The sequence below is a fragment of the Rutidosis leptorrhynchoides genome, chromosome 10, assembly GCF_046630445.1.
Source record: "Rutidosis leptorrhynchoides isolate AG116_Rl617_1_P2 chromosome 10, CSIRO_AGI_Rlap_v1, whole genome shotgun sequence".
In the NCBI taxonomy this organism is placed as follows: Eukaryota; Viridiplantae; Streptophyta; class Magnoliopsida; order Asterales; family Asteraceae; genus Rutidosis; species Rutidosis leptorrhynchoides.
In genome coordinates, this window is record NC_092342.1 from 140,021,481 (window position 1) to 140,093,569 (window position 72,089).

General features: G+C 34.0%; 2 protein-coding genes and 2 non-coding genes across 4 annotated transcripts; 3 read left to right on the forward strand and 1 right to left on the reverse strand.

Annotated features, from left to right (window-relative positions):
- Window positions 1-28,185: 28,185 nt before the first annotated feature.
- LOC139873807 (U1 spliceosomal RNA) lies at window positions 28,186-28,346 on the forward strand. The gene has a single exon (XR_011767526.1). It is a non-coding gene; the product is annotated as a U1 spliceosomal RNA (small nuclear RNA).
- Window positions 28,347-33,944: 5,598 nt separating this feature from the next.
- On the forward strand, window positions 33,945-35,021 carry LOC139870648 (ethylene-responsive transcription factor ERN1-like). The gene has a single exon (XM_071858428.1). The coding sequence runs from the start codon at window positions 33,945-33,947 to the stop codon at window positions 35,019-35,021; it is 1,077 nt and encodes a 358-aa protein (XP_071714529.1).
- A 2,555-nt stretch (window positions 35,022-37,576) lies between these two features.
- Window positions 37,577-37,648, forward strand: TRNAD-GUC (transfer RNA aspartic acid (anticodon GUC)). The gene has a single exon. It is a non-coding gene; the product is annotated as a tRNA-Asp (tRNA).
- A 208-nt stretch (window positions 37,649-37,856) lies between these two features.
- LOC139873195 (uncharacterized) lies at window positions 37,857-39,529 on the reverse strand. The gene has a single exon (XM_071861127.1). It carries the CDS (start codon window positions 39,269-39,271, stop codon window positions 38,204-38,206), a length of 1,068 nt encoding a protein of 355 aa, XP_071717228.1. The 5' UTR covers window positions 39,272-39,529; the 3' UTR covers window positions 37,857-38,203.
- Window positions 39,530-72,089: the final 32,560 nt, after the last annotated feature.

Here is a 72,089-nt window from a genome sequence, read left to right on the forward strand (position 1 = left end):
TAATCTAAAATATCCTGTTTACACACGACCATTACATAATGGTTTACAATACAAATATGTTACAACAAAATAAGTTTCTTGAATGCAGTTTTTACACAATATTATACAAGCATGGACTCCAAATCTCGTCCTTATTTAAGTATGCGACAGCGGAAGCTCTTAATAATCACCTGAGAATAAACATGCTTAAAACGTCAACAAAAATGTTGGTGAGTTATAGGTTTAACCTATATATATCAAATCATAATAATAGACCACAAGATTTCATATTTCAATACACATCCCATACATGGAGATAAAAATCATTCATATGGTGAACACCTGGTAACCGACATTAACAAAATGCATATATAAGAATATCCCCATCATTCCGGGACACCCTTCGGATATGATATAAATTTCGAAGTACTAAAGCATCCGGTACTTTGGATGGGGTTTGTTAGGCCCAATAGATCTATCTTTAGGATTCGCGTCAATTAGGGTGTCTGTTCCCTAATTCTTAGATTACCAGACTTAATAAAAAGGGGCATATTCTATTTCGATAATTCAACCATAGAATGTAGTTTCACGTACTTGTGTCTATTTTGTAAATCATTTATAAAACCTGCATGTATTCTCATCCCAAAAATATTAGATTTTAAAAGTGGGACTATAACTCACTTTCACAGATTTTTACTTCATCGGGAAGTAAGACTTGGCCACTGGTTGATTCACGAACCTATAACAATATATACATATATATCAAAGTATGTTCAAAATATATTTACAACACTTTTAATATATTTTGATGTTTTAAGTTTATTAAGTCAGCTGTCCTCGTTAGTAACCTACAACTAGTTGTCCACAGTTAGATGTACAGAAATAAATCGATAAATATTATCTTGAATCAATCCACGACCCAGTGTATACGTATCTCAGTATTGATCACAACTCAAACTATATATATTTTGGAATCAACCTCAACCCTGTATAGCTAACTCCAACATTCACATATAGAGTGTCTATGGTTGTTCCGAAATATATATAGATGTGTCGACATGATAGGTCGAAACATTGTATACGTGTCTATGGTATCTCAAGATTACATAATATACAATACAAGTTGATTAAGTTATGGTTGGAATAGATTTGTTACCAATTTTCACGTAGCTAAAATGAGAAAAATTATCCAATCTTGTTTTACCCATAACTTCTTCATTTTAAATCCGTTTTGAGTGAATCAAATTGCTATGGTTTCATATTGAACTCTATTTTATGAATATAAACAGAAAAAGTATAGGTTTATAGTCGGAAAAATAAGTTACAAGTCGTTTTTGTAAAGGTAGTCATTTCAGTCGAAAGAACGACGTCTAGATGACCATTTTAGAAAACATACTTCCACTTTGAGTTTAACCATAATTTTTGGATATAGTTTCATGTTCATAATAAAAATCATTTTCTCAGAATAACAACTTTTAAATCAAAGTTTATCATAGTTTTTAATTAACTAACCCAAAACAGCCCGCGGTGTTACTACGACGGCGTAAATCCGGTTTTACGGTGTTTTTCGTGTTTCCAGGTTTTAAATCATTAAGTTAGCATATCATATAGATATAGAACATGTGTTTAGTTGATTTTAAAAGTCAAGTTAGAAGGATTAACTTTTGTTTGCGAACAAGTGTAGAATTAACTAAACTATGTTCTAGTGATTACAAGTTTAAACCTTCGAATAAGATAGCTTTATATATATGAATCGAATGATGTTATGAACATCATTACTACCTTAAGTTCCTTGGATAAACCTACTGGAAAAGGGAAAAATGGATCTAGCTTCAATGGATCCTTGGATGGCTCGAAGTTCTTGAAGCAGAATCATGACACGAAAACAAGTTCAAGTAAGATCATCACTTGAAATAAGATTGTTATAGTTATAGAAATTGAACCAAAGTTTGAATATGATTATTACCTTGTATTAGAATGATAACCTACTGTAAGAAACAAAGATTTCTTGAGGTTGGATGATCACCTTACAAGATTGGAAGTGAGCTAGCAAACTTAAAAGTATTCTTGATTTTATGTAACTAGAACTTGTAGAATATATGAAGAACACTTAGAACTTGAAGATAGAACTTGAGAGAGATCAATTAGATGAAGAAAATTGAAGAATGAAGAACACTTAGAACTTGAAAATTGAAGATAGAACTTAAATGTTGTTAACTCAATGTTTATAATATTAAATGAGATTTTAAATTAATATATTATCATGATATTATCATGTATGAATATCTCTTAATATGATATATATACATTAAATGTCTTTACAACGATAATCGTTACATATATGTCTCGTTTAAAAAACATTAAGTTAGTAGTCTTGTTTTTACATATGTAGTTCATTGTTAATATACTTAATGATATGTTTACTTATCATAGTATCATGTTAACTATATATATATATATATATCCATATATATGTCATCATATAGTTTTTACAAGTTTTAACGTTCGTGAATCACCGGTCAACTTGGGTGGTCAATTGTCTATATGAAACATATTTCAATTAATCAAGTCTTAACAAGTTTGATTGCTTAACATGTTTGAAATATTTAATCATGTAAATATCAATCTCAATTAATATATATAAACATGGAAAAGTTCGGGTCACTACAGTACCTACCCGTTAAATAAATTTCGTCCCGAAATTTTAAGCTGTTGAAGGTGTTGACGAATCTTCTGGAAATAGATGCGGGTATTTCTTCTTCATCTGATCTTCACGCTCCCAGGTGAACTCGGGTCCTCTACGAGCATTCCATCGAACCTTAACAATTGGTATCTTGTTTTGCTTAAGTCTTTTAACCTCACGATCCATTATTTCGACGGGTTCTTCGATGAATTGAAGTTTTTCGTTGATTTGGATTTCATCTAACGGAATAGTGAGATCTTCTTTAGCAAAACATTTCTTCAAATTCGAGACGTGGAAAGTGTTATGTACAGCCGCGAGTTGTTGAGGTAACTCAAGTCGGTAAGCTACTGGTCCGACACGATCAATAATCTTGAATGGTCCAATATACCTTGGATTTAATTTCCCTCGTTTACCAAATCGAACAACGCCTTTCCAAGGTGCAACTTTAAGCATGACCATCTCTCCAATTTCAAATTCTATATCTTTTCTTTTAATGTCAGCGTAGCTCTTTTGTCGACTTTGGGCGGTTTTCAACCGTTGTTGAATTTGGATGATCTTCTCGGTAGTTTCTTGTATAATCTCCGGACCCGTAATCTGTCTATCCCCCACTTCACTCCAACAAATCGGAGACCTGCACTTTCTACCATAAAGTGCTTCAAACGGCGCCATCTCAATGCTTGAATGGTAGCTGTTGTTGTAGGAAAATTCTGCTAACGGTAGACGTCGATCCCAACTGTTTCTGAAATCAATAACACATGCTCGTAGCATGTCTTCAAGCGTTTGTATCGTCCTTTCGCTCTGCCCATCAGTTTGTGGATGATAGGCAATACTCATGTCTAGACGAGTTCCTAATGCTTGCTGCAATCTCTGCCAGAATCTTGAAATAAATCTGCCATCCCTATCAGAGATAATAGAGATTGGTATTCCATGTCTGGAGACGACTTCCTTCAAATACAGTCGTGCTAACTTCTCCATCTTGTCATCTTCTCTTATTGGCAGGAAGTGTGCTGATTTGGTGAGACGATCAACTATTACCCAAATAGTATCAAAACCACTTGCAGTCCTTGGCAATTTAGTGATGAAATCCATGGTAATGTTTTCCCATTTCCATTCCGGGATTTCGGGTTGTTGAAGTAGACCTGATAGTTTCTGATGCTCAGCTTTGACCTTAGAACACGTCAAACATTCTCCTACGTATTTAGCAACATCGGCTTTCATACCCGGCCAACAAAAATGTTTCTTGAGATCCTTGTACATCTTCCCCGTTCCAGGATGTATTGAGTATCTGGTTTTATGAGCTTCTCTAAGTACCATTTCTCTCATATCTCCAAATTTTGGTACCCAAATCCTTTCAGCCCTATACCGGGTTCCGTCTTCCCGAATATTAAGATGCTTCTCCGATCCTTTGGGTATTTCATCCTTTAAATTTCCCTCTTTTAAAACTCCTTGTTGCGCCTCCTTTATTTGAGTAGTAAGGTTATTATGAATCATTATATTCATAGATTTTACTCGAATGGGTTCTCTATCCTTCCTGCTCAAGGCATCGGCTACCACATTTGCCTTCCCCGGATGGTAACGAATCTCAAAGTCGTAATCATTCAATAATTCAATCCACCTACGCTGCCTCATATTCAATTGTTTCTGATTAAATATGTGTTAAAGACTTTTGTGGTCGGTATATATAATACTTTTGACCCCATATAAGTAGTGCCTCCAAGTCTTTAATGCAAAAACAACCGCGCCTAATTCCAAATCATGCGTCGTATAATTTTGTTCGTGAATCTTCAATTGTCTAGACGCATAAGCAATCACCTTCGTTCATTGCATTAATACACAACCAAGACCTTGCTTTGATGCATCACAATAAATCACAAAATCATCATTCCCTTCAGGCAATGACAATATAGGTGCCGTAGTTAGCTTTTTCTTTAATAACTGAAACGCTTTCTCTTGTTCATCATTCCATTCAAATTTCTTCCCTTTATGCGTTAATGCAGTCAAGGGTTTTGCTATTCTGGAAAAGTCTTGGATGAACCTTCTGTAGTAACCAGCTAGTCCTAAAAACTGGCGTATGTGTTTCGGAGTTTTTGGGGTTTCCCACTTTTCAACAGTTTCTATCTTTGCCGGATCCACCTTAATACCTTCTTTGTTCACTATGTGATCGAGGAATTGAACTTCTTCCAACCAAAATGCACACTTTGAAAACTTAGCGTACAATTCTTCCTTCCTCAATACTTCTAACACCTTTCTCAAATGTTCACCGTGTTCTTGGTCATTCTTTGAGTAAATAAGTATGTCATCAATGAAAACAATGACAAACTTATCAAGGTATGGTCCACACACTCGGTTCATAAGGTCCATGAACACAGCTGGTGCATTAGTTAAACCAAACGGCATGACCATAAACTCGTAATGACCGTAACGTGTTCTGAAAGCAGTCTTTGGAATATCATCTTCTTTCACCCGCATTTGATGATACCCGGAACGTAAGTCAATCTTTGAATAAACAGACGAGCCTTGTAGTTGATCAAATAAGTCGTCGATTCTCGGTAGTGGGTAGCGGTTCTTGATGGTAAGTTTGTTCAACTCTCGGTAGTCGATACACAACCTGAATGTACCATCTTTCTTCTTGACAAACAAAACAGGAGCTCCCCACGGTGATGTGCTTGGTCGAATGAAACCACGCTCTAAAAGTTCTTGTAATTGGCTTTGCAGTTCTTTCATCTCGCTGGGTGCGAGTCTGTAAGGAGCACGAGCTATTGGTGCAGCTCCTGGTACAAGATCTATTTGAAATTCAACGGATCGATGTGGGGGTAATCCCGGTAATTCTTTCGGAAATACATCGGGAAATTCTTTTGCAATGGGAACATCATTGATGCTCTTTTCTTCAGTTTGTACTTTCTCAACGTGTGCTAGAACAGCATAGCAACCTTTTCTTATTAGTTTTTGTGCCTTCAAATTACTAATAAGATGTAGCTTCGTGTTGCCCTTTTCTCCGTACACCATTAAGGGTTTTCCTTTTTCTCGTATAATGCGAATTGCATTTTTGTAACAAACGATCTCTGCTTTCACTTCTTTCAACCAGTCCATACCGATTATCACATCAAAACTCCCTAACTCTACTGGTATCAAATCAATCTTAAATGTTTCGCTAACTAGTTTAATTTCTCGATTCCGACATATATTATCTGCTGAAATTAATTTACCATTTGCTAATTCGAGTAAAAATTTACTATCCAAAGGCGTCAATGGACAAGTTAATTTAGCACAAAAATCTCTACTCATATAGCTTCTATCCGTACCCGAATCAAATAAAACGTAAGCAGATTTATTGTCAATAAGAAACGTACCCGTAACAAGCTCCGGGTCTTCCTGTGCCTCTGCCGCATTAATATTGAAAACTCTTCCGCTGCCTTGTCCATTCGTGTTCTCCTGGTTCGGGCAATTTCTAATAATGTGGCCCGGTTTTCCACATTTATAACAAACTACATTGGCATAACTTGCTCCGACACAACTTGCTCCGCCATTACTCGTTCCGACACCATTTGTTCCTTTCGTTCTATTAACCCCTGGTCCATAGACCTCACACTTCGCCGCACTATGACCATTTCTTTTACACTTGTTGCAAAATTTGGTGCAGAACCCCGAGTGATACTTTTCACACCTTTGGCATAGCTGCTTCTGATTGTTGTTGTTGTTGCGGTTATTATTATTGTTGGGATGATTATTGTAGTTGTTGTTGTTGTTGTTGTTGTTGTTGGGCCGTTTGTTGTAGTTGCGATTGATGTTCCGATTGTTGGGGTAATTGTTGCGATTATTGTTGTAATTGCTGTTGTTGTTGTATTGGTGATTCTTATCACCGTTTTCCTCCCACTTTCTTTTGACTTGCTTCACATTGGCCTCTTCAGCAGTCTGTTCTTTAATTCTTTCTTCAATCTGGTTCACTAGTTTGTGAGCCATTCTACATGCCTGTTGTATGGAGGCGGGATCGTGTGAACTTATATCTTCTTGGATTCTTTCCGGTAATCCTTTCACAAACGCGTCGATCTTCTCTTCCTCATCTTCGAATGCTCCCGGACACAATAGGCACAATTCTGTGAATCGTCTTTTGTACGTGGTAATATCAAATCCTTGGGTTCGTAACCCTCTAAGTTCTGTCTTGAGCTTATTGACCTCGGTTCTGGGACGGTACTTCTCGTTCATCAAGTGCTTGAATGCTGACCACGGTAGTGCGTACGCATCGTCTTGTACCACTTGCTCTAGATAGGTATTCCACCATGTTAACGCAGAACCTATGAAGGTATGCGTAGCGTACTTCACTTTGTCCTCTTCAGTACACTTACTTATGGCAAACACCGATTCGACCTTCTCGGTCCACCGTTTCAATCCGATCGGTCCTTCGATTCCATCAAATTCCAAAGGTTTGCAGGCAGTGAATTCTTTGTAGGTGCATCCTACACGATTTCCTGTACTGCTAGATCCAAGGTTATTGTTGGTATGTAGCGCAGCCTGTACTGCGGCTATGTTTGAAGCTAGAAAAGTACGGAATTCCTCTTCATTCATATTCACGGTGTGTCGAGTAGTCGGTGCCATTTCCTTCAAAATAGTCAAATGGAACAAGTTAATCATACAGAATATTAAGAGTAGTTAATAGTATTTCGTAGCATAATATGAACTCATTTATAAAAGCTTTTTCTTCATATTAGCGTTTTATAAGTTTAAATTCGGGTAGTACCTACCCGTTAAGTTCATACTTAGTAGCTAATATACAATTCAACTACTACAATTCTATATGAAAAACTGATTATAATAATATTTCGAGTTCAAACTTTTTCACAATATTTTACAAACTTACAATACCGCTTATTTTACATATAGCATGAAATATAGCACACAATAAATTTGATACAAGATGGTTGTGAAGATAATTCTAGCTAGTACACAAGTCGTTCAGCAAAGGCAATAAAGACACGTAATTCATACGTCCAGAAACAAGTCATGCATTCTGGTTTTACTAGGATTACTTCCCATCCTTGGTCTTGTGGAACATAACCGTTATGGCCGTTGATAAGACAGCGTGTTGTAACGTCGTCAAAGGGACGAGGGTTACGTAATGTCCAACAGTCCCGTAACAATCTAAAAACCTCATTTCTTACCCCAATTACCGACTCCGTCACTTGTGGGAACGTTTTGTTTAATAGTTGTAGCCCAATGTTCTTGTTCTCACTTTGGTGAGAAGTGAACATTACTAATCCGTAAGCATAACATGCTTCTTTATGTTTCATGTTAGCCGCTTTTTCTAAATCACGAAGTCCAATATTCGGATATTTTGAGTCAAAATAATTTCTTAACCCATTGCGTAAAATAGCATTTGGGTTCCCCGCAATATATGCGTCAAAGTAAACACATCGTAACTTATGGATTTCCCAATGTGATATCCCCCATCTTTCGAACGAAAGCCTTTTATAAACCAAGGCATTCTTGGAACGTTCTTCGAATGTCTTACAAACTGATCTCGCCTTAAATAGTTGTGCCGAGGAATTCTGACCGACTCTAGACAAGATTTCATCAATCATGTCTCCGGGTAGGTCTCTTAAAATATTGGGTTGTCTATCTATTTTGTGTTTTTATACTGTAAAATAGACAAGAGTTAGATTCATAAAAAAAAATACTTATTAATACAAGCAATTTTTACATATATCTTAAAGCATAAGCACACTATATTACATATATTACACCACACGAATACAACTATCTTATTCCGACTCGCTTGTTTCTTCTTCTTCAGTTTTGGTTCGTTTTGCCAAGTTTCTAGGGATATATGATGTTCCCCTAATACGAGCCGTCGTTTTCCACATTGGTTTAGAAAAACCTGGTGGTTTAGAGGTTCCCGGGTCATTGTTACAACTTAAGGACTTCGGGGGTTGACGATACATATAAAGTTCATCGGGGTTGGAATTAGATTTCTCTATTTTTATGCCTTTTCCCTTATTATTTTCTTTTGCCTTTTTAAATTCAGTTGGGGTAATTTCTATAACATCATCGGAATTCTCGTCGGAATCCGATTCATCGGAGAATTGGTAATCCTCCCAATATTTTGCTTCCTTGGCGGAAACACCATTGACCATAATTAACCTTGGTCGGTTGGTTGAGGATTTTCTTTTACTTAACCGTTTTATTATTTCCCCCACCGGTTCTATTTCTTCATCCGGTTCCGATTCTTCTTCCGGTTCCGATTCTTCTACCGGTTCCGACTCTTCTTCCGGTTCCTCTTCGGGAACTTGTGAATCAGTCCACGAATCATTCCAATTTACATTTGACTCTTCATTATTATTAGGTGAGTCAATGGGACTTGTTCTAGAGGTAGACATCTATCACATAATATCAAACGCGTTAAGAGATTAATATATCACATAATATTCACATGTTAAAAATATATAGTTTCCAACAAAATTTGTTAAGCAATCATTTTTCAAGTAAACACGGTCGAAGTCCAGACTCACTAATGCATCCTAACAAACTCGATAAGACACACTAATGCAAAATTCTGGTTCTCTAAGACCAACGCTCGGATACCAACTGAAATGTCCCGTTCTTATTGATTAAAAACGTTCCATATTAATTGATTTCGTTGCGAGGTTTTGACCTCTATATGAGACGTTTTTCAAAACTGCATTCATTTTAAAACAAACCATAACCTTTATTTCATCAATAAAGGTTTAAAAAGCTTTACGTAGATTATCAAATAATGATAATCTAAAATATCCTGTTTACACACGACCATTACATAATGGTTTACAATACAAATATGTTACAACAAAATAAGTTTCTTGAATGTAGTTTTTACACAATATTATACAAGCATGGTCTCCAAATCTCGTCCTTATTTAAGTATGCGACAGCGGAAGCTCTTAATAATCACCTGAGAATAAACATGCTTAAAACGTCAACAAAAATGTTGGTGAGTTATAGGTTTAACCTATATAAATCAAATCATAATAATAGACCACAAGATTTCATATTTCAATACACATCCCCTACATGGAGATAAAAATCATTCATATGGTGAACACCTGGTAACCGACATTAACAAAATGCATATATAAGAATATCCTCATCATTCCGGGACACCCTTCGGATATGATATAAATTTCGAAGTACTAAAGCATCCGGTACTTTGGATGGGGTTTGTTAGGCCCAATAGATCTATCTTTAGGATTCGCGTCAATTAGGGTGTCTGTTCCCTAATTCTTAGATTACCAGACTTAATAAAAAGGGGCATATTCTATTTCGATAATTCAACCATAGAATGTAGTTTCACGTACTTGTGTCTATTTTGTAAATCATTTATAAAACCTGCATGTATTCTCATCCCAAAAATATTAGATTTTAAAAGTGGGACTATAACTCACTTTCACAGATTTTTACTTCGTCGGGAAGTAAGACTTGGCCACTGGTTGATTCACGAACCTATAACAATATATACATATATATCAAAGTATGTTCAAAATATATTTACAACACTTTTAATATATTTTGATGTTTTAAGTTTATTAAGTCAGTTGTCCTCGTTAGTAACCTACAAATAGTTGTCCACAGTTAGATGTACAGAAATAAATCGATAAATATTATCTTGAATCAATCCACGACCCAGTGTATACGTATCTCAGTATTGATCACAACTCAAACTATATATATTTTGGAATCAACCTCAACCCTGTATAGCTAACTCCAACATTCACATATAGAGTGTCTATGGTTGTTCCGAAATATATATAGATGTGTCGACATGATAGGTCGAAACATTGTATACGTGTCTATGGTATCTCAAGATTACATAATATACAATATAAGTTGATTAAGTTATGGTTGGAATTGATTTGTTACCAATTTTCACATAGCTAAAATGAGAAAAATTATCCAATCTTGTTTTACCCATAACTTCTTCATTTTAAATCCGTTTTGAGTGAATCAAATTGCTATGGTTTCATATTGAACTCTATTTTATGAATATAAACAGAAAAAGTATAGGTTTATAGTCGGAAAAATAAGTTACAAGTCGTTTTTGTAAAGGTAGTCATTTCAGTCGAAAGAACGACGTCTAGATGACCATTTTAGAAAACATACTTCCATTTTGAGTTTAACCATAATTTTTGGATATAGTTTCATGTTCATAATAAAAATCATTTTCTCAGAATAACAACTTTTAAATCAAATTTTATCATAGTTTTTAATTAACTAACCCAAAACAGCCCGCGGTGTTACTACGACGGCGTAAATCCGATTTTACGGTGTTTTTCGTGTTTCCAGGTTTTAAATCATTAAGTTAGCATATCATATAGATATAGAACATGTGTTTAGTTGATTTTAAAAGTCAAGTTAGAAGGATTAACTTTTGTTTGCGAACAAGTTTAGAATTAACTAAACTATGTTCTAGTGATTACAAGTTTAAACCTTCGAATAAGATAGCTTTATATATATGAATCGAATGATGTTATGAACATCATTACTACCTTAAGTTCCTTGGATAAACCTACTGGAAAAGAGAAAAATTGATCTAGCTTCAATGGTGTAGCGACCCCGAAAAATCGTCAAGTGACGGCGTCGGCTACGTGGGTCCCATTACCTGATTATAAGTCTTTAAGATAACGTTTGACCAAAATATGTCGCCTTCATTTCAAAATAAAGATTGTTTCAAAGTTTACAAGAATTGTTCAACCAAAAGTTAAGTTACAACGTTATAGATACGATTGAAATCTAGGCGACACGGTTTAAAGTAAAGTCAAAAGACGCTCCATGAAATGCATGTATACTCGACATCGGATGCAAGTATCAAATAGTAAGCGGAAGCATGTTTCACATATCGTGCAAGACCTGAGAAAAACATAGAAATCTGTCAACGAAAACGTTGGTGAAATCATAGGTTTAAGTAAGTAAGTACAAGTGAACCACAAGATTTGCATCAATGAAATAATAGTAATACATTCCAAAAGTTTGTTTCACGAGCACCCAATTATCAAAGCTTAACATTCCTTCCATTGTATACCCCATCACTTAGTGCTAGAACAAACACTGATTCTCGAAAATATATTTCATCCGTAGACGGTAGCGAACCGTCAAGGATGAGGGTTGTCAACCCATATGGATCCATACAACATAAGTTCTCGCTTACACCCGGCAAGTGTAACTAATGATAATCGAATTGAGGATTTTGTTCTAAACTCGTATGTAGAATGTTTGTTTTTCCTGTACTTGTGTTCACTTAGTAAAGAAATGTTTATGTTTTCTCATCCCAAATGTAAGTTCAAAAAGAGTAAAAGTGGGACTATGATCTCACCTTGAGTGCACGAGTAGTAAAGTACTTCAACAAGTAAACGTGTGCAAAGAACAATGCTAGTCTTGACCTAAACAATAGGTTGTATCAATAACGGTAAACACGATAGGTCAAAGATGTTCAATTAGTCCTATGGCTCAATACGACTCGATTAATATAGCATGTGAGGCAAATTGTCAAGTTTCATGCAAGATACAAGTATAAAAGCATGTTAGGAAGATTGCATAATTAATTGGTTAAGTTTGACAAAAAGTCAAACTTTGGTCGGTCAAAGTCAACGAAAGTCAACACGTTCGGGTCGGGTCTCGGACAAATTTTCTATGCTAGTTATTCACATATAAGCATGTTAAAACAAGTTGCATGTGAATTGGAGATCTAGAACATGGCAAACATTTTTGATAAAATGGAAAAGTTGGACAGAATCTGAACAAGGCAAATGTCGCGCCGCGGCAAGGGGTGTCGCGCCGCGACATAACACATGGTCTGGTGTCAGGTCGTTTTCAAGGTTCAAGTCTTGGTCAAAACTTCAAACAAACGCAAAACGCAAACCGCAAACAATTAGAAGACGTATCTTATACCGTTGGAAAGCTCTTTTGACAAGGAACACAACTAAACACAAATCCTCAAACAAAAACATCATTTACAACAATCGAATTCTCGTCATGTGATCAATAAACGCTCATTTCAAAGCCTCAAGTTCATCAATATGCATTTTAAGTTCCGGGAATCCAATTTACACATATGATATGCCGTTTTGAAGGTAATGAAGCATACATTACAACTAATCACTAACAATTAACATTCCATGGCATTCAAGCATCCAAAAATTCATTTCAAGAACTAGCAAACCCTAGTCAAGCAACACCAAAATCAATAATCACGTTTTTGAAGTTTCTTTGATCAATCTATATATCAACATGAAGCTAATGATGCTAGTAACACTTTTAAAACATGAACTTTAACAATCTAACAACCTTTAATCATCCAAATCAAAGATTAAGCATACAATTTTCATTTTCAAGCTAGTTACACCAAAATCAACAAATCAAGCAAACAAATCATATATTCATGTTATACACGAGCCATAGTCACTAACTAACAACATTTCAAGTAATTAAAACGAATTTAGAGAAATTTAGTGTTTTAGAAATGTTACCCAAAATCAATGAGGTTGGTATCAAATCGAAGAGGATGAAACGAGGATTCCAAAAGTACAATTTGTTTTGATGTTTGATTCCTTGCTTGAATTTGGATGATGATTGAAGATGATGAAGAATTTAAGGTTTGAGTTTTTGGTTGAGAGAAAAGAAGAAAGAAAAGAAATTAAAAATGTGGGGAATGGTGGAGAAGTAGTTGACTTAGTCAACTACTAGTGATTAGTTTGGCCATATGGCAAAAATGGTCCCTCGAGTTTGTAGTCGGGTGCGGGAATTAACCAAACGAATATTTTAAAAACGCTCGAGTAAACGGGTGACGTTATATTTAAATAACGAGGATATTATGAACGTTAGTTAATGAAGATACAAATTTAAATCGCGAAGGATATTATTTAAAAAAAAAGACGGTGTTAAAATAAATTTAACGGAAAAACGCGGGATGTTACATTATCCACACCTCAAAAGAAATTTCGTCCCGAAATTTAGTTGGAAGTAATAGTCGATATCTCTTACTCGAGACTTTACGTTGTCAATGCTATGAATAAGTGAAAGTACGTTCTTGAGGGTTCTCATGAATTTGGATAGTCAGGGTTTTACGTTGCATTAAGGTTCGGTTTTTACGATCCCCGGTTTCAACTGGTTTTCCTATGAAGAGAAGTTTGTCATCGATAGTTGATGTATCCAGCAGGATTGCACGTTCCTGTTCCGCAAGACACGTTTCTAAGTTTGTTACACGAAATGTAGGGTAAACGGAAACTTAATTGAGTCGGAAGTTCTAAACGATAGGGAGCGGTTCCAATACGCCCCAAGGTTTCAAAAGGGTTAACATGTCGCGGATTTAACTTTCCCTGATTCCCGAAACGGATTACACCCTTCCAAGGTGCGGGTTCTCAATATTACGCGGTTACACACTGGGATTCGTGAGGTTCTCCTCTAAGTTTGGTATAACTCTTCTGGCGACAATGGGTTGTCTCGAGCCCTTCTCGGACTTGAACGATCTCAATTGTTGTTTCTTGATGGAGTTCAGATTTCGGTGGTTGATGCTTTGGTTAAATGAACAGGGGTATGGCATTAGCGGTCATATAAGGTTTCGAAAAGTGCGCGTGAACACACGAGTGGCAACTACTGTTGTAAGAGTGATCTACTAAAGGTGACAATACGAGTTTGTGAGATGTCTTTCCAAGACGTAAATCGTTCGTTTGCTCGGTTCGTCAGTTTGTGGGTGGTACGCGGTACTCATGTCTAAGCAGGTTCCCAAGGTTTCTTGTAAAACTAGAAGTGAAACGAGTATTTCGATACAGAATAATTGACAAGGATACACCGTGTTGGAATAGAATCTCTTAAGATACGTTTGAACAAGTTAGTTAGGGTTATGTTCGTTAGGACTATTCACCCTCGTGGCGAATACTTATGTAATATGAGGAGTTTCTCTATCCATGGAGAAATGTTACAAGGAGTTTCTTTAAACGGAAATGCGAACGGTAAAGATAGTAGTGAAATGAGGACTTAGAATAGGATGAGTTTACATCTCGAGGTTGCTATAACGTGCCTCTAGTTGTCAAAAGTTGAAGTCTGAAAGAGAAACGAGGTAGTACACGTAGTTGTATAGTTCGGGGTTGAATAATAGTTGACCGATTATCAGAAACACAAGGGCGTTAAGTCAAAGAAGAGTGAAGTATCGTTGGATTGTGTGTTATCTTAATTTCCAGTAATATCAGACGGTAACGGTGAAATAGCAGAGCTATGTATCGTGGTACGCGATAACGAGAAGATTGATCGGATCCATAAATAAGTATTCAAATTCTCCGTGTAAAATAACGAATTTCAGCTTCCTTGATTTCGAGTCGAGAGGGGTTGCCTTTCAGGCGTTCACGTAGAAGTATTTCTATATTTGAGTCCCATTTTGTGCCACACGAATTTATCTAGTAAGGTTGGTGTGAAAAAAAAAAAATAAATCACGTTCAAAGTCCGGACACGAAAAATGTTTAATTCTTTCCCTTAGTACGTTAACGAGGTTAAAGGACGAGCGATACGGGAAAAATTGGAAATTAATCTTTGGTAATAATCGCGAGATCCAAAATTTTACGAATACAAGTCGGAGTCGTGAGGGTTTCTCCAAAATTAATTAATTAATTAATTAATTTTTTTTTTTTTTTTTTTTTTTTTTTTTTTTTTTTTTTTTTTACCTTGACCACTAATAACATGGTTTAGAATTTGGACTTTGTTTAACCAAAATTCTCACTTGGAGAATTCGGCATAGAGTTGCTCTTTTCTCAAGAGTTCGAGCGTAAGACGGAGACGTTGTCCGTTTTTCCTTTCCGCTTGAATAACTTAAAACATCAATTATAAGTACGGTAACGGATTTGTCTAGATAAGTTTGCATACGCGGTTCCGGAGGTCTATGAATACGGGCGGAGCCTTAGTTAAACTGAACGGCACTAAAAGAAATTTATAACTATCGTAGCGAGTTCGGAAAGCGGTTTAGGAGACATCTTCTCCCTTAACCCTCAATTGATGATAACCAGAATGAAGGTCGATTTTAGAATATACGCGAGATCCGTGTAACAGTTCAAGAGGTTGTTGATACGGGAAAGAGGATATCGGTTCTTAAACGGAAATCATTTAGTTCACTAGAATCACATATATGTGGGGAAAACATTCCCTTCCTAACGTATAGGTTTTGGGCTCCCTAGTTCTATAGATGTCAAATCAAAGTTCAAATTACCTACCCAATAAGTCTAACGTACTCCCTCCGATAAAATTTATCGATACGCAATGGTTTCCCGTTGGTCACTTGAATGGCGTAAGTAATATCTAGGGGGAGGGGTGGAGTGCAAAGAGTAGGCTCCAAAGCCTTGGATACAAAACATTTATCGATACCCGAATCGGATAAACATGAAACATAAGAGTCGTTGAGAAGGAACGTACCCGTAACTAATTGTCGTTCCGGGAATCCTATGTGTTAAGGTTGAAAGCTCATTCGCGTACATTAGGGTGGGCGTTCTTCTTGGGACATGCATTCTTAAAATGACCCAGTTGTCCACATTCAAAACAAGCACCCCTTCTGCGTGCACTGGGCACCTTTTTAGCGACGGGGGCAGCACCCTTACAACTATGGGCCACATGGCCACTTCTTTGACACTTGATGCAAAATGGTCCGCCACATTTTCCATAATGATGTTTGTGGCACGTGTTGCAAAAAGGTCGTGTTCCAGCATAATTTTTCCTGCCGCCGGGGGTGAAAGGCTTCTTGGTGGAGTCGTTGTGGTTGTGGTTGCTTGATGGAGAGGCTTCCTGTTTTCTTTTGTTGTTAACTGGTTGGGCCTCGGCCGTTGGTGCCAGCGCTTCAATTTCATCCACCGTTTTTATAAATCGGCGGGCTATCATCACAGCCTCTTGTAGGTCGGCGGGTCTTAATGGCATTACCCCGTGTGGAATGCTCTTAGGGAGGCCATCCATGTAAAACTCAACTCCTTGGGGCCCGGGAGCCCGGAGGTTTGGACAAATGGAGGTTAGTTCGGCAAACCGTTGATTATAAGCTTCGAGGTCATCTCGGGCTATTTTTAAATTTCTTGGCCCCTGTTCGAGCCTTCGAGTCTCTTCGCGCGGGAAGTATTCGGTGGTCATTCTTTCTCTTAATTCGGTCCAAGAGAGTGTAAGGGCTTCATCGATACCCACCGATTGTACATACGTGTTCCACCATGAGAGAGCAATACCGGTGAGAGTGAGGGTGGAAAACTTGACCTTATCTTGGTCCCGACAACCGCTTATACTAAAAACGGCTTCTGTTTGTTCGAACCATCGGGTGAGAGCAACCGGTCCTTCGGTTCCATTGAAAGTGGGAGGATTGTACTTCATGAAGTTTTTGTAGGAGCACCCCCCGTTTGAATTACCGACCCCATGATTGTTGTTGTTGTTGGAGAAGTGACCGGCCACTGCCTCTCCCACAGCGGTGGCTATCATTCGTTGAAGAGCTTGTTCGAGAGTTTCGGGAGGGGTATTGTGTTGACCTTGGTGAGCCATTGTTCCTTCATGAGACAAGAATATCGTTGGTTAGTATTTTCAACAATACTAACCGTGGCATGGAATAAGGATAGAGAGAAAATTTTCCTTGACTCGCCTTAAATTCTCTATGTCATAATGTCGGAACGTCCATGTGAATCACCGTAATATAATCCCGGAAATTATATTACCCTGATTCTCATGTGCATTTAACATTACTTCATAAAGTCAAGGTGGCGCACCAACAAAATTTATCAACGTAAGATCAAGATCGAATACGAGTTAGATATGATAGAAGAGTTCGAGTATAAATGCACAATTAGTCAAATAATTCCTACTTCAGTCTATATGCCGGTTGTAGTCTAGATTCACCTATGTACCCTATGACTCGGGGTGAACACAAATGAACTCTAAATCCCTACAACCAAGGCTCTGATACCACCTGTAGCGACCCCGACAAATCGTCAAGTGACGGCGTCGGCTACGTGGGTCCCATTACCTGATTATAAGTCTTTAAGATAACGTTTGACCAAAATATGTCGCCTTCATTTCAAAATAAAGATTGTTTCAAAGTTTACAAGAATTGTTCAACCAAAAGTTAAGTTACAACGTTATAGATACGATTGAAATCTAGGCGACACGGTTTAAAGTAAAGTCAAAAGACGCTCCATGAAATGCATGTATACTCGACATCGGATGCAAGTATCAAATAGTAAGCGGAAGCATGTTTCACATATCGTGCAAGACCTGAGAAAAACATAGAAATCTGTCAACGAAAACGTTGGTGAAATCATAGGTTTAAGTAAGTAAGTACAAGTGAACCACAAGATTTGCATCAATGAAATAATAGTAATACATTCCAAAAGTTTGTTTCACGAGCACCCAATTATCAAAGCTTAACATTCCTTCCATTGTATACCCCATCACTTAGTGCTAGAACAAACACTGATTCTCGAAAATATATTTCATCCGTAGACGGTAGCGAACCGTCAAGGATGAGGGTTGTCAACCCATATGGATCCATACAACATAAGTTCTCGCTTACACCCGGCAAGTGTAACTAATGATAATCGAATTGAGGATTTTGTTCTAAACTCGTATGTAGAATGTTTGTTTTTCCTGTACTTGTGTTCACTTAGTAAAGAAATGTTTATGTTTTCTCATCCCAAATGTAAGTTCAAAAAGAGTAAAAGTGGGACTATGATCTCACCTTGAGTGCACGAGTAGTAAAGTACTTCAACAAGTAAACGTGTGCAAAGAACAATGCTAGTCTTGACCTAAACAATAGGTTGTATCAATAACGGTAAACACGATAGGTCAAAGATGTTCAATTAGTCCTATGGCTCAATACGACTCGATTAATATAGCATGTGAGGCAAATTGTCAAGTTTCATGCAAGATACAAGTATAAAAGCATGTTAGGAAGATTGCATAATTAATTGGTTAAGTTTGACAAAAAGTCAAACTTTGGTCGGTCAAAGTCAACGAAAGTCAACACGTTCGGGTCGGGTCTCGGACAAATTTTCTATGCTAGTTATTCACATATAAGCATGTTAAAACAAGTTGCATGTGAATTGGAGATCTAGAACATGGCAAACATTTTTGATAAAATGGAAAAGTTGGACAGAATCTGAACAAGGCAAATGTCGCGCCGCGGCAAGGTGTGTCGCGCCGCGACATAACACATGGTCTGGTGTCAGGTCGTTTTCAAGGTTCAAGTCTTGGTCAAAACTTCAAACAAACGCAAAACGCAAACCGCAAACAATTAGAAGACGTATCTTATACCGTTGGAAAGCTCTTTTGACAAGGAACACAACTAAACACAAATCCTCAAACAAAAACATCATTTACAACAATCGAATTCTCGTCATGTGATCAATAAACGCTCATTTCAAAGCCTCAAGTTCATCAATATGCATTTTAAGTTCCGGGAATCCAATTTACACATATGATATACCGTTTTGAAGGTAATGAAGCATACATTACAACTAATCACTAACAATTAACATTCCATGGCATTCAAGCATCCAAAAATTCATTTCAAGAACTAGCAAACCCTAGTCAAGCAACACCAAAATCAATAATCACGTTTTTGAAGTTTCTTTGATCAATCTATATATCAACATGAAGCTAATGATGCTAGTAACACTTTTAAAACATGAACTTTAACAATCTAACAACCTTTAATCATCCAAATCAAAGATTAAGCATACAATTTTCATTTTCAAGCTAGTTACACCAAAATCAACAAATCAAGCAAACAAATCATATATTCATGTTATACACGAGCCATAGTCACTAACTAACAACATTTCAAGTAATTAAAACGAATTTAGAGAAATTTAGTGTTTTAGAAATGTTACCCAAAATCAATGAGGTTGGTATCAAATCGAAGAGGATGAAACGAGGATTCCAAAAGTACAATTTGTTTTGATGTTTGATTCCTTGCTTGAATTTGGATGATGATTGAAGATGATGAAGAATTTAAGGTTTGAGTTTTTGGTTGAGAGAAAAGAAGAAAGAAAAGAAATTAAAAATGTGGGGAATGGTGGAGAAGTAGTTGACTTAGTCAACTACTAGTGATTAGTTTGGCCATATGGCAAAAATGGTCCCTCGAGTTTGTAGTCGGGTGCGGGAATTAACCAAACGAATATTTTAAAAACGCTCGAGTAAACGGGTGACGTTATATTTAAATAACGAGGATATTATGAACGTTAGTTAATGAAGATACAAATTTAAATCGCGAAGGATATTATTTAAAAAAAAAAGACGGTGTTAAAATAAATTTAACGGAAAAACGCGGGATGTTACAAATGGATCCTTGGATGGCTCGAAGTTCTTGAAGCAGAATCATGACACGAAAACAAGTTCAAGTAAGATCATCACTTGAAATAAGATTGTTATAGTTATAGAAATTGAACCAAAGTTTGAATATGATTATTACCTTGTATTAGAATGATAACCTACTGTAAGAAACAAAGATTTCTTGAGGTTGGATGATCACCTTACAAGATTGGAAGTGAGCTAGCAAACTTGAAAGTATTCTTGATTTTATGTAACTAGAACTTGTAGAATATATGAAGAACACTTAGAACTTGAAGATAGAAATTGAGAGAGATCAATTAGATGAAGAAAATTGAAGAATGAAAGTGTTTGTAGGTGTTTTTGGTCGTTGGTGTATGGATTAGATATAAAGGATATGTAATTTTGTTTTCATGTTAATAAGTCATGAATGATTACTCATATTTTTGTAATTTTATGAGATATTTCATGCTAGTTGCCAAATGATGGTTCCCACATGTGTTAGGTGACTCACATGGGCTGCTAAGAGCTGATCATTGGAGTGTATATACCAATAGTACATACATCTAAAAGCTGTGTATTGTACGAGTACGAATACTGGTGCATACGAGTAGAATTGTTGATGAAACTGAACGAGGATGTAATTGTAAGCATTTTTGTTAAGTAGAAGTATTTTGATAAGTGTATTGAAGTCTTTCAAAAGTGTATAAATGCATATTAAAACACTACATGTATATACATTTTAACTGAGTCGTTAAGTCATCGTTAGTCGTTACATGTAAGTGTTGTTTTGAAACCTTTAGGTTAACGATCTTGTTAAATATTGTTAACCCAATGTTTATAATATTAAATGAGATTTTAAATTAATATATTATCATGATATTATCATGTATGAATATCTCTTAATATGATATATATACATTAAATGTCTTTACAACGATAATCGTTACATATATGTCTCGTTTAAAAATCATTAAGTTAGTAGTCTTGTTTTTACATATGTAGTTCATTGTTAATATACTTAATGATATGTTTACTTATCATAGTATCATGTTAACTATATATATATATCCATATATATGTCATCATATAGTTTTTACAAGTTTTAACGTTCGTGAATCACCGGTCAACTTGGGTAGTCAATTGTCTATATGAAACATATTTCAATTAATCAAGTCTTAACAAGTTTGATTGCTTAACATGTTTGAAACATTTAATCATGTAAATATCAATCTCAATTAATATATATAAACATGGAAAAGTTCGGGTCACTACATTATGCGAGGGGTATACGAAATAGTTATATTTTTATTGCGAAATACTATTAAATACGATACAATTTTACACAAGTTATTTATTTATTTACAGATGGGATATACCTAAACCTTGCTACAACACTATAGGCAGTGTACCTAATCGTAGAGTAGTATAGTTTTTAGTAAGTCCGGTTCGTTCCACAGGGAGACGACTTATTTTACACTATATTTTTAAACAATTATATTTGTACAAAATATATTATATATATTAATAATATATAAAAGGGGGTTTACCGTTTAATGACCGGTTTGTCGATTTTAAAAACTTTAGTTGCAGTTAAAATTTAATGTAAAATATTAAATAAATAAAAGACTTAATTTAAAGCGTAAAGTAAATAACGATAATGAAATTGCGATAAATAAAAGTGCGATAATTAGAAATGCAATTAAATATGAAAGTAAAGGAATTATGCTTATTTAAACTTCCGTAATCATGATGTTTGACGTGTTGATTTTAGTTTATTCACATGGGTTAATTGTCCTTTGTCCTGGATTATTTAATATGTCCGTCTGGTTTTTGTCCATAACAGTCCATCGGTCATAAATTTAAAGTGCGAGTATCCTCGTCAAATTATCCTTATATCTGAAGTCAAATATTCCAACTAATTGGGGACTTAAACTGTAACAAGGTCTTAATACTATGTTTAATAATTACACCAGGATATCGACTGCGTGTAACCCAAGGTTTTAATACTTTGTTATCAATTATGCCAAGTGTCCTTGTACATAATTTCACCCCTGTTTTAATAATTCCATAGACTATTAATCCATTCCCGTGTCCGGTTAAATGAACGATTATTCGTACATATAAATATCCCGCCCATCGTGTCCGATCGAGTGTATATGGTTATTTATAGGTACGTCCAATTGTAAATCTTTATATTAAAATTAACAAACTATCATTTAGTTAAACAAATATAAAGCCCATTAATAGCCCATAGTCTAATTTCCACAAGTGTCGTTCTTTTGTCCAAATCCCAATTATGGTACAAAGCCCAATTACCCATTTTTAGTAATTATTTTTAGTCCAACATCATGATTACTTCGTCTTAAATAAGCATAATAATAACTTAAGTACGAGACATTAATTTAAAAAGAAGAACATAGCTTACATTGATTATTTATCGCGTAGTGTTACACGGACAGAGCTCCGACTTTAAAACCCGTAAAATAACCTTTGCATAACCCAAAACTAATCTAATATAAAACTACACTATATATATATATATATATATATATATATATATATATATATATATATATATATATATATATATATATATATATATATATATATATATATATATATATATATATATATATATATATTATTACAGAGGAGTATTATTATTATGTGTAAAACTCGTCGCCCAAACTTGCAATTTATAGGAATGTGGCCTGACTTTTCGGCTCATGCGATCGCATGAGATTATAACTACCAGGCCATGCGATCGCATGGCCACCTGGATCCAGCCAAGTTGCCTTGTTTTCTAGCTTGCCGACGTTTTTATTTAATAATATAATATATAATAAATAAATAATTTATATAATTATTTAAATATTATATTATATTCTTGTGCATAGTAGACTCATAATTTTTGGTCCGTTGCGTCGGGCGTTAATAGTTGGCTCAGGTCCCGGTTCCGGATTTTTGAACGTCCTTTCCTATAATTTAATATCTTGTACTTTGCGTTTCGCAACTTGTACTTTTGTCATTTTTAGACGTTTCTCATCAATAAATTAAACCACTTGGATTGTATCTTGTACATTTGATCTTTTTGGTCATTTGCGTCTTCAAATCGTCGTTTTCGCCTTTTGTCTTCGCACTTATTTAATATAAACGATTACAACTTAAAATAGGACAATTATAACTAAATAATTTACATATTGGGAGGATATTGCTACTAAATATATGTTCATTTGGAGCACTATCAATAATACTTGACAAAAATGCTAGTATGTTCCCTCTAATAAATGGGCATTTGTCTTACTTATTAATGGGTCACTAGTTATTTATAATTGGGCTAATTAAATAGTCCACTAGCTAGTGTAGGGTGGGCTAAGGTCCAACAAGGTAGAAAGTCTAACAAGACTAACTAGTGTGCTCTAGTAAATTACTAAGCGTAATTAAGCATCCAAAAACCCAAGTAATTGTTATTATAAAATAACAATTAGTATTTCGTAGTCATAATATTCCGATTACGACAAAAGTTAAACGTGTACGTAGTACGCAGTTTGCTAAAAACGTCAAGTGACACTAACGGTCATAAAGGCTTCCGGGGGTTAAGTTAAGTATCCTACGTACTTAATGATACATTTTAACATATAAACGAAAGTAATCCATATGTAGAAAGTTCCCAGAGCATAATATAGTTCAGTACGCACAAATACGCAGTTTCGCGAAAATACAAAGCACAAAAGCAAGTCAAAAAAGTCGGGTCGTTACACTTCTCCTCTCCCTAATCTGCATTTTTGCGCTTCTTTTTCTTTGAAGTAGCATCACGGTTAGCTACATTCTCCTGATCCCCAGAAGGAGGAGTAGGAACCCTGATGTCCTAATCACCAGAGTTGAGGTGATCACTAACCTCCTCCTCAAGATGAGGGTTTTCCTCCCCAGTAAGGGGATTACCCCCATCAGGAACAACGCCACCATCTCTGGTTGGAGGATAGTTACCTTCGCCGGCTTAATTATCCTCGCTAGCTCCACATCCATGCTCAGTAATTATCTCATCTAGCTCATCATCCTCCAAAACGGTAACGATTGGCATAACTGAAAATAAAATGCAAGACAAGGTTAGTATAATATAATTGATGATGGCGATAGTATTAAAATATAAATCAGGGTGCGCTTTTGGGCATACCTCATCCATGATTTCTAAGAACAGGCGCAACAGAAGGGTGAGTGCAAACGAGGTAAACCCGAAGAATATCATTTTCATAAATACGGACGGGAAGTTCCATGTTGGCGCAAAGACGAAACATGCGCTCCTTATTGGGCCTCATTTCTGGTTTCCTATTTAAACTCTTATTAACACCGGAGTGCCACTCCTGTGCTTTGGCACAAGAATCAGGAATGAAAGAATGATTGATAAAAAAGAATGAGTTCTTCCACTTCTAGCGCATACCGACTTTGGTAGCCTCAACAAACTTAACGCGCTCACAAAAATAATACCAACTGTTTTCATGCGGTTGATAAGAATATACATTTTTGAACAAATTAACTGTGGGGACAAAATTGTGACCTTTACACCACTCAAAAAATGAAATATGGCACGCGCTGTAAGGGTGAAGTTTCCCAACACCAATCCCATAGTAATGAAGCACCGATAGAAAGAAATCAGTGGAAGGATAGCAAATATTTCAGTATTTCATAACTTTTGAATACACGACAATCTTCTGGGGAGGTGTCTCGTTGGCGCGTTGTTTTCGCCGAGGAGTGACAGGGTTCAGCACACGAATCGGGGGATACCCTCTCATAATATAGCTAAGGTCGTCAAGGGTAATAACGAAGGAGATCAACATTTTTGCTTTCAGCAACAGAAGTAGAAGAAGACATCATTTTCAGAAGATAAACAACAAAAAAAGCAGAAAGAGATTCTAACCTGATGCTAGTGAAGCAAACTAAACGAAGCGAAAAATGAGCAATGACCAAATGTATAAGAGAGAAACGAGTGAAGATTTACAAACAGAAAAACTTTTATGAAGGGAAAATGAGCTATTTATAGGAAAAAATTTGAGTGGAAGATTTGAAAAAGAAGACTCATCGCAACCGAACACGTGTCGAAAATTTGATGAAGAGGAATCTGAAAACTGGCAAGAAACGTGCGAGATGACGGTTGAGTTGGACAACCTCCCACAACTGGCAGATTGATAAGTTGAAAAAACTACCTTTGCATTAAATGCTTCACTTAGAGCATTTTACGCTATTTTGACTAAATATCGTGAAGACTTTGGTAACATCATGGCTGAATTCAACATCACGCACGAAAGTTACGCGAAATATCGAACTGGGGGGACTTAATGATGCGCATAACTGCACAACAGTTCCACGAGGTTAATACATGATGATAATGTCACTAATAACTTTAAAAAAGCGCAACCAGATGGCATAAACAAAGGAAGTCAACTAAACGTAAAAAGGCGTTATGATAGAGTTGCGCAAAGAATGCAGTCGCAAAGTAAAAAGTCAGCTGGTGCGAGCGCTAACATATAAAAGACATTGCAGTAGGTTGGCATGATCCAGACACTGTATAACGGCCGAATAGTGACAGCAGGCCGTTGGGAGACAACACTAAGATAATGGCAGTACCTTTCTTTAGCTTTATGGAATAAAATGACAAGAATGATACAGCGTGGCATCGGTACATCCTTTTCTCCCCTTACGTGGCACTAAGGAACAAAAGCTTCCACCTATAAATAGACACAACCCGAGCTCAATTAAGAACAACCACAATCATCTGAAAAAACCTTTCTCTCGACATATAATTCATCTCATTCAATCTAGATTAACAGTTGCCTCATAATGATCATTAAGAGATTTGTTAATCGTCCATCTTGCTTACCCGCGCAACTGCAGTATACAATATACCCTCTCCACGGTTTCATGTAACATTCTTGGAACATAAAACCTAACACCCTCCTTGAGCCATTGAATTCGGCTAACCCGAACAATTGTGGGTCAAAGTTTAACCACCCATGTCGAGATATGCATCTCAGAAGGGGTTATTAGCGGTACACCAGACCGGAGAGTTAAACTTAAAAGCCCTTAAAATTCCCTCGAATTGTTAATCAAGTGTAGACCGAACCCCTTGGACCATTTTATGCTTGATCAGCGGCGACTTGGTAAAAAAGGTATCGCCGCAATTGCGTGATGGACCCATTTGCTGGTCAAAAAGGTGAACATTTTGTCGTGTAGTGGGTCTATTTGCGGCAAGATTGCATCACCACAAATACCTTCGTCGTCCATCCTATTTTTTCGTGTAGTGTTACTTATCACCCAATGAAAGTAAGAAACTAAAGTAAAAATTTAAGACAATTGACTTGGCTAAGGATGGAATGGGTTTTTTTGTGTCTATTGGTTTAGGTTGAAAAGTGGAAATGTCACTATCTCTTAAATTCTTCGCTAATTTCATCTTATCCTTTGGCTGAGCAGTGAACACCATATTTCGGTTGTTTGGGTGCCTTCCTATTTTGACCATATGCGTTTTGTGCATATATTGCGTTGGCATCAAGGACAACATGCATCTCCCTCAATGTCAATAGACGTACCACCTCCAGATGGCCCACTACCATCTTCTGATACTTCGCCGTAAGCAACGCCTAAGCCAAGGTATTCAGTATTATAAGGCGACTGAGATTCACAACCACACAAGATAAACATATATGCTAATTAATGTTCAAATCATATTCACGAATTAAGGTTCATAACAGTAAATAAAGTTCCTTTGAAATTTCCCTCTAGCTTCTTGCTAGTACTCTTTTCGTGTTAAAAAAACTAGTAAATAAAGTAGCCAACTTATCGCACAGCCATACCATCACAATTAGTGGTCCTTCGGGGCATTGATATTTCCACTTGGATAATTGATAAATCCACTTTTAACCGTGATTAAGCACTTGTACTGTACAAGTGTATAATGCATATTTGTAGTAGATCTATCAATTTTGTAATTGAAAATATCATCATACCCTCGGACAGGGGCGGAGCCATGTACAAGTTTGTGGAGTCATGTGACCCCACTCAAAATTCAATATATAGTGTACATGTCAACTATCATACATAATCTAAGTTAGATCAGTTGGTTAGGACCCTTGCTCACGGGCGATTTTATTTAGGGGCAAGCGGGGGCAGCTGCCCCCAGTGGATTTGCAATTTTCAGTGTAAAATTTTTGAATTTTTCGACTTTGGCCCGGGTGGATTTTTTTTTTGCCCCAAAACCTACATATTTTGCCCCAAAATCTTTAGATTTTGTCCAAACATCTCCAAATTTTACCCCAAAACCTTCAAATTTTGCCCACAAACCTCCATAATTTGCCTAAAAACCTCTATTTTTTGCCCAAAAACCTCCATATTTTGCCCAAAAAAATTGCTACGGTTTTTAATTTTTTTTTGCCCCCAGTGAAAAAAAAATCCTGGTACCGCCACTGCCCTTGCTCACATATTTATTACCTCAAGTTCTAGGTGCACCAAATGTATTTTTTAATATAGACAAATTTATATTTATTACTTCTTATTTGGACTTGCAAGATATGGACTCTAATCCATAATCCATATCCGTGATTCTTCATTTATAGACTAAATACTGATCTATATATACGTATTAAAAATATGAACTAATCCATTCATTTTTGCATATATGTGACTTGGTATGTTTATTAAAAAAAAAGTTCTGTTTATCATCATCAAATTTTTTTGTCAAATATAATTGGAATACACTGAAGATATTTATTTATAAAATTGTGTAGGACAATTTTATTTGAAGATAATTCATTTTTTTTTTTGTTTCAATTAAAATTTTGAGAGACGATAGATTTTAGTATATTTTGTGACACCACTGGCCTATAATCCTGGCTCCGCCCCTGCCCTCGAAATAAGTCCACCGAAGGACCACTAATTGAAGTGTTAAAGAAAGTTTTAGATCATACATCAGTGCAATAACTTTGTAGCATGACAGAATTTCCTTCAAATTTTACCATAAGAGAATGGGGAGAATATGTTATCTATAGTTCATTTTGTACTATAAACAGTTTCTAAATAAATTACCTTATCGTGTATGGTTGTAGTCTTGTAAATAATGTAGATGGATGTTGGTTCACTAATTGATTTTACATCAGAACTAGTCCCACATCGCATAAATATGAAGATTGGTTAGTGGGGTGTTATGTATAAATAAAGAGAGAGACCATTAAGAAAAATGACTTACCTGGACGCGGTCAATGGATGATCATGAAGGTTCATGCCCTAGGTTGGTGACCTCTATTGCACTTAGGAGGGGTACCCGCTTAAGGTTGACTCGAGTGGTCTAGCCTATGTTATAATTTGTGGCAGTGGGGGCTTGCGTTTGCTCAGCACCTGCACAATAACTCGGTTATTAAAGTTTTTGTTCTTGATAATTTTGGTAGTTAGTAACAGCTCATAAACTTCTTGTCTTAGAGTGGTAACATGATTAGTGTTAGTAATTAGTCATAACTTAGTATAACAGAGCCTAAATGTAGATATCTATATGTAAACTAGAAGACTATAGAAATAGTTTGCTTTCATCTTGACCTTGGGTCGAACAGTTAACATCCATCTATTCTGACCCATCTAAAGTTATGCTCGAACTCATCTATTCTGACCCATCTAAAGTTACCCTCGTTCGAGCATAAATTTTGGGCCGGTCATTCTGACTGATCTAACTATTCATCTCATCTCACTATAAGATGATTTAAACTATATTTTAAAAAAAAGTAGCAGCAACATCATATTCTGAAAAATGACACTGAACTCCAGTATATGTGTATGCATTGAACAGACAAAAACATTCTGATGATCAATTAGTTACATTATCAAAATGTTAATTCGTTATAAATGAAAGCATGTTACGTTGCTACTACATGATAAAACTTTAACCCATAGTAGGTAGTGTTCCTGGGGATGTCAATATGCGTTAAAACGACTATTTGTTGTCTTGAATATCTGAAGCGTGTCGATAGAACGGCTGATTGTGTTGGAGGTGAAGTATATTTTAAACAAAAAGAATTAATGATGGGTCAAACGTGATTCTACATGTTGCAACGTGAGAATTATGTTCGAAGCAAAATCAATTCTTGGAGATTATAATGTCACATTTGGGGACATATGTCACCAAATGTGATATTTATTCTTGGAACATGAATGATTCTAGATCCTTCACGTCTATAATTTTGTTTTGGACATTAAAGAATTATTACTCCGTATATAATTAATTAGGACTTGGATTCATGGTTCTAAATATCCTAGCTTGCTCCCTAAGCTATTGTTTTCTCCTATAAATAACCCCATATGTAACCCTGTAAATTGGACCCACAAATTTCAATAACAAGAATACTCTTTGGTTGGCCGTGGATTAAACCAATAGCAATATTGGATATAACCACGTTATATTCTTGTGTTCTTTTTACGTTCTTGCAATTTATTTTCTTTGTTCACTTGAATTATTTGTTTATTGTTCGTGGGTTGATAACTTGGAGTTATCAAGTTTTTTAGGGCTCACCAAAATTCCTAACAAGTGGTATCAAGAGCTCGGGTTACGAGTATTTTTCGGGAACTATGGCAGATAAAAGTGATGTGAAGATAGATCGGTTTGATGGGACTGATTTTAGCTTTTGGAAGATGCAAATTGAAGATCTACTCTGTCAAAAGAAGCTTTACCAACCGTTAACCGGTGTTAAACCGGAAGACATGGCTCAAGGCGACTGGGAGTTGTTGGATAGGCAAGCCCTAGGAGTTGTTCGACTTTCTCTGGCCAAGAACGTTGCTTACAACATCGTGGGTGAAACCACAACTGCGGGATTGCTTGCGGCTTTATCTAACATGTATGAAAAGCCATCTGCTTTGAACAAGGTTTTCTTGATAAGGCAATTGGTGAATGCTAGGATGAAGGAGAGTTCTTCGACGGCGGATCGTGTGAACGAATTTAATTTAATTTTGACCCGGTTGAAATCGGTTGATATTAAATTTGATGATGAGCTACAAGTGTTGTTTTTGCTATCTTTGTTACCCGATAGTTGGGCCGGTACGGTTACGGCAGTTAGTGGTTCATCCGGAACTACTAAGCTCACCTTTGAAGGAATCCATGATTTGATTCTTAGCGAAGGAATTCGTAGGAAAGATTCGAATGGGAGTTCGGGTTCGGTTCTAAGTGTTAGTCGGGGAAGATCTAGGTCAAGAAGTCCATCAAGGAGCAAGAACGTGGTGTGTTGGAATTGTCAACAAGTTGGTCACTATAAGTCGAAGTGCCCGAGTTTAAAGTCGGGTGGGAGCGTATCGACTATGGTGATTGAGGATGCGTTGATGTGCCAAAAAGAGGTTCTTGACGAATCTTGAGTTTTAGATTCGGGTGCCTCGTATCATGTTACCCCATACATGAACGAGATGGTGAACTTGAATACTCTGGTAAGGTTCGAGTTGCGAATGAGAGTACACTTGATATTGCGGGTATTGGTGATCTCGTGGTTAGACACTTGAATTATGCTTGGATCTTGAGGAATGTGCGGTTCGTTCCAAAGCTCAAGAGTCAGTTGATCTTGGTTGGACAATTGGATGATGAAAATTGTCATGTCCTATTTGGAGATCAAAAGTGGGTAGTGTTTAAGGGAGATTATGTAGTCGCTCGCGGGTTTAAAAGAGGAACCATGTATATGGTTGAAGTTCCTAAGGATGAATGGCTAGGTGATTTTGTGGGTGTTAAAAGTCCTAGCGTGCTAATGCTTTCCGGCATTGTTGAGAGGTCTTGTTTGAGTGGGAGCTCAAAGGAAGTTGAAGCTAGTGGGAATTCGGGTCGAATTGGGTATACTAGAGCTTTCGTCACTTCAGATAGATCTTCTCCAATGGCAACTTTGTTGCGATCGGCCGAGGAAGATGAACAAGAGGTTTTCATGAGAGTCACTGTTAAAGATACATCCGTACAGTGGGAGTTGGCTCGGGATGGAAAATCGGGTTTGTCAAAAGACGTGTGCACGTATGTGATCGGTGTTCCAATTGTGAAAGCTAAGATGGTTATGTGGAAGATCAAAGGTGTGATTGCGTTCTCACACGGCTGCCTTGATGGTGTTATCCACATGTTCGTTCTACCAGCGGGTTTATTCTTTGTTGGAAAGATAAATCGGGTGGATGAAGTTTTGTACGGGTGGATCGATTGGGCGATGTGGTTGATTAGGTCGGGTCGGACTCAAACGACCCGTTATCTCCTAAACTAAGGAGGTAGGTGCCAAACCAAAGAGTAGTTCTTGGTCCCAAACCAGTAACATAAAAGATCGAATTATAGCTCAGCGGTATTTTTTGGTGTCGAAAGACTTCTCTTGCTCGAAGGTTATCGAGTGAAGTGAGACGTGATTCGGGTGCAAATCCGAAGATATCAAAAGGAGGTGTAATTAGCGGGTCGAGTTGTTACTGTGGGATAAAGTCAGGTTAAAGATATGTTTGTTTAAATACTCCTTTAAGTGGGAGATTGTTGGAGGTGAAGTATATTTAAACAAAAAGAATTAATGATGGGTCAAACGTGATTCTACATGTTGCAACGTGAGAATTATTCTTGGAACATGAATGATTCTAGATCCTTCACGTCTATAATTTTGTTTTGGACGTTAAAGAATTATTACTCCGTATATAAATAATTAGGACTTGGATTCATGGTTCTAGAATATCATAGTTTGCTCCCTAAGCTATTGTTTTCTCCTATAAATAACCTCATATGTATCCCTGTAAATTGGACTCACAAATTTCAATAATAAGAATACTCTTTGGTTGGCCGTGGATTAAACCAATAGTAATATTGGATATAACCACGTTATATTCTTGTGTTCTTTTTACGTTCTTGCAATTTATTTTCTTTGTTCACTTGAATTATTTGTTTATTGTTCGTGGGTTAATAACTTGGAGTTATCAAGTTTTGTTAGGGCTCACCAAAATTCCTAATAGATTGTTTTCATCTTAGTAACAAAAAATGGACATTTGTGTTGGCACTATCTGGTTGTATATGTATGAGAACAATGTAATTACTGCAATGTTTAAATATGAGTTTAAGTTTGTATTGACAGTTCGAGATTTCACTGGTGTTATTTACAAAGAGGGAAAAAACATGTAAAAACAGAGAGGCAGGTTATAATTTGCTGCAAAATGGGGCTTGTCACTTTCTTTATTCTCCATGAAACAGTTACTTTGCTTCACATATTTGCACCAAACCTTAGTGGCAAGTGATTTGCAGTCTTTTGTTTATGTTTTTTCGTTTTAGATAGGATATTGTCAAGTTGAGATCAAAGTTTTAATTTTGTTTTCAAACAAGGATCGTTTGCTAAAACAGTTGCATATATTGGTTACCCTTCTACTCAGGTATACATATACTTTTATGATTGCTTAAAAGTTACAAATATAACAAACATGATCCCATGAAATTAACACACAACCGAATCAAATCATCATTTATTATTTATTATAATAATAATGTAGTGATGTAGTGATGTTTAAAGAATTATATGAAAATGATTTATATTTGTTAGTTCCGGGTAAGTTTGTTGTAAATTTGCCTATCTAAACAATAAAATTAGTTTTAATATCCAAATATCCTAACTATAGTTAATGGTGGGGCTTCGGCAACATCGCTAATTTTTAATCATCTTCAACAATGACAAAAGCAATATGACTAAAGACTTCACTATCATGGGTTAGTCCTCCAATGTGTGCCTTTTTATATGTTTCTTAATTTATAGATATGTTGGTGTGAAGCTAGTTTTGCAATTTTATTTTTATTTTTTCAAACGGCCAACTTTATTAAAACCTCAAACTAGCAAGACGCTAGTATAGAAGAGGCAAAACCAAACAATTACAAGGCATTACAGAACCAATCGCGGTCCTAGAAGTATTACATGTGCTTCTATATCTAACCCGAATAAAGGAAAAATTACTTATAGAATAAAAAAGATCACTAATTTTGATCCGAGGACCGAAAATCTTAGCATTTCTGAATCTCCACATGAACCACATGTATGCCGCTGCAATGTTGTACGCGCGCTCCTTCCTTCTTGTTGTCGCAGCCCAATATCTAGTCAAGCAATCCATAAAAGCCAATTATCTATAACCGGAAAAACAGCGCATTCTTCCATAGTTGTATTCTTGACCAAACCTGTTTAGCAATCGGACAACAAAACAAAAATAGATCGAAAGATTCAATACCATATCCACAAGACGAACAACCAATTTGTTGTATTTCCAATCCTCTTTTTGACAAGTTGAGGCGGGTCGGTAACTTGTCCAATGCCACTCTCCAAAGAAAAATGTTGATCCTATGAATTAACTGATTACTTCATTTAAATTACAACTACATTAGTCTTATTAATTATCATGTTTACTACTTGTTGATCCTATGATTTGATTAATAACCTACACACAGTCTATTCGTTGCAGCTGCACCACAGCACACACCTTAACTATATTTTAAATGTGCCAAATGGGTGGGTTGGGTAAGGGGTCAAACTGGGTCATTTTTGTAAGGAACGGAATGGCTGATGATAGCACATCCTATCCTTTTGTTTTAATTATTTTTTATTACAAAAAATTAGAAAAGATCAATTTTTTCAAACCAGGAAGTAATTTTAACAGGCTGCGTACAATAGAGTATAATGTTGGATTACTCGCTCTACCGGATAACCAGAATAGAGAAAAACCTTATAACTTTTTCCATTTATAGTACACTTTAGAGGTAACGCATTATTTTCATGCAAATTTGAAATGCCAAATGTCTGACTTGTTCAAACAAAATCAGCATATTTGCACTGCATATCAGACAAATATATTTCAACAAATGATGACGATCCTTACAATACTCTAACTTATAAAGCTAACTTTTATTTATCCTAATGATCACTCATATATATAAATACAAACTAGACCCAACTTATTAGATAACATAACACGAAACATCCATTACTTCTCAGTAATGAAAATGTTGAAAAAGAGAAAAGATATTGAAGGAGATAATAGGGATAACAATGGTACCAATGAAATGGTTTGGGATAACATGATGAACGGTGGACCCCTCGTTGGAGGAGCTATACGTGCACGAAAACGGTACGTTGGGGTCCGCCAACGGCCTTCTGGAAGATGGGTGGCTGAGATTAAAGATACCATACAACAAATTAGAGTTTGGTTAGGTACATTTGATACTGCTGAAGAAGCTGCTCGAGCTTACGATGAAGCAGCATGTTTGCTTCGTGGGTCCAACACCCGAACGAATTTTTGGCCGTGTAATCCTTCTAACACATCTCCTGCTCTATCTTCAAAAATCACTAATCTTCTTCATCAAAGACTTAGAGCAAGAAACGGCGCAAATCTTGAAAATGGTGCATATGATTCATCGATGTCAGTACCACATTCTTTTAATAGCAATCAACATTTTCAAGATTCAACCCATGTTCAAGATTCTCATTTTCAAGATTCAACCCATGTTCAAGATTCTAACTTTCATCAAATCTTAGACAACCCAGATGGTAGAAGTTATACTACTGATAGTTTTAGTTCAAGTTCTGAATTTTGTCCCATTTTAGATGAACATTGTAGAGTCATAAGCGAGCCAAAAGTAGAAGAAAACAAAGAGATTGATTTGGGTTTTACCGATTTATCGTTTCTTGATAATGTTGTATCGTCTATGGAATATTCTCCATTCGAATTTGTAGAAGAGATAACGAAGGAAAACTACAATGAGGATCCGTCCATGATTACTGAAGCCATGAAGAGAATGAAATTTGAAAGGAATATTTCGGCTTCTCTTTATGCATTTAATGGGATATCGGAATGTTTAAAGATGAAAGAAGATCGAAAGCATGAAACATTATCAAAATTCGGTCCAAAAAACGATTTGGGTGATCAAGTAGCGGATAGATCATTTGAGAGTGAACATAGTTTAATGAGTATGGAATCGTTTTCTACTTCGAGTACAAAGGAAGAAGATGAATCTTCTCTTTGGAGTTCTTTTGATCTTCCTTCTTTAGATGTGTTATTTAGTGGATTAAATTAATGTTCCAAGATTGGTAATGGTTTAACTTAAGATTCTTTAAGTTATACACTGATAACTTATTTAAGTCAGCTAAAACAGTGGTGTATTTGTTATCTATTCTTTCATTTCTAGAATTAATAAAAAAAATTCAATGTTTCTTATCTGCTTAAGACGAGACTTTGATATATTGGTTATTATCTTGTAAGCTTTTTATGTCTATTCGGATCTTTTATTCATTTAATTTATTAATTAATATTGCAGTCATAATTGTGAGTGTTTATCCTGATTGTTTTGTGTAAACTCAAAAAGGATACCAATACTTATTAGCACTAGTAGGCAATGCCCGTGCGTTGCACGATTTGTCTTAAATTTCAATATTTTGATGTACATAATTTGAATGGATGCAAATGTGAGCTTGTTACATTTCTCGATGAGTTCCATGATGTTTTTAATATGCCGGTGAACATGATTCGGAAGAAGTTTGCAAGCAGGACATCAACAATTGACGGAAATTCAATAATTAAGTAGCAAAATATCTTATTCAAATGACGATGATGATGACGGAATAAAATTCACAAATTTGTATCAATTATTTCATTTGCAAAATACATGTAATTTGCAAATTAAAAATAAGTATTTATAAGTAATGATATATCAACTTAAGTAGCTGGTCAAAAATATATATAAAAAAGAAAAAGTTAAAACTTAGCTATTTAATATAAATGACAATGAAAAGATTGAACTATGAAAATTAATAGGTAAATCATAATTACTATTATGTAATTCAGTTTTTGAAAAATCATTAAACCCTTTATTATTAGGTAAATCATCATATAACTCAATTTCTTTTTTATAGCATTAATTAGAGAGTAAATCACAATCATAACTGCAATGATAATTTATCATTACATTGATAATCAAATTTGTTTAACATTATTGCTAGAAAATAAAAAGGTTAACTAACCATATTATCAACTATTGGGGGAGGGCTAAATTTATTTCATAAGCATTAACCTTTATTCATCGTTGTTACATTTGTATTTGAAGGTTATCATAACAATCAGTTTAATTAGCATATAAGCCGTAACTGTTGTTTGTCACGTTTGATGGATTATAGATACACTTAATGTTCGTAAACTATCAAATATAAATCAAAATTTGTGTTCATATTGTGAAATATGATTCTTCATAGTGTTTGTTTATCTTATTACCTTAGTGAAAGACAATTAATCTTTCGCATATTTAGATCTACGGGTTGAACGGTGTAATATTATGAAGAATAACTAATTTTTCCAATGACGAACCTATAGTTTAATGCACATCTTATGTATAATCATCACGAATATTGCAACTCAATGTCTCAAGTGAGACTTATCAAAAAGTTCCTCTATCAATATTAGTCAAGCGCCCTTTGAATAAACACTATCACCATGACAATTCACCACATGTGTAGATAACTTAACATTTCACAATGATAAAAACAACATAAAAATAAAATAGAAAATACAAAAACTTACCTTATAATTATAGCATGCAGAGTTATTGATTACTCGGTATAAGTAATCTATTTATCTCTAAACAACACGTTAACAATAAACATCCCATTGAACTAATCTCTTAGACTTGTTGAATGGAAATACACATATTGAAAATCGTGAGAAAATTATATAGACCATTCAAATTGAAGGTTTACATGATTTCATAATTCAACAAAATATGATATGTTGGATCGTTAGTAACTCACCGTAACTATCGTGTTACATAACTTCATTTGCAGCTAAGTAACTTACCCTTGGAGAATCTTCAATTTTGTTTGGCAACCAAAATGATGACTTACTTATAATGTGTGGAGTTCATTTCATATACTCAACATAATTATATCCGTTACATAACAATCAATATCGATTTCAATATAAGGTCGATTAATTAATGCACTGACTATATGTTATTACTTTTACATGTAGATCATTCATTTTCTCAACATAATTGTAACTTCTAAATATTATTTAGGTTCATTGTTATGGATTCTATATCATTTATTACGTCTAATAATAAATATTATATATAAATATAAATAAATATATATAATGATTTTTTACTCCATGGTATGTGGTGAATGAGAGGGTAAAACAATTAACCTTAGTCAAGGAGATGGTTAACTCACCATATTTATGGAAGTAGGAGTCACTTTTTATAGGTTTATTATAGATAGATAGATAGATGGTTGCTTGGAACTAATGATATTTTTCAATCTGTCTGATCATCGTGCAAATTAAAATTGGCACTAAGGCCAAACCTAAACCTATCATCATTCAGTAGTTAATCTAAACTCATGGTTTAGTTTGCACTTAATCTCCACAGGCACACAAAAACACTGCAAAACAAGTGAAATAATTGAATTTTTATTGAAACAAGAGGTAAGGTTTTAACTACATATTTGCTCTTTATAAGTGGTTATTTTTGTTGATTTGGATATATCGATTTATAGAACAGATTGTAGAATATTACAGTATATGTTACTACTTAAATTATAATATTATACTCAATCATATTTGTTCGATGAAATTAACGACAATGTCGTTGTAGTATAGTGGTAAGTATTCCCGCCTGTCACGCGGGTGACCCGGGTTCGATCCCCGGCAGCGGCGTATATTTTTTAAGTCAATAAATAAAGTGTATGCTTTTTTTATTATGGCAGTATCTGCATCACCAAAAGAGAGTAACCACCTTCGCAATCATTTGACAATCACACACGCGTTATTGCTCAATGATAGAATACTCTAAATAACATGAACAATAAACATTATACCACACAGCAAAGAAAGTTTGGAAACACAATGCTTTTGCAACATATCACACTACCACTTGCACATAATGGTTTCAAAAATTATCCTTTTCTACTAGTTTATGGGCTCAAGTCCGGAGACAAATGGTACAATACTACAATACATGGAGTTCAATATAAGTATGAGTATTCTGTATAATTCATCATACCAACAACAAGAAAATTTGTATCCAACTCTAATCCTAAATAAAACCTCTAAAATGGAATACTTCTTCATCGATCCTGAAGTTACCATGCTTTTGAACTCAATCAATCTTCACCCACCTCCATTAATTAACACTAATACGCGCGTATTAAGTTCATATCGCCTTAACGTATCAGCCACTTAATCATATTCTAACAGCGTTAAGATCAAATATTATTCAGCAACTGGGGATACAGGTGAAGCAGTTAAAGCCTCTAAAACAGATTGACACTCAATACTCGAGTCGTTTTCCAAACTATAAGACTTGCAACTAAAGTAAAAAACCGTACTCATCATAAAATCAATAAGCAACACGAAACTATACATGATTACCAAAAGCGGGCCCTCCCATATCCTCGAAGACCCATCTCCATAACTCAAAGTTTTCACACGATGCTCAAATAACCCCTCAATAAACGCCATCCCAATCGTCGAACCAAGAAATATCATTAATCCAACTTGTGTTTGACCTTTAATCAAAACCATAGATCTCAACAACGCTTCAGCACCAGAAACATCTTCCAAAACCGAAATCACCATTGAAAGATCGCAAACAATTACAGCATTCGCAAACAACACTGAGAACAACAACCCTAACGCAATCACAGCGTAAAGAATCAAATCGTGTGATAACCCAATCACAACAATCAAACTGCTGAAACCCGCAACTAGTACTAAAAACAAGGTAAGACAACCGATAATGACCGTGCAAACTAATAAATACGTCGACAAGATACGCTTCCAGATCTTTCTCATGATCAGGTAAAACTTCGACGAATCAAACGTCTTTCGCGAATAAGTACAATCAACAGTGTAAACAACAGCAGCTTTTGAGATCAGCAACAATGTGACATACAAAGGGAAACACATAACACTCGAAACCGCAGCTTCCGAAAACTTTAAACAAGAATGTTCAATATAAGGTCTTAAAGGAAGCCCACAAGATTTAGCAAATAATAAAAGCCTAATTGTAAGCCTTTTAACTAGGGTTTGATCAACTAATACATTTGATAATAAAACAGCTGAAACAGGGCAAATTAAAATAGCACCAATTGCCATAAACCCACTTAAATTATACCTCAAGATTCTGATTGTTTCTCTTAAGATTTCCAATGCACTAGTGGATTGAAACAGATGATCTGAACGAGTAAGATGTACATCTGAATGATTAAGATCTAGGGTTTCATCGTTTTGAAGTGTGATTATGTTGAGTCTAGGGCTTGGGCCTTTTGGGGATTCCATAATTGGATTAAAAATGGAAGCTTTTTTTGGTGGGGAACTAATAAAAGGAAATTAATTGCATGGTGATTGATGATTATGCTAGTAATCAAGCTGATTGGAAATGTATGTGTATATGATTGATGATGTGAATCACGTGAGATATGTGTGACTGACTGACTGTGTTATTGAGATCGATTGCGTGTGTGTGTAGATTGGGAGAATGATTTGGGGATGAAGAAAGGAAGGAGATGCGTGTCGGTGTGTTGACTTTTGTTAGAGTTTGGGTTTGTCTAGGTTAATTACTACTCCGTATTAGATCTTGTGCACTAGTTTATTTGTTTCATTATTTTTCTTAACATTATTACTTATTATTGTATGGATTTATTAAGGGCTATCTTTAAGAAATAAGTGGTATATTGAGCCAAAATCTAAGGCAGGAGATGATACTCACACACTAAAAATTGATCCATACACACTAATTTACTATTATACCCTTAATTTACAATTGTGAAGGTTCAAGTCTCTAGATAAAGTTAGGGTTATAACTGTCAACTTTGTGCTAAAAAGTGTGAATGGATCAATTTTGGTGTGTGAGTATCACCTCTCAAATCTAATACTCTTATATCAACTTCTTTTTTTGTTCTTCACCTTCATATATTAGCTTTAAATAATATCAACAACTCCCTCCTGCTCGTTTTGTAGATCCGTTAAGTTGCTTCCGGCGGGTGTTCGTCTCCCGGCCTCCGGCATCTCGCCGGAGGTCCGATGACCGTGATTTTCCAGTTTTCTTTTCTTTTTCTTTAGATCTGCCTTCTGCCATATGAGTCCACCTACTCCAGCGTTTCGTGGTTCCGGCCACTTTCCCTTTTTGTGTCCGGCGCAGGCGACGAATGCTTCACGCATTCTGTGTTCGGTCTCTTCTATGGGTAAGTTTCTTCATCTTTTTTGGCTTTGGTGGTGTTCTGGGTTTTGGCCAGAGTTCGTCTCCTTTTCCGACAACTTTCGTTTTCTCACCCCCAGTAGCACAGGCGACGATCTCTTGCGAGATCTGTGTTTTTTCGTGGGCGAGGATTCGATATTTTGGTTAGTTGTCGTTTTCTATTTTTCAGTCGGCAGGTTTAAGGACGTCGGTGCTTTTTTCCGGCGGCTTTTTGGACGGTTCTTGCAGCCGACCATTTTCTTTTCTGTGTTTATGTCCTTTTTATCTAAAAGTTGGCGTCATATTGCCTTGTGGTTTTGCTGCTGATCTTTCCGTCGAGGGTCTCGGTTGTGGTGGCCGGAATTTTGGCCGCCGGAGTTTCTGGATTTTAAGGGGTTTGTTTGGTCCTCTGCTTGTTGGTGAGGTTCTGTTTCATTCCACTTTACCTGTTATCGTTTTCGATTCGGGTTGTTACGATGTTGTTGTCGCCGCTGTCGACTTTGTCGATTTCGAAAAATGAGGTTTACGGGTTTGGTCTCTCGAGGGCTTTTCGACCGCCCGTTCGGTGGTTTTGTCTGTTAATTGGGGGTCTTCTTCGGTTTACTGGTCTCAGGTAAGTGTTCTTGGGTTTCCCGGTGGATGGTGTTTACTGATTAGATGAGGATCGGGTTTGCTCTTTGTGACGGGCTGGTGAGGTGGTAGATCGGGGGTCTTTTTTGACTTGGTCGGGCTTGGAAGGTTGTATATCGATAGGTCCGGTTTTAGGTAGGGTTGTAGCTTATATTAGCTGTTCATGTTCTATCATGTTGTTTAGTGTTTATTAGATTTCAATTTGGTACACTCAAGTACCTTTCAATGTTCGTTGACTCTGGTTATATGTAGAGTCACGAAATACAGATCATCAGATCCGCTCAATTATTGTATTATGCATGATCTTTACGATATATATATATATATATATATATATATATATATATATATATATATATATATATATATATATATATATATATATATATATATATTTCGCAAAAAAAAAAAAATAGGTGGTACATCGAGCCATTGAGGCTAGTAAGGTGGCTATTAGGAAGTAGTGGAGGTGGTTATTTAAAAATACAAGTAATTAATGCATGTTTTAATATCTTAAGCATAGTCTTAAAGAATATGTTTAAAAAAATTCTTATTTTATTTATAATCTATTTTATTGTATTCCCTCTTTCTCGAACTAAAAAATTGATTAACAGTGTAGCCCTTGTTATCCATAAATTTACAAGTCCGAGATAGTAAATCCATGAGCCATCTTATATGGGCTTAGTAATTTCAAATGTTAATATCAAAAACAAATAAAAAAATAAAAGGTATAATGGAGAAAGCTCAAAATTGCAAACAAAAAACAAAAGGTGTTAATCTCATAAACTAAGTAAATATAAGTAACAAAAGTTTTATCGGGTTTAAGTTATCACTCCATAAGTCATAACAAACTTGAGCAAATGTTTCGTTATTTGAGAAGGCATCTTCTATGTTTGTAATCGAGCTTTGAGATTGGTTCCACCAACGGGAAACGAGTTTCCATATATGTGAGGACGTGGTGCAATGAAAAAAGTACGTATTCAACAGTTTCGACATGAGAATTGCAGAGTAGATAAAGAATGGAATCAAGGTCGATACCTGAGACGACCCGTCCTAATCCATAAGGACGAATACAATAACATATGATTACATCGTGAGGTATTTGACCTCTATATGATACATTTTACAAACATTGCATTCGTTTTAAAAGACAAACTTTCATTACATCGAAAGTTGATAGGCATGCATACCCATTCATAATATATCCAAACTATAAATGACTTAATAGTAATCTTGTTGAACTCAATGACTCGAATGCAACGTCTTTTGAAATATATCATGAATGACTCCAAGTAATATCTCTAAATGAACAAATGCACAGCAGAAGATTTCTTTCAAACCTGAGAATAAACATGCTTTCAAGTGTCAACCAAAAGGTTGGTGAGTTGATTAGTTTATCATAAACATTCATTTTCATCATTTTAATAGACCACAAGATTTTCATTTCCATTTCTCATAAATATACGTCCCATGCATAGAGACAAAAATATCATTCATATGGATTGAACACCTGATAATCGACATTAACAAGATGCATATACGAATATCCCCATCATTCTAGGACATCCATCGGACATGATAAAAAAACATCGAAGTACTAAAGCATCTGCTACAACGGATGAGGTTTGTTGGACCCAATAGATCTATCTTTAGGATTCGCATCAATTAGGAGTGCACTAATTCTCAAAGTTAGTGATGTTCCCTAATTCTTAGATTACCAGGCTAAAAGGGGCATATTCGGCTTCGATCCATTCAACCATATAATGTAGTTTCGATTACTTGTGTCTATTTTGTAAAACATTTAAAAAGCGCATGTATTCTCAGTTTCAAAAATATATATTGCAAAAGCATTTAAAAAGGGAGTAATGAAACTCACTATACTGTATTTTGTCGTAAAAATACATATGACGACATTGAACAAGTGTAGGGTTGGCCTCGGATTCACGAACCTATATTAGTTATATATATATTAATACACATAATTGAAATCGAACAAATTTATGTATTATTCTTAATGATATAATTATTATATTTAATAATTTATAGGTTTCCTTAATAATTTAGTTAGATATATTTACTTTATATACTTTAGATATATTATTATTATTTATTATAAAAATACTAATATAGTTATGTTATATGTATTAAATATTTTTTTATATAATTAATATTTATTTGTTTTAGTATTAATAATAGGAATAATATTATTAATAATGATACTTATAATAATAATAGTGATAATACTAATAAAAATGTTAATATTGATAATAAAAATGATCCTAATAATAAAATATATAAAAAATTTAGTATTGATAGTAATAATAATAAAATAAAAAGGTTGTATTATTTTTACAATAAAAATACTAATTTTGATAAAAATTCTTAATACTAATAATACTTAATAATAATAATTGTTAATAATTATCTTAATGTTAATAATAGTAATGATAATAATAATGATAATAATAATTATAAAAATGATAGTAATAATATAATGTTAATAATAATAATAATATTGATAACAATAATAGTAATAATAATAATAATAATAATAATAATAATAATAATAATAATAATAATAATATCAATAATAATAATAATAATAATAATAATAATAATAATAATAATAATAATAATAAAGATAATAATAATAATAATGAAAATAATGAAAATAAAAATTTTAGAATACGACCTTTGAAGAAAACAAACTCCTAAAAATAAAACAACATCGCCCTGGCTTGAACCCAAGACCTCTCGTTCCACGCAAAAACTGCTAACTATGGCTCCGTTTCCAATTTTTCTGAATAATCCGTTCTTTAAATTCTTTTAAGCATTTTCTGATTGTTTTTCTTTTTAATCTAAAACCCATTAATAGCCTAGTCCATTTGTGTAAGAGAAGCCCAAGTTTGTAACCCATTTGACTAGCCCAATCTATTCTTATTATAATCTGCAAAGGGGTTCAAAGGTTTCCTGGTACAACAGAACAGCGAGCACAATTGGTTATTCAATCATCGTTATAACCTCGTCACTTCTCGCTTATCATCACTGTATATCACCATGTATCATCACCGTTCATCGTTTCCTCTATCTTCGTTTGATCTTTGTCACCATCATCATATGATCATAATTAATATCATAATCTTGTCATACATTCACGATCTTCTTTATCATCTTCTATCATCATTACTTGGACAGAAAACGTACATAGCAGAGATATATATACGCGTATAGCAGCAACAAACAGTGTTTGTAGATGGTTTATAATGGTTGTCGATAGCAGTTGGTTTGGGGTTGAACAAGATGGCTATTAATAACTGGGTTTGGTTTTGATCGATACAGATACAGATTCAGAAGATCAACAACAACATCATATCATTCCTTGCAGGAAATATTTCGAGAAGATAGTAGCTAATGATGATTCTTATGTGTTGAACCGAACCAGGAATAGAAGATGATAAACAACACACTTGTTTTTAAGTTGGGTTTCGATTGATGATGGTGATGGTTTCAATTCGCAATAGTAACAGAAGTGATTTGAGTTTAGGTGTCGGCTGTAAACTTCAGCAACAGGTGATGGTTATGGGCTGTTTTGATGGTGGTAGTGTGAATGTGTTTACAGTGGTTGAACCAGAAGCAAAAGCAGTAGGGAAACTGCAGTAAAGTTTATGAAACAACTGGGTTTGATCATAACAAACAGATAAAAAATATCGAATACATCTGCAGCGATTTGGTGGTGGTGTGTTGTTTCGAAAGAGGAATAGAAAAACAGAAATAGACTGTAGCTGCAGTATCATACGGTGGTTGTGATGGGTTTCACAGGGAAGAAAAACAAGAAGAATGAGAGAGAGAGAGAGAGAGAGAGAGAGAGATAGAAGATGATGGTTATTGGTGGTTGTTTACAACGAGTTGTAGCAGTAATACTATGATGAAGACGGTGAACGTAAACATAACATATTCATGGTTATGGAAGGTGGTTCATGAGTGGTGAAGGTGATAAGATTGCGAGTGATGATTGGTTATTGTGATCGAAAAGCAAACCATCTATGTTAGTGTTGTTGGTGAATTTCCCTGCATGTGTATGCATATTATATAGGTATAAAATATAGAAGACAATTATTGATAAGTGTTAGTGTCCGTGTTTTTAAGTTAGTGAGGAAGAAGTCAATTACAAACAGTATCTAAATAACCAACTTACATTAATCTATCGTCTATCATGTCTAACAGGAAACAATAATATTAATCTTTCAATCAGTTAGCACAGGATTCTAATTAAAATATCATTTAAGAGATAAATGTGCAAGGAGTGAATGAAACTTTTAAAAACAGTAATCAATCAAGTAATCAATTAACAATAGTTAGCAGCCATCAATTTGTTTTTAATCTACCGACAGTTTTAATAAGAATAGTATTTCGTACTCTGTTGTTAATCAGTGGCGGACTAAAAGTTCTAAGAAAAATCCCAAATTTTTAAATTAACTATATTTAGTTAGTTTGGTCATTATGGTATAAAATTCGATCATTAATTTATTAAATAAAAATTACATCAACTGTCCCTCTCATTTATGGGTGAAATATAAAAAGTGTTAAAATTAAATAACTAGATCCTAAATACAATTTTAGTAAGCCTAAAATTTATAGAACTCATTTTCGGATCACCGTTTATTTTTAAAATAATATTAGTTCGTATTTTACTCATGTAATATCCATCGAATGGCAATTGAGTGTAGCAGTCGTTTACTAAATAGATTCGAAATCACAAAATATATATTTAATATACTTTATTTATATATATAGATATGTTTTTTAAATAATAATTATCAAAATATTATTTTTTATTTTATTTTACATAATTACTTTTAATAATAGAAACATATAATATTTCAAATTAATATATATATATATATATATATATATATATATATATATATATATATATATATATATATATATATATATATATATATATATATATATATATACACACACACACACATATCTATCTATAATTAAAGGTTCGTGAATCGTCGGGAATCGTCAAAGGACAAATGCATTAATGTAAACTGTTCCAAAATTTTGAGACTCAACTTTACAGACTTTGCTTATTATGTCGAAACCATATAAAGATTAAGTTTAAATTTTATCGAAAATTTCCGGGTCGTCACAGTACCTACCCGTTAAAGAAATTTCGTCCTGAAATTTGATCGAGGTTGTCATGGCTAACCATAAAAATGTTTTCATGACGAATATGAGTTGATAACTAGAGTTTGATCATTATTGATTAATATGGACAAAACGATTCAATTATGTGAAGCGTACAAGTGAAGCTGCCACAAAAGATTATGATAGAGATCTAACTTTTGACGTAGTCACGGTTGATTTCCGGAATTTAAGGGATTTAGAGGAAATATTTGTAATAAGATTTGATTTCTTCGAAATTTAAGGACGTTAGGATCCTCTTTGATTAAATGCGATGATCTGTCTCGATTGCTTTGTCGGATATCTCCATTATAAATTAAACTTTTTCCGTTCCATTATTTTCACCATTCTTATACTTTCTTCCTTAATTCATACACCCAAAAGATTGTGAAAATGCTTAATCCAGTTCTAATCCTTGATATTTTTTTAATTATCATTTATGTCATCCTTCTTTTCAATCTTCCACCAAAAAAATCTGTTTACTTCTACAATTACCTTGGGGTGATACTATTCTTAATTCTACCGTGTCTTTATATTGCTATTCGTATTAATATCCACGATTTGTAACCTCCGTGTTATAATTGAGCTTTATATTTTCTCTTATATTTTGGAGCTCTTTGCCTTTTTATTCTCTTCTCGACTTCTAGTAAAGCGAGTAATGATCCAGAATTCGTAGGTACGAAGTTTCGAATTTATCATAATATACAAAGTAGAAAGAAAAGGTAGTAGCTCAATTTGATTTGTCAAATTACCAGAATATCCGGAAAAGACCGAATCATCAAGAAAATATTTTCTTGATATTTTTGAGGTTAAATAGAATACAAGAGTCGTGTAACATGGTACATGATGACGGTATGATCTGTGAATCATCACGTTCCATTAGAAACTCAGCATGACTTACTGTAATATAATCACGTTGATCAAGTGTCATTATATTATACTAACTCATGCTTCAGTTCCCAACACTACTTCAAAACATTCATAATTTAAACTCGAAGTTTTACAGAATATAGAAACTAAACAGTTTCCTTTCTGATGTAACACTAATATCGCGAAGAGATAAATGATTTCAGATAAGATTAGTTATGAAATTATCTACAGAAATATCGAGGATAGTTATAATGAAAGATACGATGATATCTTAGAATTTCTAATATCGATGGATGATGATGAAGACTTGTCCGTAACGGTTTAGAGTCAGGAGCAAGGTATTCAATAATAACTTCAGTAGATACTGAATCATTTGGATTATTTAAAGGCGGGATTAGTCTTTGTGATTTGTTCACAGTCTCCTTCATGGTTTGCTTAATCCGTTTTCCAGTTCCAACATTTTTGAACTTTGCCAACATACTATTCCTTATCATCCAATTTTCGATGATTAAGGTCATTTACGGTTGTCTATAGTTTCTGCTGCTTCATTCAGTTTTTCAACATTCCGAGTATTAATTCGCAGACTAGCTGCTTTTTAGAATTTCAGAATGGAAGATCATAATTCTAAGAGATAAAGATTATATGTATACATATAACTGTTGATGTAGAAACGTTGCGAGATTCAAAATACTGCTTGCTAATTCTCGGTAATTAGTATGGCAATTCTCGTTACAATATGCGGATGAGTATATGATAGAGTTTTAATGAACATATGTAATGGTTTTTAGGAGAGACTTAAATCAATGAGTAATGAAGTTGCTGGTAAGTTTACTGCTAATGTGGTGGAATATAAACGATTCCCCGGTAACGATGATGAAAGGAAAACTTATATATCAAGGTTATAATAAGACTAATCCGAATGGAAGTCAAAGTTTCTTTGCTGAAGCTGTGACAAATTTGGCTACTTTGGAAAGGGATTGCAAAGTTATTTTCGGTAATAACAATGCCAAAGGAGCTAGCACAGATATGTGTTAACGTTTACTCAGGTTCTGAGTGTTTTTCACGTGCATAACTATATGCATCAATCTTTTCTTTCGTAGATGAAATGCGGTTGATTCATCCTCTCGATTGAGGTGTTTTCAAGATTCATGAAAGGTTTGAACGCAGATTGTAATCGTCAAGATACAAATGAAGTTTAAGATGAAATCAAGTGTCAAACTTGAAGAAATGTTTAATTTCATATGTTATAATCAATATTTTAATCCATTTTAATTGTCCAATGTTAGTAGTCCATTATTAAGAGTCGACAGTTAGTAATTCAATAATTCATATGTAGTTTAATATAAAATATTCGAATTAATTAATATGTATCGTGACCCATTGTATACATGTCTCAGACTCGATCACAACTCAAAGTATATATATTATTGTAGAATCAACATCAACCCTGTATAGCTAACTCGAACATTATTGCATATAGAGTGTCTATGGTTATTCCAAATAATATATATAGATGCGTCGATATGATATGTCAAAATCTTGTATACGTGTCCCGATATTTAAAGTGCGTAAAATAAATAACAGAAATTAAATGACGATAAATAAAATTGCGAGAATTAAAATTGCGATAATTAAATTGCGATAAATAAATTGCGATAAATAAATGTAATAAGGGATTAACAGTTTGCTAGGAACAGTTAGCTAGGATTTTGTTAGCGTGGATTCTTAACAAGATCTATCATAGTTAATTTGTTTGTTTCTAACAAATTTTATTTTTCTCAATTGTTTTCTTCATTATGCCACTTGTTGGATTCTGATAAGTCAAAATCCAAATATGAAATTGAATGAAAATGGTTATTCTGCGGTGAACGGATACATATATCTGTGAATGTAAGTAGGATAGTAAATGACTGTTGAATTAGATTCGAAGAATGTACAGTGTAACTTATTAATGTGAAATCTAAATATTCCTCGGGTATTACCTACCCGTTAAAATATTTTCATCATTAATAGTTTGTACAAAATAATTTTTAATTACAATCCTTATGAAAACATATATACATGTATATTTTCTTCAGATGTAATCATGGATTTATGAGTTAATATGATATTAATCTCATTTGCTTTTTGGTTTGAGCTAAAATAAATAATCTTTAAGACTTTAGAGATTACATAATCACCGCAGAATGTTTTTCCCATGAAGTTATGGATTAATACTTCATCGGTTATTGTTGTTGGTACTCCTTGGTATCTACAGGGTGTATGACGTTGACGCTTGAAGTACAGATTGTAAAGTTGAGGTTTACGATGCGATTGTGGTTGGGGTTGGTAATGGTAATGTTGGCATTAATGATGGTGGTACTGGTTATGCGGCTGGTGTTTGTAACCTTTGCACTATATTCTCCAAAGCCACTACCCGAGCGCGAAGCTCGTTGACTTCTTCTATTACACCGGGATGATTAGTGGTTTGGATGAGTGGGTGAATAAGATCTAGAATGTGAGATAGTATATAATCATGCCGAGATACTCTGAAAATGAGAGAGAAAATGGTGTCTCGGACAGGTTCGCAGGTAAGTGCTTCAGGTTCATCGCCAAGAGGACAATGTGGTGGATGGAAAGGATCACCTTCTTCTTGTCTCCAATGATTGAGGAGGCTACGAACCCATCCCCAATTCATCCAGAATAAATGATGGCTGATTGGTTGATCCATTCCGGTCACACTACTTTTGGAGCTTGAGTGGGATTCCATTTCGGAATCCGAGTGACTTGAACTAATGAAGAATTCCATTTCATACGATTGAATAAAGGATTTTTCGATATGAAATGATTTTCTGGCTATCGCGTGGTATTCTAAATACATAGAATATCTATATATATAGATCAAAAGATTTCGTAGATTACGGAGGAATTTACGAAATATGTCAGGAAAAGTTTACAGTAATAGATATGATAAGATATGATTTAGCAGATACGCTAAGATATGAATTTTGTCTATATACTATTCATGCAATCAATGCAGCAAGACGTGTCTAGACTAAGGATGATAAGCAGATAATTTCCTAAGGATGATAAATAGGTAATTTTCGACACAAAATGATAAGCAAAACTTTTGACATGCAGACACGGTCGAAGTCCAGACTCACTAATGCATCTAAACAACTATCAGTTAGGCACACTAATGAAAGACCTGGTTCGCTAAGACCACCGCTCTGATACCACATGAGACGACTGTAGTGACCCGAAATTTTCCATGTTTATATATATTAATTGAGATTGATATTTACATAATTAAATGTTTCCAACATGTTAAGCAATCAAACTGTTAAGACTTGATTAATTGAAATATATTTCATATAGACAATTGACCACCCAAGTTGACCGGTGATTCACGAACGTTAAAACTTGTAAAAACTATATGATGACATATATATGGATATATATATATAGTTAACATGATACTATGATAAGTAAACATATCATTAAGTATATTAACAATGAACTACATATGTAAAAACAAGACTACTAACTTAATGATTTTTAAACGAGACATATATGTAACGTTTATCGTTGTAAAGACATTTAATGTATATATATATCATATAAAGAGATATTCATACATGATAATATCATGATAATATAATAATTTAAAATCTCATTTGATATTATAAACATTGGGTTAACAACATTTAACAAGATCGTTAACCTAAAGGTTTCAAAACAACACTTACATGTAACGACTAACGATGACTTAACGACTCAGTTAAAATGTATATACATGTAGTGTTTTAATATGTATTTATACACTTTTGAAAGACTTCAATACACTTATCAAAATACTTCTACTTAACAAAAATGCTTACAATTACATCCTCGTTCAGTTTCATCAACAATTCTACTCGTATGCACCCGTATTCGTACTCGTACAATACACAGCTTTTAGATGTATGTACTATTGGTATATACACTCCAATGATCAGATCTTAGCAGCCCATGTGAGTCACCTAACACATGTGGGAACCATCATTTGGCAACTAGCATGAAATATCTCATAAAATTACAAAAATATGAGTAATCATTCATGACTTATTTACATGAAAACAAAATTACATATCCTTTATATCTAATCCATACACCAACGACCAAAAACACCTACAAACACTTTCATTCTTCAATTTTCTTCATCTAATTGATCTCTCTCAAGTTCTATCTTCAAGTTCTAAGTGTTCTTCATAAATTCCAAAAGTTCTAGTTTCATAAAATCAAGAATACTTTCAAGTTTGCTAGCTCACTTCCAATCTTGTAAGGTGATCATCCAACCTCAAGAAATCTTTGTTTCTTACAGTAGGTTATCATTCTAATACAAGGTAATAATCATATTCAAACTTTGGTTCAATTTCTATAACTATAACAATCTTATTTCAAGTGATGATCTTACTTGAACTTGTTTTCGTGTCATGATTCTGCTTCAAGAACTTCGAGCCATCCAAGGATCCATTGTAGCTAGATCCATTTTTCTCTTTTCCAGTAGGTTTATCCAAGGAACTTAAGGTAGTAATGATGTTCATAACATCATTCGATTCATACATATAAAGCTATCTTATTCGAAGGTTTAAACTTGTAATCACTAGAACATAGTTTAGTTAATTCTAAACTTGTTCGCAAAAAAAAGTTAATCCTTCTAACTTGACTTTTAAAATCAACTAAACACATGTTCTATATCTATATGATATGCTAACTTAATGATTTAAAACCTGGAAACACGAAAAACACCGTAAAACCGGATTTACGCCGTCGTAGTAACACCGCGGGCTGTTTTGGGTTAGTTAATTAAAAACTATGATAAACTTTGATTTAAAAGTTGTTATTCTGAGAAAATGATTTTTATTATGAACATGAAACTATATCCAAAAATTATGGTTAAACTCAAAGTGGAAGTATGTTTTCTAAAATGGTCATCTAGACGTCGTTCTTTCGACTGAAATGACTACCTTTACAAAAACGACTTGTAACTTATTTTTCCGACTATAAACCTATACTTTTTCTGTTTATATTCATAAAATAGAGTTCAATATGAAACCATAGCAATTTGATTCACTCAAAACGGATTTAAAATGAAGAAGTTATGGGTAAAACAAGATTGGATAATTTTTCTCATTTTAGCTACGTGAAAATTGGTAACAAATCTATTCCAACCATAACTTAATCAACTTGTATTGTATATTATGTAATCTTGAGATACCATAGACACGTATACAATGTTTCGACCTATCATGTCGACACATCTATATATATTTCGGAACAACCATAGACACTCTATATGTGAATGTTGGAGTTATCTATACAGGGTTGAGGTTGATTCCAAAATATATATAGTTTGAGTTGTGATCAATACCGAGATACGTATACACTGGGTCATGGATTGATTCAAGATAATATTTATCGATTTATTTCTGTACATCTAACTGTGGACAACTAGTTGTAGGTTACTAACAAGGACAACTGACTTAATAAACTTAAAACATCAAAATATATTAAAAGTGTTGTAAATATATTTTGAACATACTTTGATATATATGTATATATTGTTATAGGTTCGTGAATCAACCAGTGGCCAAGTCTTACTTCCCGACGAAGTAAAAATCTGTGAAAGTGAGTTATAGTCCCACTTTTAAAATCTAATATTTTTGGGATGAGAATACATGCAGGTTTTATAAATGATTTACAAAATAGACACAAGTACGTGAAACTACATTATATGGTTGAATTATCGAAATCGAATATGCCCCTTTTTATTAAGTCTGGTAATCTAAGAATTAGGGAACAGACACCCTAATTGACGCGAATCCTAAAGATAGATCTGTTGGGCCTAACAAACCCCATCCAAAGTACCGGATGCTTTAGTACTTCGAAATTTATATCATATCCGAAGGGTGTCCCGGAATGATGGGGATATTCTTATATATGCATCTTGTTAATGTCGGTTACCAGGTGTTCACCATATGAATGATTTTTATCTCTATGTATGGGATGTGTATTGAAATATGAAATCTTGTGGTCTATTGTTACGATTTGATATATATAGGTTAAACCTATAACTCACCAACATTTTTGTTGACGTTTAAAGCATGTTTATTCTCAGGTGAATATTAAGAGCTTCCGCTGTTGCATACTAAAATAAGGACAAGATTTGGAGTCCATGTTTGTATGATATTGTGTAAAAACTGCATTCAAGAAACTGATTTCGATGTAACATATTTGTATTGTAAACCATTATGTAATGGTCGTGTGTAAACAGGATATTTTAGATTATCATTATTTGATAATCTACGTAAAGCGTTTTAAACCTTTATTTATGAAATAAAGGTTATGGTTTGTTTTAAAAATGAATGCAGTCTTTGAAAAACGTCTCATATAGAGGTCAAAACCTCGCAACGAAATCAATTAATATGGAACGTTTTTAATCAATAAGAACGGGACATTTCAACGACCCGTCATATTCCATAAGAATGAATACAATAACATATGATTACATCGCGAGGTATTTGAACTCTATATGATACATTTTACAAACATTGCATTCGTTTTAAAATACAAACTTTCATTACATCGAAAGTTGACAGGCATGCATACCCATTCATAATATATCCAACTATAAATGACTTAATAGTAATCTTATTGAACTCAATGACTCGAATGCAACGTCTTTTGAAATATATCATGAATGACTCCAAGTAATATCTCTAAATGAGCAAATGCACAACGGAAGATTTCTTTCAAACCTGAGAATAAACATGCTTTCAAGTGTCAACCAAAAGGTTTGTGAGTTCATTAGTTTATCATAAACATTCATTTTCATCATTTTGATAGACCACAAGATTTTCATTTCCATTTCTCATAAATATACGTCCCATGCATAGAGACAAAAATATCATTCATATGGATTGAACACCTGATAATCGACATTAACAAGATGCATATAAGAATATCCCCATCATTCCGGGACATCCATCGGACATGATAAAAAAACATCGAAGTACTAAAGCATCCGCTACAACGAATGGGGTTTGTTGGACCCAATAGATCTATCTTTAGGATTCGCATCAATTAGGGGTGCACTAATTCTCAAAGTTAGTGATGTTCCCTAATTCTTAGATTACCAGGCTAAAAGGAGGCATATTTGGCTTCGATCCATTCAACCATATAATGTAGTTTCGATTACTTGTGTCTATTTCGTAAAACATTTAAAAAGCGCATGTATTCTCAGTCCCAAAAATATATATTGCAAAAGCATTTAAAAAGGGAGTAGTGAAACTCACTATACTGTATTTTGTCGTAAAAATACATATGATGACATTGAACAAGTGTATGGTTGGCCTCGGATTCACGAACCTATATATATATATATATATATATATATATATATATATATATATATATATATATATATATATATATATATATATATATATATATTAATACACATAATTGAAATCGAACAAATTTATGTATTATTCTTAATGATATAATTATTATATTTAATAATTTATAGGTTTCTTTAATAATTTAGTTAGATATATTTACTTTATATACTTTAGATATATTATTATTATTTATTATAAAAATACTAATATAGTTATGTTATATGTATTAAATATTTTTTTTATATAATTAATATTTATTTGTTATAGTATTAATAATAGGAATAATATTATTAATAATGATACTTATAATAATAATAGTGATAATACTAATAAAAATGTTAATATTGATAATAAAAATGATCCTAATAATAAAATATATAAAAAATTTAGTATTGATAGTAATAATAATAAAATAAAAAGGTTGTATTATTTTTACAATAAAAATACTAATTTTGATAAAAATTCTTAATACTAATAATACTTAATAATAATAATTGTTAATAATTATCTTAATGTTAATAATAGTAATGATAATAATAATGATAATAATAATTATAAAAATGATAGTAATAATATAATGTTAATAATAATAATAATAATAATATTGATAACAATAATAGTAATAATAATAATAATAATTCTAATAAAATCAATAATAATAATAATAATAATAATCATACTAATAAAGATAATAATAATAATAATAATAATAATAATAATAATAATAATAATAATAATAATAATAATAATAATAATAATAATGAAAATAAAAATTTTAGAATACGACCTTTGAAGAAAACAAACTCCTAAAAATAAAACATCATCGCCCCGGCTTGAACCCAAGACCTCTCGTTCCACGCAAACATTCTTAACCATGGCTCCGTTTCCAATTCTTCTGAATAATCCGTTCTTTAAATTCTTTTAAGCATTTTCTGATTGTTTTTCTTTTTAATCTAAAACCCATTAATAGCCTAGTCCATTTGTGTAAGAGAAGCCCAAGTTTGTAACCCATCTGACTAGCCCAATCCATTCTTTTTATAATCTGCAAAGGGGTCCAAAGGTTTCCTGGTACAACAAAACAGCGAGCACAATTGGTTATTCAATCATCGTTATAACCTCGTCACTTCTCGCTTATCATCACTGTACATCACCATGTATCATCACCGTTCATCGTTTCCTCCATCTTCGTTTGATCTTTGTCACCATCATCATATGATCATAATTAATATCATAATCTTGTCATACATTCACGATCTTCTTTATTATCTTCTATCATCATTTCTTGGACAGAAAACGTACATAGCAGAGATATATATATATACGCGTATAGCAGTAACAAACAGTGTTTGCAGATGGTTTATAATGGTTATCGATAGTAGCTGGTTTGGGGTTGAACAAGATGGCTATTAATAACTGGGTTTGGTTTTGATCGATACAGATACAGATTCAGAAGATCAACAACAACATCATATCATTCCTTGCAAGAAAAGTTTCGAGAAGATAGTAGCTAATGATGATTCTTATGTGTTGAACCGAACCAAGAATAGAAGATGATAAACAACACACTTGTTTTTAAGTTGGGTTTCGATTGATGATGGTGATGGTTTCAATTTGCAATAGTAACAAAAGTGATTTAAGTTTAGGTGTCGGCTATAAACTGCAGCAACAGGTGACGGTTATGGGCTGTTTTGATAGTGGTAGTGTGAATGTGTTTACAGTGGTTGAACCAGAAGCAAAAGCAGTAGCGAAACTGCAGTAAAGTTTATGAAACAACTGGGTTTGATCATAGCAAACAGATAAAAATATCGAATACATCTGCAGCGATTTGGTGGTGGTGTGTTGTTTTGAAAGAGGAATAGAAAAATAGAAATAGACTGCAGCTGCAGTATCATACGGTGGTTGTGATGGGTTTCACAGGGTAGAAAAACAAGAAGAATGAGAGAGAGAGAGAGAGAGAGAGAGAGAGAGAGAGAGATAGAAGATGATGGTTATTGGTGGTTGTTTACAGCGAGTTGTAGCAGTAATACTATGATGAAGATGGTGAACGTAAACTGATAGTGCTCCAAATGAACATATATTTCATAGAAATATCCTTCCAATATGTAAAGCTTTTAGTTGCAATTGTTCTATTTTTATGTAATATTCGTTTAAATAAATAAGTGCGAAGACAAAAGAAGAAAATGACGATTTGAAGACGCAAATGACCAAAAAACTCAAATGTACAAGATACAATCCAAGTGGTTTAATTTATTGGTGAATAATGTCTAAAAATGACAAAAGTACAAGCCGCGAAACGCAAAGTACAAGATATCTAAGCATACGAAAAAGCGTTCGAAAATCCGGAACCGAGACATGAACCGAGCATCAACGCGCGAGTCAACGGAGCTAAAATTACAAGTCAACTATGCACAAGAATATAATATAATATATTGATAATGCTAAAAACGAACATATATTTCATAGCATTATTCCCCAAGAAAGACAAGCTTTTAGTTGCAAATGTTCTATTTACAAGTGATATTCATTTAAATATTAAAAGGTGAAGACAAAAGACAGATTCGACGAATTGAAGACGCAAACGACCAAAAAGCTCAAAAGTACAAAATACAATCAAAGAGGTTCCAATTATTGATAAGAAATGTCTCGAAATTACAAGAGTACAAGATTCAAAACGCAAAGTACAAGATATTAAATTGTACGCAAGGACGTTCGAAAATCCGGAACCGGGACCAGAGTCAACTCTCAACACTCGACGCAACGGACTAAAAATTACAAGTCAACTATGCACATGAATATAATATAATATATAAATAATTCTTTAAAATTATATATATATTATATTAATATTTAAAATCATCGGCAAGAAAGAAGCCAAAGCTGGTGAGCTGGAATTTCAAACTCCGCGACTCGCAGAGTTTGAAGGCAAAAAATGCCGCGAGTCGCGGAGTTCCCCTGGACTCAATTCCCTATAAAAGCAAACGCATTTTGATCGCAAAAACCATCCAATATATCAATCTCTCTATATCTATACGTAATATTTATATTTATAATTTATATTTTAATTTTAATTTTAATCCTAATAATAAAGGTATGTTAGCGAATGTTGTAAGGGTGTAAGTCGAAATTCTGTCCGTGTAACGCTACTCTATTTTTAATCATTGTAAGTTATGTTCAACCTTTTTAATTTAATGTCTCGTAGCTAAGTTATTATTATGCTTATTTAATCCGAAGTAATCACGATGTTGGGCTAATTACGAAAATTGGGTAATTGGGCTTTGTACCATAATTGGGGTTTGGACAAAAGAACAACACTTGTGGAAATTAGACTATGGGCTATTAATGGGCTTTATATTTGTTTAACTAAATGATAGTTTGTTAATGTTAATATAAAGATTTATAATTGGACGTACCCATAAATTACCATATACACTCAATCGGACACGATGGGCGGGGTATTTATATGTACGAATAATCGTTCATTTAACCGGACACGGGAATGGATTAATAGCCACTAGAATTATTAAAACAGGGGTGAAATTATGTACAAGGACACTTGGCATAATTGTTAACAAAGTATTAAAACCTTGGGTTACACTCAGTCGACATCCTGGTGTAATTATTAAACAAAGTATTAAAATCTTGTTACAGTTTAAGTCCCCAATTAGTTGGAATATTTAACTTCGGGTATAAGGATAATTTGACGAGGACACTCGCACTTTATATTTATGACTGATGGACTGTTATGGACAAAAACCAGACGGACATATTAAATAATCCAGGACAAAGGACAATTAACCCATGGGCATAAAACTAAAATCAACACGTCAAACATCATGATTACGGAAGTTTAAATAAGCATAATTCTTTTATTTCATATTTAATTTCCTTTATTTTATATTTAATTGCACTTCTAATTATCGCATTTTTATTGTTATTGTATTTAATTGCACTTTTAATTATCGTACTTTTTAATTATCGCAAGTTTATTTTATCGCACTTTTATTATTCGCAATTTCATTATCGTTATTTACTTTACACTTTAAATTAAGTCTTTTATTTATTTAATATTTTACATTTTGTTTTAACTGCGACTAAAGTTTTAAAATCGACAAACCGGTCATTAAACGGTAAAAATCCCCCTTTATAATAATAATATTACTTATATATATATTTGTATTTTTATAAAAGTAAACTAATATAGCGTTAAGCTTTGATTAAAAGATTTTCCCTGTGGAACGAACCGGACTTACTAAAAACTACACTACTGTATGATTAGGTACACTGCCTATAAGTATTGTAGCAAGGTTTAAGTATATCCATTCTATAAATAAATAAATATCTTGTGTAAAATTGTATCATATTTAATAGTATTTTCTGCTAAAATTTAAGCTATTTTATATACACCTCGCATAACATCAAGTTATTTTTGGCGCCGCTGCCGGGGAGCAATCAAACTTAAAAGCCGGAAGCGCAACGCTAAATAAAAAAAAAAAATTTAATATATATATAAATCTATTTTTAAGATTTTTATTATACAGTATTTCTATTTTTATTTTAGTTTTTAAAACATAAGTTTTTATTTAGTTTTTATAAATATTTTATTTAAATATTTAAACAGAAAATATAAAAAAAAAAAAGTAAAACGAAACCTGTCGAAACCAGCCTGTCATCTGAATTTTCATATCCCGCGACTCGCAGAGTTTGAAGAATAAAATACCGCGACTCGCGGAGCCGTCTGACACGGGCACACAACAACCCTAATTTGGCATTTATTACGGAGTTTTAATTATTATTATTAATTATTAATTAATTTGTATTTAGGGTTAATTAATTTATTATTTAGTTTAAGATTTAATTAATTTGTAATAATTATTTTTAATTAGTTTTATTTATATATATAAAAGTAATAGTTTTATAAAATAAATAATATAAAAATAATATTTTTATAAAAAATTGTACTTTTTACAACTTTTAGTATATTTTTATATTTTGCCCATTTTAATTGTTTTAGCGTAATATTTGTATTTTTCGCTAGTTTTTAGTTTTAAACTTAGTTTTTGCCATAGTTATTTTTTACTTCTAGATTTTTAGGCTTTGCCGTAAAATTCCTTAAGTGCCTTTTCTTTAGACTAAGATTTAGGTACTTTAGAATTTTGCGACGCCTTTTTAAGTTTTAGTTTCTTTTTAAGTTATTGCCATTTGGGATATAGTTTTTTTCTTATAAGCTTTAATATTTTTAGACACCTTTTACCTATGTATCAATTATCATTACAATTAGTAATCTCAATTTGCGATTATAATTTTAAGTTAGTGATAGTAATAAGGTTGGGTTAGTATAGTGTTTTTAAGTTCTATAAGTCACTCTTTTTCTTTCTTATTTTTATTTTTCGATCTTTTTCCGACACGCTCTTTTTCTTTCTTATTTCTCGCTATTCTAGTTTTTAGGACATAGATTTTTTATTCTACTTCTTATCTAAATTTCTTAAAATTACAAAAATTTATTTTTAAGTAGTTAAATTGATAGACATCAAAATTTTCTGGTTCGTAGTAATAGTTGAATTTGTACGTGGACCGGGTTATTGGAGCCAAACAGTCCTCAATTATATTGAGACCAAACGAATCCTGCCCCTCTGCTGCATCTTTTGGCTATTCGAAACGTGGGCAAAATCAGAAAAGTCTATTGATTGGATAACATATATAATTTTTCTTTCCTTTTAAAAACTAATAGGATATTCAGTGAATGCACCGAGCAAGACGTTCACCACCTTTTGTACGTTCACCACCTGTAACTAGATCAAGACATTTAGCAAATATTACCGCCGTTGATTTTTCTTTAGAATCGTCATCCAGTCGACCAAGTACTCCAGTTCAAATTTCCGATAATCCATTTTTTGAACCCTACTTCACAATTGAGAATCCGGAGAATATTCAGGGACGATTCATAGATCCTGAACCATTAAATTTTCCTCCGGAACCACCAATCAATCAAACAGAGATTGTTGAGGAACGAACCATTAAATCAGAATCCTCTAGTGATTCCGATTCAACAAATTCAATTATGGAGAATCTGGAACCTTTAAGTATGGAAGACCGAATGAGAGCTAAACGCACTGGCCAAGGTCACGCAATTACTCATCCTGACATTAATGCGCCAGATTATGAAATCAAAGGACAAATTCTACACATGGTGACTAATCAATGCCAATTTAGTGGAGCACCGAAGGAAGATCCAAATGAATATCTTCGTACCTTTAATAGGATCTGCACACTATTTAAAATAAGAGAAGCTGAGGATGAACAGATATATCTCATGTTATTTCCCTGGACTTTAAAGGGAGAAGCCAAAGATTGGTTGGAATCGTTACCTGAAGGGGCGATTGATACATGGGACGTTTTAGTTGAAAAATTTCTTAAACAATTCTTTCCGGCATCTAAAGCCGTAAGACTTTAAGGAGAAATTGTTACGTTTACACAGAAACCGAATGAAACTCTATATGAGGCGTGGACAAGATTTGGAAAGTTATTAAGAGGATGTCCGCAACATGGTTTAGATACCTGTCAAATAGTACAAATATTCTACCAAGGATGCGACATCACTACAAGGAAAGACATCGATATAGCAGCTGGTGGTTCCATTATGAAGAAAACCGAAACTGATGCTTATAAAATTATTGATAACACTGCTTCCCACTCACATGAGTGGCACCAAGAAAAAGATATCGTTAGATCATCTAAAGCAGCTAGAGCCGATTCTAGCCATGACTTAGATTCCATTTCCGCAAAGATAGATGCTGTCGAGAGACGAATGGAAAAGATGACTAAGGATATTCACTCAATACGAATTAGTTGTGAGCAGTGTGGAGGACCACATTTGACAAAAGATTGTCTCAGTATTGAATTAACAATGGAACAAAGAGAGAATATTTCATACATAAACCAAAGGCCTGGAAATAATTATCAGAATAATTATCAACCGCCAAGACCGATTTACAATCAAAACCAAAACTATAACCGAAATATTCCATACAACAACCAACAAGGTCCTAGCAATCAACAAGTATCCAACAATACTTACAATCAGCAAAGACCTAATTTTCAAAACAAACCACCACAAACCGATGATAAAAAGCCGAATTTAGAAGATATGATGACAAAGCTAGTTGAAACTCAAGCGCAGTTTTTCACATCTCAAAAACAAACTAATGAACAAAATGCTCAAGCATTTAGAAATCAACAAGCTTCTATTCAAAACTTGGAACAAGAAGTAAGTAACCTAGCAAGGTTAATAGGTGAAAGAAAACCGGAAAGTTTACCTAGTGATACAAATGCTAACCCCCGGAATGAAACAGCTAAAGCCATTACCACAAGAAGTGGTACAACACTTAAACCACCTGAAATACCTGTAACTTCTGATGAAGCTATTCCTACTCCACAAGAACCACAACCTGATGAAGATAAGGAAAAAGAACTGGTGGTTGAAAAGGTTAATGAAGATAACACAGTTAAGGCTAAACCTTATGTTAAACCATACCAACCACCACTTCCTTACCCGAGTAAAATGAAGAAAGAGAAACTTGAAGCCGAGCAATCCAAATTCTTGGATATGTTTAAACAGATAAATGTAAATCTTCCTTTCATTGATGTGATTTCAGGAATGCTTAGATATGCTAAATTCTTGAAAGATCTGATCACGAATAGAAAGAAAATGGAAGAACTCTCGGCTGTTACTATGAATGCTAATTGTTCAGCAGTGCTGTTGAATAAGATACCAGAAAAATTATCTGATCCAGGAAGTTTCACAATTCCATGTTTTCTGGATAGTCTTAGTTCAATCGAAGCATTGGCATACTTAGGTGCTAGTATAAATTTAATGTCGTATTCACTATACGCTAAACTAGACCTTGGAGAATTGAAACCAACAAGAATAAGCATACAACTAGCAGATAGATCAATAAAATATCCTAGAGGGATAATGGAGAACATGCTAGTTAAAGTTGGTACTTTAGTATTTCCAGTAGATTTTGTTGTTCTGGACATGGAAGAAGATTCTCAAGTTCCTCTAATATTAGGAAGACCATTCTTAAACACGGCTAAAGCAATGATAGACGTGTTCGGTAAGAAACTGACCCTAAGTATAGAGGACGAGAGTGTTACCTTTTCAGTTGATAGAGCAATGCAACAACCGCAATCTGCAGATGATACATGTTATTATATTCAAACTATAGATTCACATGCAGAATTATTAGAAGAATTTCCAGAATTACAAGGAACAGGAGAATATTTTTTTAGGAGAAGGAACAGAACAAATTGATGAAGCTGAAATGTTAGCTACACTTATAGCTAATGGATATGAACCAACAACAGAAGAAATTTAAATGCTAAAAGAAGAAGACAGATATCGATATAAATCATCGATAGAAGAACCTCCGAAATTAGAGTTAAAGCCACTTCCAAACCATTTGGAATACGCTTATTTACATGGTGAATCTGAATTACCTGTAATAATATCGTCTTCTCTTACTGAAAATGAGAAATCACAACTCATTTCTGTGTTGAAAGCTCATAAACCAGCCATTGCATGGAAGATTCATGATATTAAAGGAATAAGTCCTTCGTATTGCACACATAAAATCCTTATGGAAGAAGGTCATAAAACGTATGTGCAACGCCAACGAAGACTAAATCCTAATATGCAAGATGTAGTAAAAAAAAGAAATTATTAAACTGCTAGACGCAGGTCTAATTTATCCAATCTCTGATATTCCATGGGTAAGCCCAGTTCAATGCGTGCCTAAGAAGGGTGACATGACTGTCATTACAAATGAGAAAAATGAGCTTATTCCTACTAGGACTGTAACAGTATGGCGTGTATGTATTGATTATAGAAAATTAAATGACGCCACCAGAAAAGATCACTTTCCCTTACCTTTCATTGATCAAATGTTGGAAAGATTAGCCAGAAATAGTTACTATTGTTTTCTTGATGGATTTTCTGGATATTTTCAAATTCCAATAGCACCCGAAGATCAAGAGAAAACCACGTTTACGTGCCCTTATGGTACTTTTGCTTACAAACGCATGCCATTTGGACTTTGCAACGCCCCTGCAACCTTTCAAAGGTGCATGATGGCGATTTTTCACGACATGATAGAAGAATGCATGGAAGTTTTTATGGATGACTTTTCAGTCTTCGGTGATACATTTGAATCATGTCTAGTTAATCTGGAATGAATGCTTATTAGATGCGAACAATCAAATCTAGTACTTAATTGGGAGAAATGCCATTTCATGGTTAAAGAAGGCATCGTTCTTGGACATAACATTTCAAAAGAAGGAATTGAAGTGGATAGAGCTAAAGTAGATGTAATTGCTAAACTTCCACATCCCACCAATGTTAGAGGAGTTAGGAGTTTTCTAGGGCATGCCGGTTTTTACCGACGTTTCATAAAAGATTTTTCTAAAATTGCCACTCCTATGAATAAACTCCTAGAAAAGGATGCTCCATTCATCTTTTCAGATGAATGTATCAAATCTTTTAATATTCTTAAAGAGAAACTCACTAATGAGCCGATCATGATAACACCAAATTGGAATCTACCGTTTGAATTAATGTGCGATGCAAGTGATTTTGCAATGGGAGCCGTTTTAGGACAAAGGATTAAAAAACGATTTCAACCTATATATTATGCTAGTAAGACATTACAAGGAGCACAAACGAATTACACAACCACTGAAAAAGAACTCCTTGCCATTGTCTTTGCTTTTGACAAATTTCGATCATATCTCGTTCTAGCTAAAACGGTGGTCTATACCGACCATTCTGCTCTTAGATACCTATTTTCGAAACAAGATGCTAAACCAAGATTAATCCGCTGGATCTTACTTTTACAAGAATTCGATATTGAAATCCGAGATAAAAAAGGAGCAGAAAATCTCGCCGCTGATCATCTTTCTCGTCTTGAAAATCCTGAATTAGAAGTTCTAAATGAATCGGCCATACAAGACAACTTTCCTGATGAATATCTATTGAAGATAGATTATAATGAAATACCATGGTTTGCAGACTATGCAAACTACTTAGTATGTGGATTCCTTGAAAAAGGATTATCGTACCAAAAACGAAAGAAATTCTTTAGTGATATAAAACACTATTTTTGGGAAGATCCACATCTGTTTAAAAGTTGTCCCGATGAAATAATACGCCGATGTGTATTTGGAGATGAAGCTAGTAAAATTTTAAACCATTGTCACACAGGACCAACAGGAGGGCACTATGGGCCTCAATTAATAGCAAGAAAAGTTTATGAAGCTGGATTCTATTGGCCTACAATTTACAAAGACGCACACATTCTTTGCAAATCCTGTGATGCTTGTCAAAGGGCCGGAAAAATAAGTCAACGTGATGAAATACCACAAAATGTCATCCAAGTATGTGAAGTATTTGACATTTGGGGTATTGACTTTATGGGTCCATTTCCAAAATCTCATAATAATCTCTATATTCTCGTAGCCATTGATTATGTATCTAAATGGGCGGAAGCACAAGCTCTCCCAACTAACGATGCACGAGTTGTAGTCAACTTTTTAAAACGTCTTTTTGCAAGGTTTGGAACACCGAAAGCTTTAATAAGTGATCGGGGAACTCATTTCTGTAATAATCAACTTGAGAAAGTTCTTAAAAGATATGGAGTAACTCATAAAATCTCCACTGCATATCATCCACAAACAAGTGGACAAGTTGAAAATACCAACCGAGCTTTAAAACGTATTTTAGAGAAAACCGTAGGATCAAATCCGAAGGAATGGTCCATTAAATTGGAGGATGCACTCTGGGCTTTTAGAACAGCCTACAAAACTCCAATTGGAACCACACCTTTTAGACTTGTTTACGGAAAAGCATGTCATCTTCCAGTAGAAATTGAACACAAAGCATTTTGGGCTTTGAAGACATGTAATCTTGAATTACATGAAGCTGGACGTCTACGGTTAAGTCAACTAAACGAATTAGAAGAATTAAGACATGAAGCATATGAAAATTCGTTAATCTATAAGGAAAGAACGAAGAAATGGCATGATAAAAGAACCAGAAGTTTAAAAGAATTTAAAGAAGGAGACAGAGTTCTTCTTTTCAATTCACGATTCAAGCTATTTCCCGGAAAATTGAAATCAAGATGGTCTGGACCATTCATAGTCAAAAGAGTTTTCCCATACGGAACGATAGAATTAATAAATTCAAATGGAATTGAATTTAAAGTTAATGGTCACAGAGTTAAACATTACACAGATAGTCCGATGGAAGTCGACAATGAAGTTAATCACAATTTCGATACCACAACTTACTAAGTGTGGGGAGAATCAAGTCTTTAAAGGATAATATGTATTTCTGTTAGAGTTAGATTGTATGTTTTCGTGTAGTTCTCGAAAATGGAACCCGAATGGTCTTTCCCTAGCAGACCTTAAAGAACTAGTCTTCTCCCCCCATTCTGAATTTTTATTTTTTTTTAGGAAATGAAGACTGCATGTGAACTAAACCATGGTCTAATGCTACACGCTTTGATCACTAAACGTAATAATGACACACTTCCGAGTGAAATAGTATCAGTAATCAGAGAAAGATTGGACGGAGTAAGAAAAGAATCCAGATGCGAAGATAATAAGTTACAATTTGGTAAAGGAAAATCAAAATCCGCAGCGAAAAGAAGAGCACGACACCTAGAAAGATGTCACAAATGCGAAAATGGTCACATGGAGGTAAATGTTCAAATAATCAAATCTATTCAAACACCGAATTTGTTACTTTATGCAGAGACGGACCGTTCATATGTTTAGAAGAAAAAACACTGAATGCTCGAGGTTATGCCTATGTAGCCATGGAAAATCAATTAAACCGACTATCTTATGAATGGGATAGATCATATAACTAAGAATACTATCTCACAGGTAAGTCTGTACAGTTTTTATTTTTATTTTTTTTAACCTTTTGATAATAAACGCTAATTTGTTCGCTATAAAGTATTAAATTGGTATTAAATAAAATTAGGTTTGGCGACCGAAATTATTGATATCATACAAAAATTTATTACATCACTGCAAAATTTAACGTTTATTCTTAAGGTATAAATATCTTTAATCAATCAACCCAAAATATTTCAAAAATTCGTCATGAGTTAAATTAGGTCTTGGAACCGAAATTACTTTACCAAAAAGAGGGGCACATATTTTTGATAATATTTGATTGATTAAAGTGGGATAAAAATCCAAAAAGATTTTTAATTTTATTTTTACCATGTTTTTTAAAATTAATATATAAATCTTAAATTAATATTGTAAACTTTGTAAAAACAATATATTTAAAATTGTAAATATTTGAAAAATTAATATAAGTTTGGTGTGAATTTATAATATGAATTTTTAAATTAAGTTTGGTGTGAATTTTTAATTTTTAAAATTTGAATTTTTAATTTTATGCATTTCAAATTTTAAATTTAGTGTGAATTTTTAATATTAATTTTGAATTTTATGTATTTTTAATTTAAGTTGGTGTGAATTTAAAAACAAAAATTTACTTTATCTCATTAAGTTAAAAATATGATTTTTAAAATTCGTCGTAAGTTGAAGACTAGGTCATTGAACCGAAATTGCTTTACCCGAGGGAGGGACGAGAACTTTTATTATCATTATTTTTAATCTTATTGAATTAAAGTATGCCAAAAACATAAAAAAAAAAAACCAAAAATCTAAGCTTTTAAAACAATCGCTTGAAAAAGACAAATTTTAAAATTTTGTTGAAGGACGGACTAGGACATCGATCCGAAACGACCTCGTCCTAAATAACAAGGGAAACAAAATTTTAAAATTAATTACTTAATTGTTTTAATTAGTATAAGATATATAAAAAAAAAATACAAACTCCGCGACTCACGGAGTTTGAAGGGTCAAACACCGCGACTCGCGGAGGGACCAAAATACAGAAAAAAATAAAAACGTAAAGAACAGCTCAGTTGCACACTACCACACCAAATTCTGCGAAATAAAACCCGAAAATACTGCGCAAAAACCCGAAAAAGACCTCCCAAATTCGCAATTTTTGACAGATAATCATCAAATCTTTTACTAAAATCATGTTGAGAAGGATGCTATCAAGGAATTACTCAAGAAAAACGGTAAATTTCTACACCTAAACACCATTTAATCCGAAAATTAGTGTTCTTGAGCAATTTTATACCTAATTTGATTTTGATGCTTTTTAGTGTAATTATGCTTAAATTGTTTATGTATTATGCTTGTATAACCTAGATTGATGCTATTTAACATGATTAGAAGCCTTAAACTTCAAATTTTGAGTAATCTAGGGTTTGTGTTCTTGAGCAAATTTGGGGCTTTTTGATATAAACAGGTTATGGCCGATTTTTGTCATGAATTGTTGCTAAATTAAGTAGTGTAACATGTTTAGGTAGTTAAATGATCCAAACTTTGAGCCTAAACATGATTTTGAGAATTAAAGTGGACTTTTTCAAGTCTAAAATTCATGAACTTGATTTTTGAGAGATAATGCCATTTGAAACTTGTTTAATTGCTAGTAATGATTATTTTGACATGTTATTTGAGTCGAATGCTTATGAACTTGGCGAACATTTTCGTATATTCTTATTTGAAAAAGTGTAGATTTGATGAAAATATGTAAATGAGCTTAAGTTTGATATAAATTGATCATGTCATTGTAAATATTTTGATTGATGATTTAGCTGACACTAATGCATATTTGGATGCACAAAAATTGTGTTTAATGTGTTTTGCAGACTGAAAGGGGTGAATCTTCATCCCAAGCTCGCAATGCTCCTGCTAAGAATACGGAACAACAGGAGGTGGATAACTACTACAAACAAGATATACCTCATCCAGTCATGACATTTTCTGATATGCACTTGGAAGATTTGCACCCGAACCTGAGATTTAACAGACTTTGGATAGATTATCCAAAATACCAAAGGGGTTTGCATACTCTTCATTCTAAAGCTGTTGAGGTACCTAGGGTCATAGAATGGGGACCATTAGAAGCTGTAGAATTGGCCGGGCCAATTAGGGAATTACTTGCACAGAGGTATGGTAATTTTACTTTTAACGATTGGGTACGGTTATTCAACATGCGTAGACCTGTATATAAAGTATGGTGTGAAGAATTGTTGTATAGTATAGAATTAAATGATCGGGTAGCTAGTTTAACCGATCGATCTTTTATTAGATTTTTGTTAGGAAGTTCGATGCGCCACATGTCTTTACTAGACATGGCTCAGGCTTTACGTATATATATGCCTGAGGAGCTAGCATCTGCCGATTGTAGAGGGTTGATACTAAATGGTAGAAAGATAGACGAAAATTTTGATACGCATGGTGTATGGAGTCAAATGACTAGCCATCACCGATTTAAAGGGGGAAATTACTCTTATTTGGATATAGATAGAGCTGAATTAAGAGTAATTCATAGGTTTTTAGCCAATTCGATTACACAATGAGGTAAGAACAAGAAAAAGGTAAATGAACAGGATTTGTTTTACCACATGTGTATTCGAGACCCACAAAGCGCTGTAAGTATACCTTATTGTGTGGGTTATTATTTATCAGCTATGGTTAGGGGGATGAGACCGCATAGCATAATAGGAGGTGGTATATTTATTACTTTGATTGCTGAATATCTCGATGTGGATATAAGTCGGGGGGGATTATTAGTCGAAGAACCAGAACCCCGCGATACAATAGGTTTAAATGTATACCATGGTGTGAAGGTTTTGAAGAGGCGAAATAACGCCGCAGTACAATACCATGGTAGACATCCACAGGTTGAGAGAAACCAACAGTAAGGTAATGTAGGAGGGGGAAATGAAATGGCAGAAATGCAAAGGTTTATAGCTTCACAAGAGTATGAAAATGCTAAACATAGAGCATTTGAAGATTGGCAAGTTCATCAAAACCAAACCATAGCTTATTGCCAACATATAGGTAGAAACTATATTCCTACTCCATCGCCCATATTCCCTCCCTGGTCTATAGAGATTCAACCACCGTATCCTACGTATAACCCAGCCGAAGCATTTTATAGCACCTATGGTTATGCATGGAACCCCTACTGGTATCAGTATCATCCCTAGTCTACTTAGTTTTATTTATTTTGTATTTTGTAATGTTGATACGTTTAATACTTATGTTAATATTGTAATAGTTTTTATTATTTTCTAAATTTTATTATTAGATTTTAATAAATTTTGAATGTGGGGTAATATACCAAACTTCAAAAATATGTATATATGTTTGCAGTTTATCTTATGTACACAACAGGGTAAAACAACGCATTTTCAAAGACTGGCATTAAGTTCAGCAAAAGCAACTAATTTTGACGACAAGATGCAAAATATGTGAAATAACAACAAGACGGAATGAACAAATGATATGCACCATTTATCATTCAGCAAACAAACACAAATATGTTTGAAAACTTTGGTAAAATTTAATCATTTTCACACAAATCACCCTCAATAATTTAAATTGTTACTGATTTCTTGCAAATGAGGGCATTGCAAGATCTTAAGTGTGGGAAGGGGTTAAATTCTTTCGGATTTTTAAAATTTTTATCTTAAACACTTGGTTACCATTAAAAATACTAGTAAAGCAGTAGTTGTATTAGAACCTAGTGCTCTCTGATAATAAAGAACAGCCCTAGTCTTATATACTGACTACCCAATTCTAGTAAAATTTTTTGAAATTTTTAATTAAATGAACTCAAAATCATGTTTATACATATTTATGAACGATAAAACTAGGTGTTAACACTGAAATTATTGTTACCTCGGAAAGGACATAAATTGAGAAACAAACCAAAATGTTAAAATTCATTTAAAATGGAATAGAGGACAATAAAAAGGAAAATAAAAGCCAAGTGTGGGAAAATTCTCAAAGTTATTCAAAACATATGTCACATATTTTTGTACAAATAACTGAAAATACTTTTGCTTTGGACTAAACTAAAAAGTTTTACCTGATTTACTGTAAGAAAGATAGATCTACACGATGAATCAATTCCATCGTTAAAAGGAAGTAAAGTCTTTCGAAAAAGAAACGCGCTTCTTGATTTAGGTCAGGAAGTTGTCTTCCAGACCAGCTGTAGGTTGACGAAAAATCTAGAAAAGTCATCACTAAAATCAGCAGGAAATCCAAGGACCTCAGCATAAAATAGGGTCGCCAAGTGGTCAGATTTATCCTAACCATGAGAAGGATCTGTCTTGTAAAATGGGGAGGGCACCGTGCAAATTAGCTAGATAAGACTAATGAATCAGATCCCCAGAAAGGATAATCTCCTTAAAAGATCAAAAATCAGTTTTTAAGCCTGATATTACTCAATCCTTGAGAATGACCTTAAAGATTGAGAATTACAAACTCATGGAATTCAATGATATCTAAACTCGAGCCTGAACGAGAAAATATTTTGATCAAAATTACAAACCGATTTGTTTTCTAAAAACCCATTTTCAATGCGTTCATTACCATTGAACGTAAAATCCTAGGAATTCACCTGGAATTCATTAGGTCACCTGAACCAAATCGGGTGTCAATCGTAAGAACGGTGGTTGCATAGCATGGTCAAAGACAGGACGTTGTGCCAGATCGGAAAATTATAAGGGTGAGCTTTACTATTGCTCCTACCAAGGATAGTAATTGCGTCCGACACGTTATAGACCATAATTAAAAGCATGTCAGGGGACATTGCCTTAACAGTTGCTTGTTCAACGCTTTCCTTTACAACCGGACGGTAGTTTACCGAAAGGTAATATACGGGACAAGTAAACTGGACGTGTTGCTTCCCAAATACAAGGTTAGCAAGTGAGTGACACAAAACTATAAGTTTTGAACTAAAATTTTCAAATATGAAACCCACCAAACCCACAAAAATAATTTGCAAACACCGGTAAAGGGTTATTCCGGAAAACTTATCTAGGGTAAAAACTAGATTTAATTTTCAAAAGATCAAATGTTTTCATAAAGATCCAGTTTCCTTAATGGATCTAAATTTTTATAGTCATGTGGGACTGTAAACCATATCGTTACTACCATTGTTTATACCGCCGTAAAGAAATAACTGATGTACAAAGTGTGAAGAATAAAGAAGTGATTCTAGTATTTCAAGACTATATTGCTTGAAGACAAGCAACGCTCAAGTGTGGGAATATTTGATAATGCTAAAAACGAACATATATTTCATAGCATTATTCCCCAAGAAAGACAAGCTTTTAGTTGCAAATGTTCTATTTACAAGTGATATTCGTTTAAATATTAAAAGGTGAAGACAAAAGACAGATTCGACGAATTGAAGACGCAAACGACCAAAAAGCTCAAAAGTACAAAATACAATCAAAGAGGTTCCAATTATTGATAAGAAACGTCTCGAAATTACAGGAGTACAAGATTCAAAACGCAAAGTACAAGATATTAAATTGTACGCAAGGACGTTCGAAAATCCGGAACCGGGACCAGAGTCAACTCTCAACGCTCGACGCAACGGACTAAAAATTACAAGTCAACTATGCACATGAATATAATATAATATATAAATAATTCTTTAAAATTATATATATATTATATTAATATTTAAAATCGTTGCCAAGAAAGAAGCCAAAGCTGGTGAGCTGGAATTTCAAACTCCGCGACTCGCGGAGTTTGAAGGCAAAAAATGCCGCGAGTCGCGAAGTTCCCCTGGACTCAATTCCCTATAAAAGCAAACGTAGTTTGATCGCAAAAACCATCCAATATATCA

Excerpts from the sequence above, each read along its gene's own strand:
- LOC139873195 (XM_071861127.1), bottom strand. The coding sequence starts at position 39,271 with ATGGAATCCCCAAAAGGCCCAAGCCCTAGACTCAACATAATCACACTT.
- LOC139870648 (XM_071858428.1), top strand. The coding sequence starts at position 33,945 with ATGAAAATGTTGAAAAAGAGAAAAGATATTGAAGGAGATAATAGGGAT.